Source organism: Ictidomys tridecemlineatus, chromosome 11, assembly GCF_052094955.1.
Source record: "Ictidomys tridecemlineatus isolate mIctTri1 chromosome 11, mIctTri1.hap1, whole genome shotgun sequence".
Lineage (NCBI taxonomy): Eukaryota > Metazoa > Chordata > Mammalia > Rodentia > Sciuridae > Ictidomys > Ictidomys tridecemlineatus.
Genome location: NC_135487.1, coordinates 90,467 through 149,378, shown reverse-complemented (window position 1 = coordinate 149,378; position 58,912 = coordinate 90,467). Strand labels below are relative to the sequence as shown.

General features: G+C 62.2%; 2 protein-coding genes across 5 annotated transcripts; one reads left to right on the top strand and one right to left on the bottom strand.

Annotated features, from left to right (window-relative positions):
• Window positions 1–2,551: 2,551 nt before the first annotated feature.
• On the top strand, window positions 2,552–5,103 carry Tnfrsf18 (TNF receptor superfamily member 18). The gene is made up of 5 exons (XM_078024976.1): window positions 2,552–2,903; window positions 3,548–3,664; window positions 4,139–4,226; window positions 4,368–4,570; window positions 4,640–5,103. Exons 1-5 carry the CDS (start codon window positions 2,744–2,746, stop codon window positions 4,759–4,761), a joined length of 690 nt encoding a protein of 229 aa, XP_077881102.1. The 5' UTR covers window positions 2,552–2,743; the 3' UTR covers window positions 4,762–5,103.
• Window positions 5,104–7,757: 2,654 nt separating this feature from the next.
• On the bottom strand, window positions 7,758–56,478 carry Ttll10 (tubulin tyrosine ligase like 10). Of its 4 annotated transcripts, XM_078024975.1 has the most exons (16): window positions 25,235–25,550; window positions 24,982–25,043; window positions 23,049–23,195; window positions 22,778–22,884; window positions 22,075–22,155; window positions 21,858–21,993; window positions 21,609–21,727; window positions 21,400–21,529; window positions 20,661–20,732; window positions 20,300–20,385; window positions 19,781–19,952; window positions 18,911–19,082; window positions 18,496–18,636; window positions 10,805–10,921; window positions 10,335–10,428; window positions 7,758–10,028 (listed from the first exon to the last, which is right to left on the bottom strand). In XM_078024975.1, exons 3-16 carry the CDS (start codon window positions 23,081–23,083, stop codon window positions 9,577–9,579), a joined length of 1,914 nt encoding a protein of 637 aa, XP_077881101.1. In that variant the 5' UTR covers window positions 23,084–23,195; window positions 24,982–25,043; window positions 25,235–25,550; the 3' UTR covers window positions 7,758–9,576. The 4 variants fall into 4 exon arrangements, with proteins under 4 accessions (XP_077881101.1, XP_077881099.1, XP_077881098.1 ...); XM_078024973.1 differs by having other exon boundaries at window positions 22,778–23,195; window positions 25,235–26,073; XM_078024972.1 differs by lacking the exons at window positions 24,982–25,043; window positions 25,235–25,550 and adding an exon at window positions 56,118–56,478 and having other exon boundaries at window positions 22,778–23,195.
• Window positions 56,479–58,912: the final 2,434 nt, after the last annotated feature.

The following is a 58,912-nucleotide window of genomic DNA, read 5'->3' as shown; positions in this document are numbered from 1 at the left end:
TGTCGGGAGCTGCCACCACCACGGGAGCACGCAGAGCTGAGGTGGGACAGCCTTCACTGGCCTGGCCACCTGGGCCATCTGGCCTGACTCTATGACGGGCTGGGGTATCGAGTCCTTGTGGTGCTGGGGTACTCTGTCTGACCCCAGTGCCTGGCCCTCCTGCTCCCAGGGCTCTGACTCCCCTTCCCAAACACCTTTTTTCTGACAACCTGAGTCTACCAGCGAGGGCATCAGCCATCCTGGATGGTTCAGTCCCCTTCGCTGGGTTCTGCAACAAGCAGGACAGCATGCAGCCCTGCCCTGAGCTGCGGCAGCAGGGTAGGCGGGGGGCGGGGGGCAGAGCTGGGGACCTGGAGGGAGGGGCTGTGGGGTGGGATCTGTGAGGCCTGGAAGGTCCGTGGTCTGCAGCTGGCTGTGGCTGCAGCCCCCTCTAGCTGGGGAGGGATCCTCCTTCCCCCACAGCTCACACCCACTGCCCCGTCCCTCTGGGCAAGACCCTCCAGCCTCCTGAGGCTCCCTTCCCACTTCGGAATCTGGGCCCCTGCCCCTGCAGGAGGCTCTAACCTGCCCCAGGGACTCTGCTGTTGCTGGGCTCACTTTCCATTCCCCTGGCCCTGAAAATCCCGGATCTCCCCAGGCCCTACCTGGACCCCAGGCCTGGCTGCCCTGCCATATCCTCCCTTAGGGCCCAGGCCCTGGCCCAGGCGTCAGCCACTACCCCCTTCTGCCCCAGAAGCTGCTCTGCCAGGAGCGTCACACCCTCTGTCAGCCCCTGCTGGACAAGGTGGGGACTCATGGGGCCTGGGCCAGGGACCCTGCTGCTGTGAGCACACACCACTGAGGTCTGAAGCCTGAGGAGCTGCTCACAAAATGTGGGCCAACAGAGCAAGCAGCAGAAACCACGTCTCTGCCAGGAGGGCCCGGGAGGGGCGGGGCAGGAAGGCTGCTGACCTCACCAGCACCCCCCCACACACACCGCCTCCTGATTTCCAGTCTCCACGGCTGCCACCAGGCCCTAGGTCTCTGGGAAGCAGCCTCCATGCAGAGCCTGCTCCTCTGAGCTGCCCTGAGACACCAGGGCCATCTCCTCCACAGGACCCCTCCAGGGGACACTGCACTGACTGCTGAAAGCCAGCAGGTCAAGGCCTCGGTGGCCCCACCCTGCAAGGAGGCTCCTCCTTTCTAGGAGGCCCTCCTCGCTGCTCCCGGTGTAGACGAACAGCACTGCTGTAGGGATGCCCCGTGTTCCAGAGGCCACCGGTACTGGGTGCTCACCCTGACTGGGGGGACCCTGTGCTCACAGGGACCTGCCTGCCCTCTTAGGTCTTTAAGATGAGCAGGAGCAAGGTCCACACCTTTACCTGGAATCTAGGTAGGGGCCAGTGGCCTCCTCTCTGTTCCAGGACTCAGACCCACCAGAGCTGCACAGAGAGCTCTGGGCTCTTCACAGAAGGGATTCTGCTCTGGGTGGCCTGAGCCCCAGCATCCAGAGCCCAGAGCGGGAGAGGCCAGCACCTGTACTTTTTCTTTCCAAGAAGGCCCATAGCTGGGCATTTCTGGCAGGCCCCAGGGCACAGGGCAGGGCCAACTGCACAGGCCCCGCTCTAACTGCAGGGGCTGGTTCCACTCTGGATCTCTCTGCTTTCACTCTCCGGAGCCACTTTCTGTTTTGTGTTTTGTTGTTGTGAGTACTGGGGTGCAACCGAGGGCCTCACAAGCTAGGCAAGCACACTACCACCGAGCTACATCTCCAATCCTTTTATTCATTTATTTGCTGCTGGGGATGGAACCTAGGGCCACGTTCCTGGCTCTTCTTTTATTCTGAGACACTGGCTCACTAAGTTGCTGAGGCTGTCCTCCAAATTTGAGGTCCTCCTCCTGCGCGCCTCCCAAGTCATCGGGATGACTGGTGCTCATCACCCTGCCTGCCTTGGAGTCCCTTTCATTTTCAAATCCAGGCATCCTGGAGGGAATAGAGGATGAGACTCTGGTCTCTACCTCAGAGCAAGACTTCTGTCTGAGCCTCTTTGAAGGGTTGCCGTTATCAGCAAGCCTCCTTGGACTGCTCCGCTTCTCAGCCCCCAGGTGAGACTTGTCACTGGGAAAGTTGGTGGTGATGCCCAGGAGTGCTGGATGGGCCTGGAGCAGGGGGCTCAGGGAGGTGACTGCCCACAGGTTGGAGATGTGACCCCAGTTGTGACGTCGGCAGGTCCAGGACACCTGATCAGAAGTCCCTTTGAGACTTGCAGCCACCAGCTGTCAGGGGCTGCGGAAGCAGGAAGGCCCAGGGTGTGGGTTATGCCTCTCTGCTCTTAAGCTGTGTCAGCTCCCTGCGGTGGGAGAGGCAAAGGGGATCCCCTGGAGGTTTTAAGCCACGGGGGGGGGGGTACCCACCCAGCGCCAACCCACAGCTGTGCACCGGTATACACTCTGCAGCCTCAAGCGGCAGGGTGGGCTGGGTGGGAGGGGCTGGTCCTAGCTCCGCACCTAGCTTCCCAGGCTTCCCAGGCTTCCCAGCCGTGGGACCCATGCTGAGGTTCTTTGGGGGTCCGGATACTTCATGGAAGGCTTCCTCCCACCCTCTCTGGGTGGCCTTTAAGAGCCCTGCCCGGATACCACCCGGCAGGCTGGAGGTGGGGAGGCCTGGCGGCAGCAAGGGAGGCGGTAACCAGGGCGGGGGCGGGGCGTGTCCGAGCAGGCCAGGCCTCCTAAAATCCCCGGAGCAGGACCGCCGAGGGGCGCGATGGGCCCGCAGGCATCCCTGTGCGGGGTCCTGCTGCTCTGCGCCCTGGGTCTGGGTCTGGGTCTGGGTCTGAGTCCCGCGCGAGGGCAGCACTGCGGCCCTGGCCGCTGGCTGCAAGGGACTGGGACCAACACGCGCTGCTGTGGCTCCTGTGCCCCCGGTAAGACGCAGCAGGGGAGCGGGGGATGGACGGGCGCCTCCTCGCGTGCGCAGACCCAGCTGCTGGGCCAAGGAGGGATCTCGCAGGGAGGCTGAAGCTTCTAGCTGAGTCCCGTGTCCTAAGGTCAGGGAACAGGGCCAGGGGCCTGGGGTTCTGGGGAAGGAAGGCTTCCCTGTCTCCTGTCGGTGAGTGGAACCTTGGCCCTCACCCAGGCCACTTCCTGCCCCTCTGCTGCCCTGCCATAGTGGGTAGGGGGTAGTGCCAGGATGAGGACTGCAGGAAAGCACCCTTCCAGGCCTGGGGGTGGGGAGGGCAGCCCTGAAAGGGTCAGTGAAAGGGTCCTCTGGGGTTTGACCCCACTTTTTCCACATCTCTAAGGCTGTGGTGGACAGTGGACAGCCTCTGAAGTGTCCCTGGGGCCTGGAGGGGGTAGTGCAGGATGGGAAGGGGGAAGGGGGCTCTCAGGAAGCCCCAGGTGACTTCCTGTCCAGTCACACCCACCATCAGCCAGCCATGTGTGCTGAGGGGCTGGCCAAAGCCCAGGCTCCTGGCCTGGAGCTGGCTGCGGGTGGAGGTCAGAAGAGAAGTGGGAGAAGGAGGAGACTCGGGCTGGCTGCTGAGAGGCTGGCTCACCCTCCACCCAGATGAGAAGAACTGTTCTGACTGTATATGTGTCAAGTCCGAATTCCACTGCGGGGACCCTGGATGCCAGACCTGTACCCACCACCCCTGCCCTCCAGGCCAGGAAGCAGTGCCTGAAGGTGAGTCCCTGGGAGGCCACTGCTGGCCGTGTGAGGCAGACCCAGAGCTCCAGGGAGTGTGGCGGGCAGGGTGCTGTCTGCTGGGGTGTGGGTGCATCCTCTGAGCACGTGGACCAGGATATCTTCCGCCTCCTGACTCTGCAGCTTTAGGGGAGCTCCTGCCCTCATATCCTGGGCCTGTGCTGCTCACACCCTCAGGGCTGGCTCTGAGGGCCCGTGGGGGTGTCCAGGAGCTGTCTGGATTCCAGCCCCTCACTCTTAACTGTGACTCAGGGCCTGCTAGCTGCCCTGTCCATCTGCACCAGCTCTGTGACTGGTACCCACGGGCACTGATTGTGCAGGACTCCGGTCCTCTGGGCATCAGAGACCTCTGGCAAATGGAAAACATGGGGTCAAACTCAGGGGACCCTGTCGCTGGCCTGTGTCCTCACCTACCCCAGTGCTTCTTGCAGTCTGTCAACTGTCTGTTCCTAGGGAATTTCAAGTTTGGCTTCAGATGTGTGGACTGCGCTGTGGGGACCTTCTCCAGTGGCCACGAGGGCCGCTGCAGACCTTGGACAGAGTGAGTGCTGAGTGAGGCCTTGGCCATGTAGCTCCAAGGGATCCTGACCTGTCCCTCCCAGCATGGCCACCCCTGAGGGCCCTGTGATCCCCTAAATAGCCCAGAGCACCAAGGGTGACCATGTGTGTGTCTGTGTCCCAGCTGCGACCAGTTTGGTTTTCTCACCATGTTCCATGGGAACAAAACTCACAATGCTGTATGCATCCTGGGGTCTCTGCCCGCTGAGCCACCTGGCCAGCTGACCATCCTCCTCTTGGCCCTGGCCACCTGCATCCTCGTCCTGACCACAGCCCAGCTCAGCCTGCACATCTGGCAGCTGAGGAGGAAGCACAGGTGGCCTCAAGGTCAGTTGGGGTCCCAGGGGAGGAGAGGGTGGAGGGCTCAGGCTGCCGCTGACCACGACCCCCCTACAGAGACCCCGCCACTTCCAGAGGTGCTCCCCCCACCTGCGGAGGATGCCTGCAGCTGCCAGTTCCCTGAGGAGGAGCGGGGGGAGCGGCTGGAGAAGGACGAGCTGGGGCGTCCTTGGGTGTGAGGCTGACCATCCTCAGGAGAAGCTGCACCCCAAGCCAGACCCTCCCCAGGAGCTGGCCCAGGCTGACTCTTGGGAGCCAGGGCTCTGCTTTCCATCTGTTCTGGGCCCGGCCCTGCTCCCCTCAACGGTGGAAGTGGGTACAGGATGGTGACAGTGACAAGTTCCCTCGACTGTGCAGAAGGGTGGTGGCCATGGCTGGCCCTGTGGGAGAGATGGGCAGCCGTGACTGCCTTCCTCCCTGGCCAGCCCTGCTGGGGTGGGGTCTGTGTTCCCCCCACGGGTGTGCAGTGTCCAGCAGGGGACCTGGCTGCAGGTGGTTTTCAATAAACACTTGTTCAGTGACCTGAGTGGATGTGTAATGGGGGATGGACAGGAGGACAGGGAGCCCAGGGCTGGGGTCCGGGGCACTTTGTCCACCCACACCCATGGTCCCTTTCCCAGGCCTCAAAGGCCCAGGAGCTCCCAGCTGGGGTGGGGAGCCCAGTTCAGGACTCTTCCAGTCCTGGCACAGGCCGGGCCACAGGGCTTAGGGCGCTTCCTGGGGGAGAGGCGCCGCACTGGGCCTGCCTTCTTGGTGCTCAGCCAGACCACCTCTCCGTGCTTTTCTGGCCCACACTGAGCTGCCACGTGCTGGACCTGTGGTCTCTGGGCCACCACCCCTCTGAAAGCCAGTGGAGACTGTTTGTGCACTGCCCACCACCTGACTTGCCTCACTGTGCCCCGTGCCCAGGGACTCAGACTTGGTCACTTTCCACCCGGCACTTCTGATGTGAAGCAGCCTCCAGGTGCCTTGCCTTGGCGCTGGGCCTTCTCCTGTCCTGGGATCCCTCTCTCTAGGGCATGGCACTTGGTCCCACCCTGCAGAGCATGTTCACAGCCTCCTGGCAGCCCCAGCTGCAGCTGCTCCTGGAGATATCTGATAGGGATGTCTTGGCAAGGCGGTCCAGGGAGTGGCAGACCAGTGGGGACCAGTCTTAGCAGCACCTTGGGGCATGTGCATACCTGGCCACTGCCCTCAGCCCCCCACGCGTTCCCCATCTCCATCTGCCCTCAGCCCCCTCAGCTCCTAGTGGCAGTGGGCCGTGGGCCCAGCCCACAGCAGATAAGTGACCTGCAGTCTGGCGTGTCAGCACCCCAGCACACAGGCTCCTGGGAAAGACTCAAGGCCAAAGCCTAGACTGGTGGGAGTGGATGACAGCAGGACCCAGAACGTGAAAAACCCAGGGACAGCTGGGGACGTGCTGGAGAGTGGACAGTGGTCATCTACCTCTGGTCACCCATTTATTAAGACACCGCATCAGCATTTCCCAGCGCCTTCTCTGTGCTCTGGGAGCTGCCAGGAGCCTGCCCTCACCCAGGGTGGGGGAGGGAGGCAGATCAGGCAACTCTTGGGCCAACCAGGCCTGGCACAGCTGGAAGGGGCACTGGGGGCCTCTCTGGGCTCACTGCGCCCCTGCAGGTCCATGGACCCCACCCTGGCTCCCCTCAGGACACCTCTGGGGGTGTCCCCAGAAAGCACCGAGGTCCGCCAAGGTTACACAGGGCTGACTCAGCTGGAAACCCGTGGGGGTGGCCCCGTGGGGGCGACTGGGCCAAACGTCAGTACGTCAGTAAGGGGGTGGGGGCGGAAGGCTGTGGAAGGCGGAAGGCTGCAGAGCAGGTGGGGGATTCCGCTGCTGGCCCAGCCCCCGCCAGGCTCTCCCCCCTCAGCCCCTGCCTGGCCCGGGTCCACCTGCCTGAGATCCAGGTGTGGGGGCAGAGCCCAGGGCTACCTGGAGGCGCCTGGAGACCCAGAGGGGCTGGGGTGGAGAGCAGGTGAGCCTTGCTGGCTGGGGACAGGCTTGCCCCCCACCCCAGAGGTGGCCCAGGCCAACCCCTCCCACAGGAGGCTCTCCAGCTCTTCCGGAAAACCGCAGCTCCCCTGGCCTCAACTCTCCCGCCGCCCCACAGTGGGTAGGTTTTGTTCAGCCTCAGATAAGGCCCCAGAGGCCATGTCTGTTCCCAGAAGTGCTTCCGGCCACAGTTGGTGCCTGCCAGCCCAGCTCCACCCACTCACCTTCCTCAAAGACACCTCCCTTCCCTGAGATCTGGCTCAGGCAGGGTAGGACTCAAACTGAGGGAGAGATCCCTTCCAGTTGGGGGGAGTTAAGGTGAGGATGGGGAGAAGACTTTTTTGCTAGACAGAAGTGGCCCCCAGCCCAGGTCTCAGAACAACTGGAGGGGCCTTAGAGGGCCGGTGGGGCCTGGCAGCCCCAGAGGCTGGGATGTGCCCCACGAGATCAGATGGGCACTGCCCCTGGACTGGGCCATCTTCCTGTCCCAGCCTCCCGACCAGAGGACGGCTCACTCGAGGGCTGCCCCTCAGCCAGCAGCTCACCCCCTTTTTGGTCAGGAAGGCAGACCTTCACCCATCACCTCATTTTTCCAGGAAGCTCCAAGATTCGGGGTGCTTTCCAGAAACGGTGATTCAGCTCCAGGGCTGCTCTGGCCTCTGCCCCCATCCCAGCAGATATCTCCAAGGGGAAAGGGGCTGAGGGTGGGTGAGCAGACAGCCCCAGTAGACCTTAGTCTGGCTGACACCAGGTGCCCAGGAGCCCTGGCTGAGGCAGGCCCCAGGGTGTGAGGGTCTGTCCTGGTCGGCCCCCGTGGGCTGCAGGGATGGGAGCCGGGTCAGGCCTGGGGGCCACTTGACTCCCTATACTTTCTGCTGGTAGAGGACACTTCTTGAATTCCCTGCCCACCAGCAGAACCCCAGAATTTAGCCCTGGAAGAGAGAGGGAGGGAAAAGGAGTGGGCAGAGGAGAGAGGGAGGGGATGAGGGAGAAAGAGGGAGTGTGATAGGGAGGGTCACCTCTCCAGCAGCAGGTCTGTGAGGTCCCTGGACCCTGCTGGTTCTGCCTGAATTGAAGACCTCACACCTGCCAGACACCCAGGGCTCAGTGCTCCGCAGCCCACCTCTCCCTGTCATTCCTGTGGAAGGAATGAGCAGCAGGGAATCTCAGGAAACATCCTTTATTGACATCTGGGCTCTGGGGGATGCCAGATACAGTCCTGGCCTCTGGGGCGCTCCATCAGGAACAGGGCCAAGCACTGCCATGGGCCCTTCTCAGGTCTCGTGCAGGCTCATGTCCCCAAGGCAGCAGGGGAGCACCTCCCAAGGACTCTGTCACCTCTGCTGACAGCTTGAGGCCCCTGAACCTGAGGTCAATAGCCCCACTGTGGCAGGTGAGGAGTGCTGCAGTGTTCTGTGACAGTGGTGAGGCACCATGGAACAGAATCCCAACTTGGGCTGGGCGCCAGAGTGGGCAAGAGGCCTTTCAGGCACCAAGGCTCAGGGGTTTCAGTGACCAGAGCAGAGGGAGAGCAAGAGGTGACCCTAAGGTGACATGGCTGCAGTAGCCAGGAGCTATGGCCATGTGGCCTCAAAGGGTCTTGGCCCCTCCCTGGCCTTGGTGGACTCCAGAGTTGGGCCCTTCCCACAGGAGCACTTGTGTGCTCTCGCCGAGCAGGCGGGACTCCAGGCTGTGGGCCACAGCAGCAGGGTGACTAGACTTGGGTTAGGGTTGGATAGAGCACCCAGGACAGGGCAGGCAGTGTGTATGGGAGCTGTGGCATGGGCTAACCACAGGTGTACCCCCAGGGTCTCCACGACCAGGGGCTCTGTGATGGGGGGGGGTGTTTCACTTTACCTCTTTGAGCCCCTGTCCCTGTCTGTTCCTGGCTGCCTACTGCACCAGTCCCTAGGTATGCTGGCCAGAAACAGTGGCAGACAGCGCCCTCTAGTGGTGACATGGAATTGCATCCCTGGATGGCAACAGCCCTGCCTGCAAGGGGAGCCAGCACCCCAAGACAGGTTCTCTGGCCCCCTCAGATGCTTCCATCACTCCAATGCAGACAGAGAGAAAGCAGCCACTCTGCATTTGGGGTGGAGCTGGCTCCACTGTTGGACAAGGGAAGGTCAGCAGTGGGGCAGCTCAGGAGGATTTGGTGCCAGGCCATGACCACGTGGAGTTGGGGTAGCACCAGCAGAAGTGTGTGCCAGCTGGGGGCCTGCAGGACCCCTGGAGAGGGGAGCCTGCGACGCAGGTAAGGTAATGCCTTGGCCACTGGGTGGAGGGCCTAGACACCTCAGGGCCCAGAGTGCTGGAGTTCTCTCCTCAAATCCCAGGCCCACAGAGAGTAGTGTGGGAGGCCTCAGGATTGCTGGGGCCTGGCCAGTGCTGACCCCACATTCTTCGGGGACCACTACCAAAAGCCCTGGGCCCTCCTCCTCCAAGGAATGGGCCTCTGTGGGGAAGGGGGGCTGTGGGGCTATGGAGAGTGCCCTTGCCTGGTGTCCAAGGCCCAGATAAAAGCCGTGCTGGGCAGGGTCGGGGCGAGCCATGGGCAGCCCCAGAAGAACAATCCAGAGGGGTTCCGAAGAGTCCACGGGGATCCAGACCTTTCCTGGAGAAACCTCACTGTGGCGGATCCCAGTGCCAGGCTGGAGTTGGGGGTCATGAGGGCTGCAGGCCGGTCCTGGGGGATGAGGAGCACTGCGCCCTGGGCAGGAGATCAGGAGCCGGTGGGCTGCGCCATGAGGGAGGACAGGCCGGCACTGCGGGGCGGGCACACCTCCTTCCCGCAGCCCCCACCTCGCCCTCAGGACGGCGGTGGGCAGAGGGAAGGACGCGGGTCGCCCAGGTGGGTCGGCTCGCGGGCCGGGGCGGCGGCCCGCCAGACCCTCTGTGGAGGCCGCGTTTGTCACAAAGTAGCCTTTATAGGTCCCCAGAGGGCGCGGCCGCGCCCTGGGGCCGCCGGGCGCAGGTGCCAGGTCTAGGAGCCGCGGTGGCTCGCGCTCCTCCGCTCCTGGCGCTCCTCCTCCGGCGGCTCCGGGGAGGGCTCCCGCGCCGGGTCCCTGCCGTCCACGCGCGGCCGCTCGGGGCCGGGGGCCGCGGTCTCCTCGCCTGGGGTGCCGGCAGAGCCCGCGCCGAGGCCGGGCGGCCGGGGACGGCGCGGGGCCGAGAGGGGCCGTCCGGGCGCGCCCCGGGGAGGCGCGGGCCTGCGCGCGCCTGGCCTGTCTGCGGCGCGCGGCGCGGGGGGCGCGGAGGACGCGGCCTCGCAGATGGGCCGGGGCGGTGGTGGCCGGCGCGGGAAGGTGCGCGAGCCCCCCAGGCGCGGCCACAGGTCCGCCTCGCCGTTGTGCAGGAGCACGAAGCGGCGCTGCGACAGCAGGGGCGTCATCCTCTGACTCCGTAAGCTCTTGTGGAAGGTCTCAAGCGCCAGGTCTGGGGAGGAGTGGGAAGAGTCGGGCTTTGGCGCGGGTGGAAAGGAGGTCCAGCCTCCCCAGAACTTGCCTGGGGTTCTGGGGGCAGGGGAGGAGAGCGGGCCTCGAAGGGTGGGACCCAGCTCGCCGTGAGGTGTAGGGGGACAACCTGAGCAGCGGGGTTGGGGCATGATGCAGGGTTTGGGCCTGCTGGAGAGCTAGATTTGTGGGATCTGATCTTGGGAGAGGGTAGGATAGAACACAGGACTGGGCAGGCAGGGAGAGGGTTCCTTCAACTTAGTGGAGGGGTCGGGATGCTGAGGCTCACCCAAGGTTTCCATGACCACACCAGGGATGACCTCCTTCAGGACTTCACAGTTGGTGTGCAGGGCAGGGTTGGAGTTCATTTCCAGTAGCCACACCTGGGCAGGACACTGGTGAACATCCCCACTCACCCTCCCACTCACCCACCCACCTACAGACCACTCAGCCAGCAGGAGGCTGGGGCCCTGGTTCCCAGGAAGCCAAGTAACTCTGGGCAGATGGCTTTTTCCCCTGTAACCTCCATCCCTTGTTTGACCATGGGTCTCTGTCCAGGGCTGCCCGGAGGAGGGGGTATGGATTTGCCCCAGCTGCAGTAGGAGCTGAGCCTGATGGATACAGCACCCTGGGGCTGGGAACAGGCAGGGTGGGTCTGACTGCAGAGTGCACCCACGGGCCTGTGGTGTGGTCGAGGTGTACAGATGGACGGTGCCTCCTTGCACCTGCCAATCAAACCTCATCCACTCAGGACAGCACCTTGAAGTTCTCATCAATCAGGAAGTCACAGCCAATGAGGTCGAAGTACCCCAGTTTACACTCCAGCTTTGACTTGACTGCCAGGAAGCAGTGGGCCATGATCTGCTGCATCCGCTTCTGTGGGTCAAGCAGGGAGGGATCACCGTCTCTGACCTGTGAGTCCTGGTGACATCTCCCAAGCCTGAGCTGTCAGTCACACTCCCACCTGCACCTGCTCCGCTACCCCACCATCCAGAAACTCACTCAACAAACCCATGGACTTCCTCCTGTGTGGCAGGAGGGCTGAGGATTCAAGGGTGAAGGGGACAGGAAACCTCTGTCCTCCAATGGCTCACTCACAGCAGGACCAGTCAACCAATGGGACCGGCAAAATCTTGGCCAGGACACAGAGCTCTGGACTGGGCTGGGGCTTAGTGGCAGAGCATTTGCCTAGCATGTGTGAGGCACTGGGTTCGATTCTCAACACCACATCAAAAAAAAAATATTATATCCATCCTACAGCCAAAAATATTTTTTAAGAATGGGGAGCTCTCTAGTACTCAGACTCGCCTCATTAGTTTCACTTCCTGTTTCCCAGCTCAGCAGTAGCCTTGGAAAATATCTCCCATTAGTGGACCTAGTGGAACAAATCTTGACAGAAGGAAGGCAAGTAGAAGTTCTAGAGTGGACAAGTATTGTATCTAAAATAAAAGGTCCACTGGTGCTGGGGGTGGTGGCATGCTTCTGTAGCCCCAGCCACACTTGAGCCCATGAGATTGGGGCCAAGGTATCTCTAAGTTGTGCAGGCTGGCCCCAGTCTCATTTTTTTTTTTTAAATTTAAATTAGCCAGTCTGAGGAAAAGAAAGAATAATGAAGAAAAATAAAGCCTTAAAGACCTGGTTGTGGTAGTTCTCTAAGGATATAGCGCAGTTGGTAGAGTGCTTGCCTTGCATACACAAGGCCCTGGGTGCAATCCCCAGCACCACACACACACACACACACACACAAAAAGGAGATACTTGGGTGTGGAACAGCATCATCAAGCAGACACACGCATAGTGAAAGGAGCCATGTTTGAAGAGTAATAAACTGGGAACAGTGGGCCACACCTGTCATCCTAGGGACTTGGGAGACTGAGGCAGGAGGATGGCAAGTTTGAGGTCAGCTTGGGATGTCTCAAAATAAAAAAATAGAAAAGGCCATGGTTGTAGCTCAATGCTGAAGTGCCCCTGGGTTCAATCCCGAGTTTGAAAGAAGAAATGTAAATCCTACCTTATCATAATTATATAATGGGTTAGAATCTCAAATGAGTTGGCAGAATGCATTGTTTAAAAAACTGCAGTAGGTTGTCTTTAATAGACTGTATTCAAAGACAACCCAAAACAAGGTCCAACTGGTCATGGACCGAAACCTCTAAAACTGTAAGCCACAAGAAAGCTCAGTGTCTGTTACAGGAACAGAAAGCTGACTAATGGGCTCTGCGTCAAAACCAGAAGAAGACAAGAAAACTTCAGGACCAATATTATTGATGAGCATAAACATAAAATTCTCAATAAAAACTAGCAAACAAAGACTAGTAGCATATTAAGTGATTACATCCCACTATCAAGTGGGATTTACCCCAGAAAGAGTATTTCAGCACAGAAAGGCTAACAGTGCCATACAAGACACTGAGTGAGGGGAAATAACACCCAATCAGGAAAAGTGACGGCACCATTCAACACCTTCCATGATAAAGCCACTGAGCAAACGAGGGGAAGAAAGGCACCCGGCATGACCAGGGAGCTGTGGAAACTCCCAGCTCAGGAGCCAGACAAGGAGACCAGGGGGATACTGGGACTGTAGGGCAGAAAAGAGGCAAAATTCATCCAGATTTGAAAGAAAGAATAAGACTCTCTCCATTCTCAGGTGACATGACCCTATGTACATAATGTGTATCAATCCTAAAAATCCACATACAAAATTAGTGCTCATAAATTCAGCAAAGTCGCAGTATACAAGGTCAACATGCACACACACACTATCAATTTGACAATCCCGAGAAGATATTAAGACAATAATTCCATTCACAATGTCACCCAAAAGAATAACACGGCTATGATCAATATTTATGAAGGTGGAAGACTGGTACGCTGAAAACTAGGAAACATCGCCAGAGCGGATGTAGAAAGACCTCCCCTGTTCATAGGTTGGAAAGCTAAATGTTGTTATGATGTCAGTGCTACCCAAAGTGATCTATAGACTCAAGGTACCCCTATTCCAACTTCAATGGACTGCCTCCCAGGAATGTAAACCGAATCCTTAAATTCATATGGAATCGCAAGGGACCCCAGAGAAGCCAAGACCATCTTGAAGAAGACCAACACGGAAAGGTTCACACTCCTGATTGCAAGACTCACGGCAGAGCTGCAGTGACCGAAAGGTGTGGTGCTGGCCTCAGGACAGTCACTGCGTGCATCAGCAGAGCTGAGAGTCCAGAAGGGAGCCCACACGAAGACCATTCAGTGAGGGCCGGACAGTCTGTGCAACAGAGCACAGGAGAACTCGAAGCCCCACCCCAGCAGAGGAGGCTGGATCCCGACCTCCCACTGGGCACAAAATCAGTCATCCAGAAAATGGGGAAGATTGCATTACCTTTAGAGGAAAACAAAAAAATTGATGATTTTTGTCCATTGTGGTTCTGGGGATCAAACCAAGCACCCTATGTAGGTAAGTGCTCTACTGCTGGGTTGCACCCAAACCTGGAAATAGTTTTTTAGATATGACATCCAAAACATGAAGAACCATAAGAAAAAAATAGATAAAATGGGCCTCCATCAAAATTAAAAGCTTTTGGCCAGGCATCGTGACCCACACCTGTAATCCTGCTTCTGCAAATTAATGAGACCCTGTCTCAAAATAAAAGTAATTTTGAAAAGGTCTGGGGACGCCACTCAATAGTAAAGGGCCCCTGGGTTCAATCCTCAGTACCACAATCAATATTTAAAAAGTAAAAGCTTTCAGACTTTATAAGTGTAAGGCCACGGTACAGTGTGTGCTCGGCACGCAACTTGGGCTGAGTTCAATTCCCAGCACCAAACAAAACAAAAACGAAATGCTTTTACGAACAAGGACATTATCAAGAAAGTGAAGACCACAAAAGGAGAGAAAATATTTTCGGATCATGTACGTGGCAAGGTTCTGGTATTCAGAACATCTGAAGAAGCGGCTCAGCTGAATAGAGAACACGGAGGGGCTCCAAAGACCTTTCCCGAGAAGGGAGCCCGTGAGCACAGAAGCCGCTCAAGGTCATTGTCACTAGGGAGATACCAGTCAGCTCCACGTGAGCCCCAGCGGGAACACGGCAGGCGGTTAAAAACAGAACAGCAGCAGCCGATGGTGAGGGGATGCAGAAGCTGGGAATGTCCAACACGGCAGCCACTGTGGGACTGTCCCCCAAAGGGCCCACAGCTCCTTCCTAGGACATTCAGCAGAAATGCATCTGTGTCTGGACCACACTGACTCAGGACGGCAATCACAGAATATAGCGGCCTGGGCTCAGTGGACAACCGTGGTCCACTCACACTAGGATGCCAGAGGGGGAACACAGCAGGTGTGCAGCAAGGTGGAGCACCTAGGAGGCCACCGTATAGCCCACAGAGGGACCCCTGGAGGGAGGCCACGTGTGGCCCACAGAGGGACCCCTGGAGGGAGGCCACCATATAGCCCACAGAGGGACCCCTGGAGGGAGGCCAAGTGTGTCCCACAGAGGGACCCCTGGAGGGAGGCCACGTGTGGCCCACAGAGGGACCCCTGGAGGGAGGCCACGTGTGGCCCACAGAGGGACCCCTGGAGGGAGGCCACGTGTGGCCCACAGAGGGACCCCCTGGAGGGAGGCCACGTGTGGCCCACAGAGGGACCCCTAGGAAGGAGGCCACAGGTCACCCATTGAGGGACACCTAGGAGGCCACAGGTCACCCACTGAGGGACACCTAGGGGGGAGGCCACAGGTCACCCACTGAGGGACACCCGTGGATGGACATCCAGAGGCAGGACGCCCAGTACGGCAGGTGAGTGGCTGCCCAGGGGAGGACCGCTGCCGGTTTCTCTCTGGTGACAGCGTTGGAGTCAGACGGGGGCAGCCGCAGCCTGATGTGGGAAACCACTGCCCCGTGCCCTTCCAATGGTGGATTCTGACTTGTGCATTTGGGGGGGAGGGAAATGACTGGGGACACCTCACACTGGTGACCTGCACAGTCCACAGGGCCCTGACTAGGAGTGGTAGCCAGGCAGCAACTGACCTCCGCTTTGGCCAGCCCAGGCTGAGCAAGGAGAGGCCGGTCCCTCTGTGGAGCTGGGGCTCACCCGCCTCCACCCACTCCTCTGTGGCCCTTGTTGCCAGGCCCCTCCGAATGCACAGTCGACAAGTACTCCCAAGAACAGACACCTGCCCCAGGTGACCCGTGAGCAGGGAAGTCCTGTCCTCTCCGGCCTGTGACCTCCTCTAGTGGCCCTGCGAGTCAGGAACTGTCAGCTCTCACACTGGGCTGCCATCTCCGGCCCTGCAGGGACCTCGCAGGTGGGCCACATGCAGACGAGCTTCAGTGCTCCCCAGCCTCACGCCCAGCTCAGCCCAGGTGGACACGCCCAGCTCCCGACCTCAGCGGCCCTCCCTCCCACAGCGGGAATGGGCACAGCTGCAGACGGACCGTGAAGGTGGACACGCACAGCTCCCGACCTCAGTGGCCCTCCCTCCCACAGCGGGAATGGGCACAGCTGCAGACGGACCGTGAAGGTGGACACGCACAGCTCCCGACCTCAGTGGCCCTCCCTCCCACAGCGGGAATGGGCACAGCTGCAGACGGACCGTGAAGGTGGACACGCACAGCTCCCGACCTCAGTGGCCCTCCCTCCCACAGCGGGAATGGGCACAGCTGCAGACGGACCGTGAAGGTGGACACGCACAGCTCCCGACCTCAGTGGCCCTCCCTCCCACAGCGGGAATGGGCACAGCTGCAGACGGACCGTGAAGGTGGACACGCCCAGCTCCCGACCTCAGTGGCCCTCCCTCCCACAGCGGGAATGGGCACAGCTGCAGACGGACCGTGAAGGTGGACACGCACAGCTCCCGACCTCAGTGGCCCTCCCTCCCACAGCGGGAATGGGCACAGCTGCAGACGGACCGTGAAGGTGGACACGCACAGCTCCCGACCTCAGTGGCCCTCCCTCCCACAGCGGGAATGGGCACAGCTGCAGACGGACCGTGAAGGTGGACACGCACAGCTCCCAACCTCAGCGGCCCTCCCCTCCCACAGCAGGAGTGGGTACAGCTGTGGATGGACCGTGAAGGTGGACACGCACAGCTCCCGACCTCAGCGGCCCTCCCCTCCCACAGCAGGAGTGGGTACAGCTGTGGATGGACCGTGAAGGTGGACACAGCTCCCGACCTCAGCAACCCTCCCTCCCACAGCAGGAGTGGGTACAGCTGTGGATGGACCGTGAAGGTGGACACAGCTCCCGACCTCAGCAACCCTCCCCTCCCACAGCAGGAGTGGGTACAGCTGTGGACGGACCGTGAAGGTGGACACGCACAGCTCCCGACCTCAGCGGCCCTCCCCTCCCACAGCAGGAGTGGGTACAGCTGTGGATGGACCGTGAAGGTGGACACAGCTCCCGACCTCAGCAACCCTCCCTCCCACAGCAGGAGTGGGTACAGCTGTGGACGGACCGTGAAGGTGGACACAGCTCCCGACCTCAGCAACCCTCCCTCCCACAGCAGGAGTGGGTACAGCTGTGGACGGACCGTGAAGGTGGACACAGCTCCCGACCTCAGCGGCCCTCCCTCCCACAGCAGGAGTGGGTACAGCTGCGGACGGACCGTGAAGGTGGACACGCACAGCTCCCGACCTCAGCGGCCCTCCCTCCCACAGCAGGAGAGGGTACAGCTGTGGACGGACCGTGAAGGTGGACACGCACAGCTCCCGACCTCAGCGGCCCTCCCTCCCACAGCAGGAGAGGGTACAGCTGTGGACGGACCGTGAAGGTGGACACAGCTCCTGACCTCAGCGACCCTCCCCTCCCACAGCAGGAGAGGGTACAGCTGCGGACGGACCGTGAAGGTGGACACGCAGAGCTCCCGACCTCAGCGGCCCTCCCTCCCACAGCAGGAGTGGGTACAGCTGTGGACGGACCGTGAAGGTGGACACGCACAGCTCCCGACCTCAGCGACCCTCCCCTCCCACAGCAGGAGTGGGTACAGCTGTGGACGGACCGTGAAGGTGGACACGCACAGCTCCCGACCTCAGCGGCCCTCCCCTCCCACAGCAGGAGAGGGTACAGCTGTGGACGGACCGTGAAGGTGGACACGCACAGCTCCCGACCTCAGCGGCCCTCCCTCCCACAGCAGGAGAGGGTACAGCTGTGGACGGACCGTGAAGGTGGACACGCACAGCTCCCGACCTCAGCGGCCCTCCCTCCCACAGCAGGAGTGGGTACAGCTGTGGACGGACCGTGAAGGTGGACACGCAGAGCTCCCGACCTCAGCAACCCTCCCCTCCCACAGCAGGAGTGGGTACAGCTGCGGACGGACCGTGAAGGTGGACACAGCTCCCGACCTCAGCAACCCTCCCCTCCCACAGCAGGAGAGGGTACAGCTGTGGACGGACCGTGAAGGTGGACACGCACAGCTCCCGACCTCAGCGACCCTCCTTCCCACAGCAGGAGTGGGTACAGCTGTGGACGGACCGTGAAGGTGGACACAGCTCCCGACCTCAGCGGCCCTCCCTTCCCACAGCAGGAGTGGGTACAGCTGTGGACGGACCGTGAAGGTGGACACGCACAGCTCCCGACCTCAGCGACCCTCCTTCCCACAGCAGGAGTGGGTACAGCTGTGGACGGACCGTGAAGGTGGACACAGCTCCCGACCTCAGCAACCCTCCCTCCCACAGCAGGAGTGGGTACAGCTGTGGACGGACCGTGAAGGTGGACACAGCTCCCGACCTCAGCAACCCTCCCTCCCACAGCAGGAGTGGGTACAGCTGTGGACGGACCGTGAAGGTGGACACAGCTCCCGACCTCAGCGGCCCTCCCTTCCCACAGCAGGAGTGGGTACAGCTGCGGACGGACCGTGAAGGTGGACACGCAGAGCTCCCGACCTCAGCGGCCCTCCCCTCCCACAGCAGGAGTGGGTACAGCTGTGGACGGACCGTGAAGGTGGACACAGCTCCCGACCTCAGCAACCCTCCCCTCCCACAGCAGGAGTGGGTACAGCTGTGGACGGACCGTGAAGGTGGACACAGCTCCCGACCTCAGCAACCCTCCCTCCCACAGCAGGAGTGGGTACAGCTGTGGACGGACCGTGAAGGTGGACACAGCTCCCGACCTCAGCAACCCTCCCTCCCACAGCAGGAGTGGGTACAGCTGTGGACGGACCGTGAAGGTGGACACAGCTCCCGACCTCAGCGGCCCTCCCTCCCACAGCAGGAGTGGGTACAGCTGTGGACGGACCGTGAAGGTGGACACAGCTCCCGACCTCAGCAACCCTCCCCTCCCACAGCAGGAGTGGGTACAGCTGTGGACGGACCGTGAAGGTGGACACAGCTCCCGACCTCAGCAACCCTCCCTCCCACAGCAGGAGTGGGTACAGCTGCGGACGGACCGTGAAGGTGGACACAGCTCCCGACCTCAGCGGCCCTCCCTCCCACAGCAGGAGAGGGTACAGCTGCGGACGGACCGTGAAGGTGGTGAAGACCCAGTCTCGGGGGAGCCCCTTGGTCTTGCGGAACTTGTCGTTGATGTAGCTGTTGAGGTGGTCCATGCTCCACACCGTGTCCTCCTTCAGTAGCACGTACAAGGGGCTTTTCTTCTGCATGAACTGGGGAAAAGATAAGGGCCTGGAGGCCACCTCCACTGAGGAGCCCTGACCCTGCTGCCCCAGGCCCTTGGGCGCCTGCCTCTGGAGACCCTCCGGCAAACACCTTGGTCCACCACCCAGACTCCTCCAGCCAGCAGGTCCTCCTGCCCTGCAGTCCTCCGCTGAGGCCCTTCTCTGGCCCACCAGCTGGAGCCAAGCTGGGGGCTGAGGGCCTGCCTTCCTCTCGTCCCACCCCCCGCCTCAGGGAAGACCTTCTCCTGCCAGGGCTCCTTACCTGGTTGGTCAAGTGGCCGCTGAGGTCGCTGGAATGGGGGTCGTAGAGGCTGAGGGTGAGGCGGGCGTAGCCGTGGCCAAAGAACACCATGTAGGGCACGGCACAGGCGATGAGCAGGTAGGAGCGCACGTCAAACTTCTTCCCGTCCAGCAGCAGCGGGTTCTGGATGTACCTGGGCACCCCATGTGGCCACTGGGGCTGAGTTGCCCTGCCAGCTGGCCGGCGTCCCCACTCCCCCTGCCTTCTCCCGACACTCCCCTGTCACAGGAGTGGCCTCTGGCTGGGCACATGTCCAGGGGCAGGGGACATTCCTGAGCCTGAGCCGGTCGGGGAGTGGGCAAGAAGGAAGGGCCTGGCCTGCAGACCTTGGCCACAGCCTCCTTTAGGAGCCTGGAGTCAGGATGGACTGGGCCCCTGCAGGGAGGGCTGCCTGCGGGGGAAGGAGGCTACTGAGAGCCATGAAGAGTGAGTGGCTGGGGGCAGAAGGGGGCGGACATTCCAAGCAGGGGAGCTCAGGTCTTCAAGACCAGAGGCAGGGAGCAGTGCCCAGGAGGGCTGACTGGACAGCAGGGACGACAGACAGCAGTTGTGGCCAGAGCTGAGGTCCAGGGGACCTTCTTGGAACCAGCCCCCAACCCTGCCCCTGGGGTGCTGAGGGGCTGGACCTCCTGGAGGCAGAGAAGCCACAGCTGGCCGGGGAGTAGAGGAGCTGAGGCGACAGGGGCAACTGGCCAAGTCCTCCCGGCCTACCCGGTCCTGGAGCCTGTATCTGGGGACGGCTCTGTAGGCCTGCTGACCACCACAGCCCTCACAGGTACCCTCTCATCTGAATCAGCCCACCCAGGCCCCTCCTGGAGCCCACGCCCACACCTCTGCACCACCCGCGCCTGAGGTGCCCGAAAGGGCATCTTGCGGTAGATGGAGTCGTCCTCCATGCTCTGGGCCTTGGCCTGCAGGGCGTTGACCTCCTCCTGGCTCCTGATCAGAAAGATGCCCTTGCCCTGGTTGGAGGCCGTGGGCTTGCAGATCCATATCTGGGTTTCTGCAGGGAGCACCCCCTGAGCCTCCGGCCCCACCCCACCCCCATCCTGGGCCTGCCGTGGCCCTGACCACACTGGAGCTCTAGCCACCTCCCGGGACCTGGCCATGGCGCTCCCCACTTCTCACCTTCAGCCTGACCACACAGGGACCCCACCCTGCTCTGTGGCCCCTGCCTCCACCCGGCCCCGCCCACCAGGGCCCCCATCCATGGCCCTGCCCCGACACCCCTCCAGCGCCTTGACCCTCCCGCTCCCCAGCCCCCCCCCCAGACTCCTCCATGCCCCCAGGACGTGCACTGCCCCCGACAGGCTGCTGTCCCCCTGAATCTGGCTGTCTGCAGCCTCTCACCATCAAACAGGGTGACGAAGGTCTGTCTCTCATCCTTGACGTCCAGACGGTAGGTCTCTGGGAAAAAATCTTCCATTTTCAGAGCCCTGGGAGAGCAGGGAGGTGGAGAGAGCGTGGCAGGGCTGTCCCCTGCCCTGGGGCTTGGCAGTACTCTGGGGGCCTGACCTAGGCCCCAGATGACCCAGTGCGTCCTCGCAGGGCCTTTGCACTCTGCCTGGCCAGGGGCATGCCTCCGGCCACCACACCACTGGCCTCTCTGCAGCAGAGGCTGGAGGCCCTGCTCACCCCGCCCTGCCACCTGCCCAAGTCCCTTCTGGTGGCACCCTGCTGTGAGCCCAGGATCAGAACTGGGTGCACTTACCTTTGTGGCCCGAGGCACCCCGAACTGATCCACGTGGGCTCCTCGAGGGTCACTGTTGTGTCCTTTCCACATCTGCAGAGAGGGACACAGGCCCTGGCCTGAGTGACCACCTCCACAGTGGAGAATGGATGGGGGCCTGGAGAGATGGAGGACGGCTGGTTATGGAGGTAGACGGGGCCAGGCAGGAGGTCTGCTGGACGGATGGACACTGTGAGCACAGGGAAATGGACCCTGGACAGATGTTAAGATGAGTCGTGGATGAGCAGATGGTGGATGGACGCCTCTGGCTGTCTGCTTGACGGGCAGGTGAGGAGGGGCAGACGGTGGGCGTGTTAGATGAACTGGGAAGTGGATGGAGGCCCGGGCTCCTGGGTGGAGGGCTTGGCTGTGCGGTGGGGTTGAAGGCAGGAGACGGAGGAACATGCCGGAGGGGGAATGGGCAGGGAGGATGAGTGGCAGGGTGGGTGGTGAGCGGTCATGCCCGAGGGACCCGCCTAGCTGTGTGGGAGGACAGAGATTCCTGGGGGTGGCAGGGCGGGGTGGAGGCAGTGGTGGATGGTGGGAGGAGGCCCAGGTCTTGAGGATCGGGGGCGTCTCAGAGGGGGGTTAGCCCTGAGGGGTCGCGGGTGGGGAGAGCCGTGGGCGCCTCGTCTGGGGGACCGGGTCTTTCAGGGACAGGTGGATGACAGAGAAGGTGTACACTGAGGGCGGGGTGACACCCAGCAGGCGGGGGGCTCACTTGGCCTGGCCGCCCGGGGGCACCTTGTTGGCCTTGCTCAGTGCGCGTGCGTGCTCCCGCAGGGCCGTGAGCAGCCCGATCTTGGTCGTGAGCAGCTTGTTGTTGGGGAGCTGGAAGAGCAGCTGCTGGCCTGGCAGGACAAGGAGGGGTGGCATGTGGGCAGCGCCGCAGGACCCAGAGGCCCGGCCCCCCGCTGGGGTGCCCCCCACCTTCCCGGAAGCTGCAGTAGCTGTCCCGGCACTTGATCTCACACCACTTGAGCTTGCAGTCCTCGCGCCGGCTGTCCTGCGTGCGCTGCCAGCCTTTGCTCCTGCAGTAGGCACTGATTCTGTGGGAGGAGGCAGCAGTGACCCCCGGGGCCAAGGGTCCCTGGAGGACGGCGCGGGGACTGCCGGCAGCCATGTGGGGCAGACCAGAGGTAAGGGTGTGGGGCAGACAGGGCCACCGGCCCCACTCACATGGACGCCCCGTTGGTGCCTCCGATGTAGAAGAAGGGGCCCTGCCCGGTGCTGGGTGACTGCTTGTCCCCCTCCAGTGGGGGCCCCTCTGGGGAGGCCCCTGGGGGCCTGGTAGCATCTGTGTGGTCCAGGAGGTCTGCAGGCAAGCAGCTGGTCAGAGGCCCTGGGTCCCTGGAGCCCAGGGCTGTCCCGCCCCCCAGGGTCATCTGTGGCCCACCTGCATCTTGGTCCTGCTGGCTCAGCTGAGGCAGGAGGCCCTCCTTGCCACTGCTCCCCATCTGTCTCTCATGGGCCCAGCCTGGGGAGGGTGGGTCAGTGCTGTGGAGGGGGTCCCCACTCTGCCTTTCCAATCCCAGCCCATTTCAGGGGCTCCTGGGTGTTCACTCCAGCCTCCCTGGGCCCCACCTCAGCCCAGCCGAGACCTGACAAGGAGCCTGGGGGCCAGTATGCGCCAGAGGGAAGAGTCACCGCCCTCTAGGGCCAGGCTTGGGGTGGGGCAGGGCCAGCGGGGAGCCTGATGCCCACCCTCCTTACCAACCGGGCGGGAGCTCTGTGCGGGGAAGGGGCTGGGGTTTGAGGCTGCAGCCTGGAGCAGACATGGTGCCGGGAGGTACCCAGAGGGCAGGGGTCACAATGCCCATGATGACATCATGGGTGACCCAAGAAGCCATGGTCAGTTGGGGGAGATGGGAGCTGCCGGGGCAGGGTGAGGGGGCAGTGCCCACTGTGTCTGCCTGCAGGGGTGGCACGAGGGCAGGCGGAGCGCTCAGGCGGTGGAGAGCAGTGCTCCCTCTCTGCCCCTGAGCCCCGATCCCCGCATTTTGTCCCCTCCCCGAGATCTGCCCCCTGAGGGTGGGGTGCTGTCCCAGGAAGGAGCCGCGTGGGGGGTGAGCCAGCCCCAGGCAGGGCTCCGCACTCACTCGGCGCCCGGGGCCGGCACCGCCGGATCCTGGGCCGCTTGGGTCTCTTGGAGCAGATGTGGGTCCGGGCAGGCTGCCCCCGGCGGCGGTGGATGAAGCGGGTGCGGCTGTGGGGCGCGGGCATGGGGACACGGGGGTGAGTGCCCCGTGGGGAAGAGGCGGCCCCCGCCCCCCGTCGGGGTCTTTGGGCAGCCCGAGGCCTCAGCCCTGGGATGGGGCAGGCGGCCGGGCCCCCCCTGCCCGGGGAAGGGCGCCTCCCTGAGTCCCGCACTGTGGCGTCTGCTGGTGGCTGGCTCCCATCTCCATGGCGGCTGAGGGGCCTGGTGGCCAGAGCCGGGGAGACCATCTCTGTCTCTGCTGGGCGAGTCCTCTGCTGCAGGGACTGTCCTGGCCCCTCTGCACACAGCCCCGACGCTGGCTGTAAAGACAGTGGCCGTCAGGCCTGCCGGGGGGGTGTCCATCTGGAGGAACAGAGGTCCAGAGGGGGCCTCCCAGCGCATACTGCTGCCCTTCATGGCCCCTCTGCCTGCAGGCCACTGCCCTGCCTGCCCCAGAGCCCTGGATGCTGCCCCGTTTGCACCTGTGGCCCATTTGGGAACCTGTCAGGGACGTCATTTCCTTGGCACTTCTTCGGCCTCACCCTTGAGAAGACAAAGCAGACCCAGGTGGGAGGCGAGGGCTTTCTGAAGCTTCACAGAAGGCCAGCCCTAGGCTACAGCAGGTGGCAGGACAGAGGGACAGCACAGGACCACGACTGGGGCAGGAGTCTAGGCTCCCGGGGGGGCAGGTCGGCGAGACGCTCAGCTGAGCAGCCTTGTGTCTGTCCACACAAAGTGACCGTGAGCAGGAGAGAAGTAAAACCACAGTCGGAGGGAAGCCAGGGAGCCAGGCTGGTCGGCCCCGGGTGGGGGGCCGAAGCTGGAGCACCCTGAGACCCCACACAGAACAGGAAGGCTCCTGGGGCGAGGCTGGGGCTGCCAGCCTGCAGAGAATGGGGCCAGGAGACCCCCACCCTTCCCATGTGGTTCCCAGAACCCTGCTGTGGGCATGGGACCCCAGGAGGCTGAGGGTGGCTTCCCAGGTGTGGGCAGAGGAAAGGGGAAGGTGTGCAGCCCTCAGCAGCCAGTTGGCCCCTGGAGCAGGCCTGGGGTTGGGGAGAGACTGCCCCCGCCAGAAGGAGTCGTGTGCTTCCAGCACAGGATGGACCCTGTGAGAGCGAAGCCTTCAGGGCCACGGTCAGAACCCAGAGGGGAGGACCCAGGACAGGGCCTGAAGGAACAGACCCCCTAACAGACCTCCAGGACCGGCCTCGGAGCCACAGGGATGTCGAGAGAGAAGACGGGGGAGTGGAGATGGCTGGACCTTCAGGGAGCAGCTGCAGGGCCACCAGAGCCCTCCGGCCCGCTGGGAGGAACTCCCCATCTGGCCAGTGAATCCCAGGAGTGAGGGGCCCAGGAGAAGTGGACCCACGGCTGCCCAATCACTCCGTGCCTGCTCTTTGACTGAGAGATGGCCGGACTCATAGACACCCAGGAGCATGTTGGGATGGTGCCTGTGGCCCAGCGGGTACCAGTAGGGCTGGGGTGCCCACTGGACAGTTCCAGGAAAGCCAGGGTGTGGGGACAACTCAGGAGACTTGAGAGAGAGGACACCAGGGCCAGCTGCCTGGCCCGGTGGCCAAAAGTCTGCATTGGGGGTGACAGTGAGGGCCACAGTCACTCGGGAGCAACAGCACGAGGTGGTCAAGAGAGTGGCCCAGAAGCCCTGCTCCCTGCCCCTGGACACCTCTCCACAGCCCAGGGAAGGGCAGAGGAGCTGAGCACGCCCGTGTGGGGTCTGTTTTCCAGAAGCCTTACATGCCCCCCAGCTTTTCTAACACCAGGCACTAGGGTTTCCTCCTGTGGTTGATAACCGGTGAATCGCTGTCACTCTTGTCATTCACATTGACGGGAGACTTTTAAAGGAACTGGGCAGGGGCATTGGCAGTGGGAACAGCTCGAGGGAGTGCCTGCCCTCCTCTGGGGACTGCAGCTCGGGGTCTCTGGAGGGTGCAACCCAAGTCCAGAAAGGAGGCCCACCAGAGGGGCAGACGGGGAAGCAAGTGGTCCTCAGCAGGACGTTTGGCAAAGACCGAGCGAAAACCCAGGGCAAGGGACCAGGCAGAGGCTCACAGCTCTGTGATAGATTTAAGGTCAGCTTTTTACCTGGTCAGATAAAAAGGCAGGACACCGCACCCTGGTCTGATGGGGAGGAGAGGCTTCTAACCCTGAGGAAGATGACTGCAGGTCAGAGTCCAGGGTGAGGAGACCCAGCAGCTCACAGTCGGCCACACCGGGCTCAGGAAGTGCTGAAGTGGCTCGGGGCTTGGCACCCCGGCCAGCGGCACTCTGGGGACGGAGTCAGTCCCCGTGGGTCTCAGGAGACTGCCCTTCCGGGGATGAGTTCTGGGAGACAGACCTGGTCCTGGGCCAAAGACTCGTCCACCCCAGTCTCTGTCTGGTCCCTTCCTCCTTCCTCTGCTTCTGGGCAGGGGCTGGAGAGAAGCACAAGAGGGCAAGGCCCAGCCTCAGCCCAGCCAGGACCCGGGCTGGTGGCCCTCCTGTCTCTCTTACCTGCCCAACAAGTCTCGGGAGCCCTCTGCTGGGAGACAACAGTGGTGACCTGGCAACTGTGTCCCAGCAACCATTACCTGGCAGCTGTGATCCTGCTGGGCCCAGAGGTAAACAAGGGCTCTAGCGGATGGGCAGCAGCCAGCCCAGGACCTGACAGGAGTCAAGTGGGGATGGGGGGTCACGCTGGGTGGCAGGAGGCTGGGGAGCTGGGGCTGGGAAGGGGTACTGTATGCAAACACCCCCTGGGGATAACCTGGGCACTGCCTCCCATTTCCCCTTCCTCCCAATCCGCCCAGGGTCATCTCTGAGCCTTCTCAGGGGCCCCTGACCCCATGCCTAGCTCAGAGAGGCCCTGGGTGCCAGTTTGTGAAGTGCTCCCAGCTGAGGCTCCTGGGACAGTGTGACCCCGGCTTCCAGACTGAGCCTCCAGCTATGTGGGCCCTGTGAGGGTCCCAGGAGTCCCTTGAAGGGGCTGTCCCCAGAGACAGGACCATGTCCTAAGCCCAGGGGCCTGCAAATGTGATCCCATTGGGAAAGAAAGATCTGCAGAGATGGGACCACGTGAGACCTCAGATGACATTGTCCTGGATCCACCATGTGGGCCCTGAATCCAGTGACCTGCGTCCTCCTTGGGGGAGGCAGAGGGAAGAGAGATGGAGCTGGGGGCAGAGATGGGGGTGGAGCAGCCACAAGCCCAGGGACCTGAGCCCTCAGGAGCTCAGCAGGGAGGCAGCCCCCTGGAGCCCTGGTAGCAGGACAGCCAGCCTCAAGGCCTTGGGAGGGAGTCACCGGTCCCGGCTGGTCGTCGTAGCAGGACATTCACACAGCCCCCTAGGCCCTCCAGGGGCCCGGCTGGGTGCTGCTCCGGCCTACTCTTGGGGCTCCCCCACCCCCACAGAGTCCCCCATGCCTGCTTCCTCAGAGCCCAGGGGCTGGGTGGGGTGGGGCTGGGGTTTTCTTTCCTATTTCTGTGGGTGGGAGACTGCTTCCTGAGGTGGCCCTAGCCCCCCTGCCTGACGGTAGCTTCTGCACCCTCGTCCAGTGATGGCCCGGGAGATCCTTGTCCTAGGTAGCCCTAGGTCAGCCTGTGGGGGCTGCAGTCGGGCTGGCCAGGGAGCTGCTCCACCAAGCCTGGGCTGAGTGGGCAAACGCCCCGAGCCTGGGCCTGCACCTTGGCAGGTGGCCAGCAGCTGCTGTCCCTGGGTGGGAAGGATGCACCCACCCTCACTAGTCTTGATGCTCCCCAGACAGAGAAGGGGCCCCTGGCTCGGGGGGAGCCTCATTTCAGGAGCACCCTGACCTTTGGGAGGTATGTTCTGGGGCACATACCACACGGGACTGCTTAGGTCCCTGATCCAGCTTTGTGGTGGCCATGTGTGGACACCTGGGCGTGTGGGCTCCTACCCTGCTCCTGAAGGCCTGGGAGGAGCACAGGGCCTCCTTCAAAGGGGCCTGCAGTCTGACCTTCTTGCCAGGCCACTGCCCTAGTCCCTGGGTTCCCCTCGGAGGGAGCCCCCCACAGCCAGGTTCTGGGGATGTGACACCCGGCCCACATGGTGGCACCAAGTGCTCAGGCAAACTCTGCCCTGTGACCACTCCTCCCTGTGGTTCCTGCTGGGAGCTTTCCTGCATCTCAGTGTCTCTAACTGAGTTGCCCACAGAAGAGGCAGGACAGACTCAGGGAGGGGGAGGGGGAGGGAAGAATGGGGGTGCCTCTCCTGGGGCTGGGGCTGCGGGCCTTCTGAGCTCGCAGTAGGGCTGCCTGCAGCAGGGCCCTCTGCCAAGCTCTGGGTCAGTGTTGCATGGCGAGAACAAGGAGGTGGTCAGAGTGAAGTTCAAGTCCCGGGGTTTATTGAACAGAGATCTTTGCAGTTGTTGTTCCCCGGGTCTCCAAAGGGCGGGTAGGGAGGGGGGTCTGGGGACACTCAGCAGGACTGGGTGTCAGCCTCAACCGTGCTGTGGGGAGAGAGGGAGGCGACAGCCGGTGCAGCTTGAGGTGCACCCGACACCGGGGCCTGCGAGGGGTTGGCCGGGCTGGGTGTGTGGCCCTCTGGGTGCAGCCTGTTCTGGAGTCGCGGGTTGAAGTCAGTGGCTCAGGTTCCAGGTCTCAGGGCCGGGACGTCGCACTCCAGAGTGGGGCTCGCTCCGAATTCTTATCACGTGTCATGCAGCAGCGACCCCACGGCCCGGAACCATCTCCAAGCCCTGACAGCTTTACTAAGGGCCTGCCTCACTCTCAGGGGACCAAGGCGCAAGGTGGCACGGTGGGATTCCCGGCTTGGTTGAGGGGCAGTTCCCCGATCCTGGAGCTGGGGCTGCTGAGAGAAGGGCAGCCGGGAAGGCACGGGCTCTGCCGCCCTCCGAGAACCTGCCTTCCCTCTCACCAGGCCTGGCACTGGGCCCTGGGCGTGGGCCGTGGGCCGCTCAGCCCGGTGGAGGGAGATGTCAACTGCACCCCGCCCCAGGGCCTGCTTCTGGCCCTTCCCAGGAGTCTGGGGTCCTGACGCTGCCAGGACGCGTGCTGCTGAGTGGCCATCATGAGGACCCACCCTGGGTCTTCTCCCTTCTCTAGGTCGGGGAACGCTGGGGGCAGGGCTCTTCACGCCTGTCTTCCACTGCCAGGTGCAGGGGCACAGGGCATTGAGGGCCACGTTGGGCTCAGGGTCCCCTTTGTCCCAGGAGTGCTGGCTGGAGGTGACTGCAGCTGCCACACCCTCAGTGTAGTACGGGGGCTGTGAGGGCCTGGCACTCCTTGGTCAGGAGAGGCAGCCAGCGGCCTGCAGGTGGGGACTTGGCCCAGGGCTCCAGCCCCAGCCCTGGGCAGCTGTCCCACCCGGGTGAGTGGTCCTCCTGCGGTGATGGGGCCCTGGATAGACGGCATTACCAGACAGTATTAGACAGAGGCATCGAGATCTAACCGTGTCTGGTAAGACGCCCATCAGAGGCCGGCAGGGCTGCTCCTGGTCCTGGCGAGGGTCCTACGAGGGGAGGTGGGGGCAGCCCCTGCCCCTCCCACGCTGGCCCCTGGCCCTCCCACATCTGCAGAGCCCTGAGGGCTGGCCCTGGGAAGGCCTGGAGCCCCCCAGGACTGCTCTGAGGACTTTGGGGGTGCCCCCACAGTGCCCAGCCCCAGGTGGGGTGTTTGCAGGCACAGCTGGGGAGCGACCCAGCCACCTGCCCTTGATCTTGGGCTTGCACTCCCCCAGCACCTTGCCAGTTTCCAGAGTGGCTCCCAGGTGGTTAATAAGTAACCGGAGAACACAGGGCAGACCCTCGGCCCCTCCCTAGGGAGAGGCCACCAGGGCTCAGGCTGGGTGGGTTCCCGAGTCCCCAGTCCTGGCTTCAGATCAAAAAGATAAAACAATGGGTGATTCTGGCTTGTGATTTTGGACAAAGTTCCTGTTCTTGCCCGGGGGAGGAACGGAGACTCCTTGTCCTTAGCCAGGACATGTCTGCAGGGACCTCTGGGTGGGGTTAGGCCCATGAAGCCCACTCTGCCTCCCCAGGCCCCAGTGGGCCCACGTGGGTAACAGCCCATTGCCCACAAGGTCTCCCCACCCAGCCCAGTGTCTGGACCCCTGTGGCCTTTCCAGGACCCAGATCACTCCAAAGTCCAGCCCAGGGGAAGAGTGGGGGCAGTGCTACAGAGCCTGCCCTGTGCCCCGTAGTGGCACGGGGAGCCCCTGGCATGAAGAGGGCCCATCCTGGGCAGAGGCCAGCTCCCGATGATTGCCAGCTGCAGAGCCTTCAGCTCAGCCCTTGGCCTGGCGCCTCTCTGGAGGCCAGGAGCTCAGGATGGCGCATCCTCGGGCCGTCTCCGGCGAGTGGTGGGTCACCTTTGAACATCGTTACCAGACAGTGTTAGAGTTGAGCCAAGAAATCCAGCACTGTCTGGTAAGATGCCCACAGAGGCCCAGGTGCACCTCGGCCCAAAGCCCTGCAGCTCCTACAGGCCGGGTGGAGTGGTGGTGGTGGAGGCCCGGCCAGGTTCCAGCACAGTGAGCGGCCAGGGCTGCGTCTGGGCTGGACCAGGCCAGCAAGAGAGAGTTCCTGAGATCCTGAGACCACACTGTCTGTCCAGAGCAAGGAGACCCGGGGCTGCTGGCCTGGGGCCAAGGCTGGCGGCTGCAAGCTGACCTGCCCACCCTGGACACAGGAAGGGAGAGGGGTCTGGACCCAGTGGCCCTTCCTGGGTCAGTACACAGCTCCCAGTTCTGGGTGGCAGCTCCTGGCCGGAGGCTTTCTGGGCCCAGGCTGGGCCTTTGCTCTCCAGAGCCCTTTGTTCCGCCCAGTCCACACCTGCCAGGTGTGGTGGCAGCACCTGCCCGGGCGCCATGGGCAGGGCCCGGATACCTGAGCGTCCTAATCCGCAGAACACTGTGGGGGGTGCTGGGGTGCCCCCCCACGCAGCTGCTGGCAGCCTTCATCCTGAGGCCTGAAGGGCTCTCAGAGGCACCACCTCCCCAAGGTCAGATTTCTGCCCACTCAGAAGCCACCCAAGTAGGACAGGGTGGGCAAGCTGGGAGAAAAGGCCCCAGGGGACAACGGTGGGGGGGGCGGCCCCCTCGCTGCGTGCAGGGCTCCGCCGTCATCATTACCAGGCAGTATTAGAGATCAGACAGCATCCAATGCTGCCCAGTAAGATGGCCACGGCTGCCCGAATGGGTCTGGGGGCCGCCTGGCTGGGGTTCAGGCAGGAACTTGATGGGGGTGCTTATCACCTGCTCCTCAGCCTGAGGCAGAGCCAGGTCCTCTTTGGCACCGTGGTGGGGAGCAGCCCCGGGTGGGGCAGGGCAGAGGCCTCCGCGAGGGGCTCCGCTGGAGGGAGCCTAGAGGCTGGCGCCCCTGCCCAGCCCACTGTGCTTGGGACACCAGTGGGCACCTGGTGGGGGCAAGGTGTCCCACCTCGAGGCTGACGGCCACAGGGATGGGAGGCAGGGGCTGGTGGAGCAGGCCAGGTGGCCAATACCAGGTCAGGGTCAGGTCACAGCTAGACCCACAGAAAAACCTGGACATCAGGTCCAGCCCGCTCAGGGTCCCAGGCATGTGTGTTGGTCTGTGTCTGAGGCTGGGGGGTTTGCAGCCACTGGACCATGAGCCTCTGTCTTCAGGACACCAAGTCCACAGCGTGTCCCTGCCCAGCCCCGGCTCGCCCTTCTCAAGGACCCAGAAGAGAACAGGACAAGGGATGGGGCAGCAGTGGCTCCAGAGAGGCAGGACAGCCTCCTCCCACTGGGGCCCACACTGCCCTCTGTGCCCATGTGTCTCTGTGTGGGTGCGTCTGTCTGTCTCTCCTCCTCTGGTCTGGGGGTGGGATGGTGCTGGGCACAGGGGAGCACCTGGCCAGCTTTAGGATTCATTGCCTCTAATCTGAGGTCCAACTGCAGAGTCGGTGGGGACAGCAGCCCCAAAGACACTGAGAATGCCAGGCACCTTCAGGGCCAGGTCATCGCTGGACACGAGTGTCCAGGGCGGGGCTCTTCAGCCCCTGACCTCTTGTGGCCTCGCCTACTGTCCCTGGGGGACATGGGGCCTGAGGAAGGGCCAGCCTGCAGCACACCCCCCAGGCCAGACCCTGCCGCCTGGGCCTGGAGAGCCGGCCGGGGCAGCTTCTCCAGTTTTTAGCACCTTCCACCCACAGAGGGGGCTCCAGCCCTGTGCCGGTTCCCCGGGCTCCCAGAGACCACCACAAAGGCCGCGGCGCCCTCAGACACTGCCCGGTGCACCTGGCTCTCTACTTGGTCCTCCCCACGGCCAGTGCTTTCCAGGGGACCACCCCAGCACAGGCCCGGTGGGTAGGGGTGCCGTCTGCCCCTCCTGCTCTCTCAGCTCTGCTTCACCGACCCCCGAAAGTCAGTGCTTCAAGAACACAGCTCCAGGGCTGGGGCTCAGCGGTAGCGCTCTTGCCCGGCATGTGTGAGGCACTGGGTTCGATTCTCAGCACCCACATAAATAAATAAAAAAATAGAGTCCATTGACAACCACAGAATAGTAAACAAACAAACAAAAAAAACCCTCACAAGTCTACGTTTTCTTGAGCTGCGGGAACCCTTTTTGAGGACTGGAACTTTAGCCCCCCTCCAGTTAGGCAGTGGGGCTGGGTGAGGACTCTGTCCCTCCTGGCTGGGTCCACGCATTCCCTAGCACCCAGTGGACAGGCCGGGCCTCCCCAGTGCCCTTGGCTGTTAGGGCCAGACCTTCCAGGGGAGCTCTGAGGCTGGGGACACTGCAGGGCCCAGAGCTGGCTTGACCACAAGCCAGGGGGTCAGAAGTGACCACAGGGATGCCCCTGGGCCCCAGAGCCAAGCCAGGCCAGGTGGGGAACGGGAACTGGAGGGACACCTGAGGGCAGGACCACGCACCAAAGCCACAGGTCGAGAAATGAAAAGTGAAATCGACGTTTCCTGGCTGCCTGGCGCCCTCCTGGTCAGCTGAGCCTGGGAAGTGCCACCAGCGTCATGGTCCCTGACTCGTTAATCATCACCTCCACCAGCTCAGCCTGGGAAAGTCGAGGCAGCCTCCAGAGGCCAGGAGGCCCCCCTGCTCTGCAGCTCCTCTGGGCCCCACCTGCACAGGCGGGAGGAGGAATGCAGTCCCAGGTGAGGCACAGGCTGGTTCACCTGCCCTCGGGCCTTAATCAATGGCGAGGCTGCCTGAGAACAAAGCCTGAAACCCAACCTCTCCTCCCTGCCCCGGGATCAGCCAGACCCAGACGCCAGCAGCTGCGGGGGGCGGGGGTGGCCCAGGCTTGGCGTGTCTGCACTCTGGCTATTCCTCAGCGCGGTTGGAGCTACGTGTCTTAGAGGCAGGACGCCATTTCGCCCACACGCTGGCTGGTCCCTCGGCCCTTCTCCAGGTCTGGCGGCATCTACCCCTGTCCACCTGCACCCGAAGAGGGGGCAGGCTCCTGGCGGGTGGCTTCCTGAGAGGGGTTGGTTCACCTGATCCTAAGTACACCAAGAACATCCTGACACACCGATTTTGCAAATAAGGTCTTTGCAAATTACCAAAATGTCTGAGAATTAACAGGACTGCATCTGTATTTCAGGGTTGCAGGATGTTTCCATAAATGCAAATCTTACTTTGCCTAATTCAGTGATCTGCCAGTCGCTCTAACACTGGATCTGGATGACTAGAAAAACAAAACTCATCCATTTTTCCAGATGCTCAGCAAAAAAAGGCCTAAAACATTCAGCAGGTTAATCACAACATCGATTCCTCTGGCCTGAAAGTTTTGCTCAAGAACAGTGAGAGCAGCCACGCTCTATCGTGCCCCAGAGAGAACAGCCTCCCCTCCCTCCACACCGCAGCCTCCAGAGCTGGGGACGCTCAGGGCCCATCTGGGGAGACCAGCACGAGGCGAGAGGGCCCGGCAGGCCTGCAAGGCCGGCCGATGTCCAGGAGCACCTACACTGGGCAGTGGCCCTGACTGACAGCTAGGGCACCCACCCCTCCCCCTCCGGTGGTCTGGGCTCTGTGCACCTCAGCCACCAGCATCTAGAAACCCCCAAACCTGGCTGACCCCCCCACACTTCTGGGGCCACAACCTTCCCTTTGGAAAAATCAGGGGCCACTTTGAAAAGAACTTCTGAGAAGGTCCCATGGCGAGGTCGACAGTGGTCTGTGGCCCTTCTGGGAGTCCGTTCTCTCCTTCGGTGCCGGAACCCACCTGGACAGAGTGCGGCCTGAGGACCGGCCTATGGCTCCCAGTGCAGCTCAAGATGGCTCCACACCTGAAACCCAGCCGCGCCGCAGCCGAGGGGTCGCCCTCTCCCCAGGAAGGCAGGGCCTGCCCCACTGCTGCCCACCAACACCCTGGACGTGGCCGTGTCCTCGGCGTGGCCCCTCTGTCACGGTCACCCTGCGCCGTCCGTCCGCGTCATGGCCGGGGCTGCTGGGCTTCTTGCGGAGGCCCCAGGCCTGTGGGCCCGCCCGCCCTGACCTGCCCCGACAGGTTCCTGACAGGTTCCTCAGCTGAGGAGCCGGGTGGGAATTGCTCCCGCCCCCAGCTCAGCAGCCAGCCTGTCCCCAAGCCCAGGACCCAGTGGGGTGTGAACAGACCTCAGAGAGGACGCGGAGCAGCCTGGCGCCCATCGCCCAGATACCTGCCAGCCCGTGGTCCACGGGGCCTGCGCCCACACCTGACTTCGGCCCAGCCTCTCCCAACCAAGATCTGGCCTCAGGTGCTGTAGCTCAGGAAGCTCAGGAAGGACTGTCTCCCTCCGGGTGAGGCTCAGACACAAAGGGAAGCATAGATTAAGGGTGTCCAGGTAGACAGCCAGGGACAATGGCGGGCGCCACAGACAGCCGGGAAGGAAGAGGCGGCGTGGCCGGGCTCGCCTTACATGCACTCCTCACCCCGCCCCACGCAGGTGCCTGCTCCCAGCCGGCCAATCTCTGCTCCTGGCCACCGACAGGTGTGTCCCCAGGGCTCCCATAGGCCAGGAGGAGGCAGCTGCCGTGACGTGGTGAGGGCGGGCTACAGGCCCACACGTTCCTGCTCCTGCCTTGCCCGCCAAGCCAGGGCTGAACAAAAACCAGGGTGGGGAGGCTTCTGCAGGGCCTGGCCCTGGTAGAACGTGGGCAGCAGGTCACCTAGGCCCTGGCCTCAGGGGCCGCCGTGGGCAGCAGGTCCTCACCTGGCCCCTGGGCGCAGGTGGCTCCTGGGCTGCTTTAGCAGGGGCAGGCCTCTCTCACCTCCAGGCCCCACTCCTATTGTGGCAGCAGGGGGGGCTGCCAGAACCCACTCTCCATGGCTGGGAGGAGCTCCACCCAGCCTCAGCCCTGTGAGCAGGTGGCCCTGGAACACCCAGCACACACTAGGGCAGCACCCTCCATCTCCCCAAAGAGGAGCACACGGCCACAGCCCCCAAGCACCCTCCTGTGGCTCTGGGGGCTCACAGTGGAACCCCTGGGCTTGGAGTGCCTGGTTTCCTGGGGACTTAGGAGGGTCTGGGGGAGACCCTGCAGCCCCTTTCCGGGATTTCCTTATGACTCCATCAGACATGTTTGTTTCTTGGGCTCCCAGTGGACGGGCCATAATGAAACGGCAAACGATTCCAGCAATTAGCCCGACCAGGAGAGAGACCCCAGGGACCCAGCTGTTTTCCATAACTAACAGCCAACTCCATTGGAAACGCCTAATTACAGAGAGACTGTCCCCAGGGCCGGCCTCTCGATCTCGTCTTGCACCCAGGAGCAGAGCTTCCCCAGGCCTGGTGGGTCCAACCTGGCCTGGCCTTCAGGTCCAAAGACGGTCCTCCAGGGACAGACACGGCCAGAGAGCGAGTTGCCACCACCCAAGTTCACACCTGGGCACCATCCCTCAGCTGGCCAGTGGGCGCCTGGGATCTGGAAGTAGAGGAGCTGCCGACTGATCCCACCCAGGCCTTTTGGCATTGGCATTGGGCGGGAGGCTGCTTTCCCCACCCTCGGCCTTAGGTCTGCACACTGCCCGCTGCATGGCAGGACTCTCATCCATCCCAGAAACGGTTCCTGAGGGGTGGGACGTGGTGTGGACAGACAGCCAAAGGCCCTAAGAATGATGGGCAGCCAGGACACAGTGGTACCAGTCGGAGGCCTGTCCCCCTCAGGACTGCCCACACAGTGCCCACTACTGCCTGGGAAGGGAAGGACTAGGCTGGGGAGGGCAGGACACAAGAGCCCCGAGCAGGGGGCTGGCCCGGCAGAGCTCCTGTGGACCAGGCGGGGTGGTGCCGGCGGTGGGGAGGCGCAGCTGCTCCAGGTGGCAGAGGGCTGGCAGGAAGGATGCCCGAGGAGATGGCCTTGTGAGTTGTGGCTTCCGGGGAGGAGAGGGTTGGACAGGTCTTGGGACTGGCTGGGGTGAACAGCGGGTGTGCAGCGTGGAGGCCGGGGGCACCGTGTGGCCAGGGGCAGGTTCTGTGCCTTGGCCAGCAGGGCAGGGCCTTCCTTCTACGGGCCTTGGTCTTATGGCCAGCAGAGCTGGAGGGCCAGGATGCTTGCTGCCCAGGTGGAGAGGGCTATTGCCCAGGGGCTCCTGGCAGGAACACAGTGGCCCGGTGAGGACGGGCCTTTCTTTTCCCCTTCTGTTGCTGCGGCTGAGCCCGGCACCTCCCGGCTCCCAGCCCGCAGCCCACCTTGGCCACCTCGGCAGCCTCACTCAGAAGCGCCTGCTCCTCCAGGTTCTCCATGGAGGTTTGACAGAAGAGCTCCACCCAGAAGCCGTACCAGCAGGACCAGGCACCAGCCAGCCCTGGGAGCGGAAGCTCCTCCATGTATCCCTCCTGCTCAGGGCAAGGATTCAGCCCCAGATTACTGCCCTCCTTCCCTCAGGGATGAGCCTAGATGTGGTCATCAATGACCAGTTCCAGCATCACTGGCCCAGGCCAGCTGCCTCACCCAACCAGCCACAGGCCTACTGCCTTTCCAGCCCCCACCTGGGCCCTGCGGACGCTTGGACTCCTGTGCAGACGGCTAGCTCTGAGCTGGAGTGAGGAGCCTCACTCTGGCAGCAGTAGGGTCTGCCCAGCACCTGCTGCAGGCAAAGGTGCCGGGGTGAGGCCTGGGACTGTGTCCTAGACAGGTCTCTCTGGGCAGGCTTCGAGCCTCAGAAAGGCCCTTCCTGTGCAGCCCGCCCATCAAGGACATGAACGGATGAGGGACACTGGCAGGTCCTGGAGGCCTGAAGGGAAGAGCCGTGGTGGTCTTGCTGGTCAACGGGGCTGCTCCACACCACACACCAGGCTGGGGGCAGCAGCTTCCCTGGGCATCAGGGTCTCTGGAAAGTCACTGCCATCCAGACAACGGTGGCCTGCTGCTGGGTGCAGTGTGGCCCTGGTTCCAGGAAGGGAGGGCGGGTCTTGCCTGTCCTCAGGAAAGTCTGACCTAGGAGGCGTGGCAGAAGACCCCCACACTGGTGACTTATGGCAGAGTTAGCCTGGGGGACTCGGTCCCCAGGCCCCAGGCTGGCCAGGCCTGAGGCCTCCCTGGGTGTGGCAGCAGGACAAAGGGCCATTGTACTTGTGTCCAGGCCACTTCCTGCCTGGCCGCCAGCCACAGCCGGCACCCAGAACAGGCTGGTGGAGGGTCCCATGTTGGGCCAGGGCCTTGCCTTCTGGCTGGGGTAGCCTGGGGAGGGAGGAGAGCCCTGGAGCCACACTCAGGGCTGAGACGTTTCCCAGGCAGGGCGGCTCTGGGATCCAGGGCCCAGGCTGGGAGCCGTCCCTGGGTTCTTGCACTCTGACCAGGGACAGGAACCTTCCTGTCGGCTCCGCCTGGGCTTGGCCAGGCTGGGGGCCACTTCTCCAGCCCTCTGTGGGCTGGACTCAGCCACCTACCCGAGGGCCAGCACCCGGCCCCAGGGGCCTGACTCCGTAGGTCACCAGTCCCTAGTCCTCTGCTAGGTCGGAGGAGGACACCGTGAGGCTCCACCTGGGGGCTGGGTCTGCCGGCTGACTTCGCCTCTGCCTCTGTGGGTGGATCTGGGTGGGACACAGGCAGGCCTGCTTTCTGGAAACCTGGGAGGAGAGCCCGGTCTGGCAGGGTGGTGCTGGTGGGCAGCCCCAGGGCCCAGCAGAGTCCAACCCTAGCATCGGGAGTTCCAGCAGGGTTGGAGACTCTGCCTGCGAACAGGAGCCGGGCGGTACTTCCTGGGGCCCCAGCCCTGCCCGCTCCAGCTCTGAGCTGCTCTGTAGCACAGACTCTGCCCCCCCTCACAGGAAGGCCCTGGGGTGGGGCGCAGAGCCTGAAGCTCCCTGGCCTGCCCTGGACCTACCTTTGATCTTCAGGCAGGTGCTTCCCATACTGGCCCCTCCCTCCCGAGAGCTGCCCGATAAGCCCCAGCTGTCGGGCGGGCGGCCCCACAGCAGTTGGACACTCACAGAACAAAGGACCCTCCTGCACCCATTTGGTGATCTCCTTTCCACCCTCGGGCTCTGGCTTCTCCCCAGGGGGCCAGGAACCCATTGGGCGAGGGTCCCAGCCAGGAAGGCGAGCCTGAGAGAGGCCCTTGGCAGCCTTGTGAAGCTGTCTCTCCAAAGAGCGCCCCAGGGCAGACTGGCCCAAGCCGGAGAGCGCCACCAGGAAATCCCAGCAGCCTTTGAGCCAGTCCTGACGCACCTTTCCCCAACTTTCTCTCTGGAACCCAGCACTGGGGCCAGCCCCAGGGTGCAGCCAGGGCCCAGCAGGACACTCACAGGTTCTGCTGGCCATGCCCATCTCATCTTGGCCTGGACCCCCTTCTGCAAGGCCCCTTGCTCCTGTGTCCTCCAAGGATCCTCACACGCAGCCCTGGTGTCCTCCAGATCCAAAAATGTGAGCAGAGCCCAGAGTCTGAAGGCCTTCGTCCATCTCCGCAGACGTAGGAGGAGGCACGTGGCCATCTGACTGCCCAGTGGAGGAGCCCTGGGGAGGTCCTCGGACTCCTCCCTGAAATCAGCCCCAGGGCCCCCCACCCAGTTGAAGGGCTGAGGAGCTGGTAGGTTCCCGGCCAAGGGAGACACTCAGAAGCCAACGTGCCCAGGCACTGCCTCTCGGGATTATCAGGTGTGAGCGTCCGCGCTGATGGCCATGAGAGCTCAGGACACGACGGACCTCAGGGCCCCGCTGACGCATGTGGCCGTCTGACAGGAGCCCCCGGTGCACCCACAGTGGGCACAAGGCCAGAGAGCCCCACACTGGCTGCCAGGACCCCCAGGAGGGCTGGCCCCAGGAGCCCAGCAGGACCAGCCAAAGCAGGACCGGGCTTCACTGGAAAGCAAAGTATCCCTGCAGATAGCTGCCCAGTGCAAGGGCCACCACACCGATGACCGTCACCAGGCCAACAAGGTCTCATGGGCACCATTTCCCCAGAAAGAAGAGGGACTCCAGGGAGTCGGGCCAGCGCCTCCGCCCCAGGACTATCAGGCGCAGACCGAAAGCCAGTGGGCCGTCCGTGCCAGGAGCACAGAAGAGCAAGTTCAGCCTTTGCCGGGAGCTCGAGCCCGTGACAGTGTCTGGTAGACTGGAAGAAAGGCCGAGGGGACTCCTGGCTGAAAACACAGTGACCCCCATTTAGAACTCAAGAGAGTTGCCGGAAGATCCAAATCGCTGAAGAGAAAACTGGGGAACTGGAAGCTACGTAGGAATAAATCATCCAGAGTAACTAAGACATAAATAAAAAGATAATGTGGATAACAGGAGCATAAAATTTTAAAACCCAGGGCGTTGGCAGGAGAGGGAATAAAGACTGGAGATGGAATCAGGGTTACTCTAACAAATATCAAAAAAAAATTCCTTTTTAAAAAATTCTGAGACAGGGCCTCACTAAGTTGCCCATTCTGTCCTCGAGATTGTGACCCTCCTGAGTAGCCGGTGTGATAGGCGGGGCCATTGCGGCTGCCTGTTTTTGATCTTTAAGACGGGGCCTTGCTGTGTCACCCAGTGGGCCTAGAGCTGCTGAGCTCAAGTCACGCTCTTGCCTCAGCCAGGCTCCTGTTCGCAGGCCGAGTCTCCCATCCTGCTGGGGTGGCAGGCAGGCGCTACTGTGACCCCCTGAAACTTCACTTAGAAGAGATGCCATCTGAGAATGTCCCGTAACAGTGGAGAGACTCCAAACAGGTTTCGAAGCCCAGTGAATCTCAAGCAGGACAGATCAGCAGAGAGTCAGGTGAACCCTGCCTGGGACAGCGGAGGCCAGGGAAGGGACGCTCCTGCTCGGGGGCCAGTGGGGGTCGCAGCAGGTGAGCCGACCCCAGGGTGCAGCCTCGGGTGCTGCGGCAGGCCCAGGAGTCAGGCTTCTCCAGTCTCCCATGTACAGGGGCACCCTCTCTGGTGTCAGGTGCAGATGGCCGTCCCTTACCACCGTGATGCCTGGCTCTTGAACACACCGTGAGCCACGAGGTCCTGGTCGAGAGCCACCTCTGGTCAAAACCCTTCAGAGGATGTGCCACGGGCCTGGGCATCACGGGCACTGAGTAACTAACACTGACCTTGTGATGGTTCTGGGCACCTGAGGGCCACCAGCCAGGTCTTCAGGGCTGCGGCTCCCGGGCCCAGCACAGAGGGGAGCGGGAAGGCCTGAGGCGGTTGCAGGGAGGGGCCCGGGTGTGGAACCGCCCCAGCAGCCCCACTCTGCTGTGGGCTCACCCCTCTGGCTTCACAGGGAACTTTGGGGACTTGGGAGCAGATAAGGACATGGGGTGGTCCCCATGGGGGGTCCTTGAAGAATCTGAAGATGCTCTGAGAAGATGCCCAGGATCTGAGTGGCCCTCAAGGAAGCCACTTTTTTTTTCTGGAGAGCCAAGAGGCCTGGGTGGGCACAGCGGGGCCTTGGATGGGCCACTGGAGGAGGAGGCGAGGAGGGCCCAAGCCCCAACTCCCGCACGATCCCTCAGCTCAGAATTCCTCAAAGCCCCTGAGCCAGGAAAGCTGCGGGGCAGTGAGGGCTACCCTGCCTGCGTCCGGCTGGCTGTGCCCCACCTACCACCTTACCTCGTGGCACCCTGCCCTGCACCCCAGACTCTCAGCCTCTGACCTCAGCGTCTCCCAGCCTCCCTCTCTATGCAGCCTTCCTTTCCAGTTGTCCAGCAGCCAGACTGCAAGACCCCTGGGGCAATGGCTTCCCAGATCTGGGAGGACACTGGCCCGACCCTCAGCAAGGACACAGACACACAGGGGAGTGGCATCTCCTGGCCACACCTGCAGGCAAGTCTGGCAGGCTGCTGGCCTCGAGGTCCACTTCCTCATCTGCATCAAGTCAACGGGCCACTCCCAGTTGTGGGGAGGGGTGAGGCCAGGGCAGCACTGCCCGTTTTGTCCCCTGATGTCACCACCTGACTAGGACAGAGCAGGATACAAACCACCACTGGGTGACTGGACACACAAACCAGGGCCTAGTCCCCCGGGGGCCCACATTGTTCCCTGTCCACAAAAGAGGGGGGCCAGCAGCAGCTCCTTGGCCATGCCCCCATTAGCTGCCGGGCGCTGCTGGCCCCCTGGGAACTGTGTCTCTGCCTGGGTCACAGGGTGTGTGGCTGGGCCCCAGGCCCCATGCTCTGCCCAGCAGGTGCCCCATCTTCGGCAGTGACCTCACAGACTATGGGCAGGAAGGAGTGGACTGGGTGGCTGAGGCCGGGACCCTGGGGGCCACGTGAAGACCATGTAAGTCGCCCACTCAGCCAGGCCACTATAGGACGCTTTCCTGAGCCAGTAGGATGAGGGCCTGCAGGGCCAGGGCTAGGGGAAATGGAGTTGTCTGAGCCCTGGGGACACAGGTGTGGCGTCTCAGGAGGGGACAGGACCAGATGACTCAGCCCTCCAGGATGAGGCACAAAGAGCTGGGGTGGGGCCTCCGGCAGGGGCTGGAAACAAGACCTGGGCAGCCTCCTTAGCATCTGCGTTTACCCTGCCAGCAGCCTGGCCCAGGAGTCCATGGTCACACAGCTACACAGGGAGACAGGAGCTGGGTGTTGCCCCAGCTGGCCCTGAGCACAGACCCCTGTGGGCATCAGCCCCAAACCCAACACTTGCCCAGGTCGGCCTCCCCTCCCCTCCTCTGCACAGTGGTGCCCCTTGGGAGCAGCCCCCAGGGTCCATGCAGCCCTGTGCCCCTCCCACCTCTCAGGGGCCCTAACACCTGGTGACGCAGAGCCTCAGGGCCAGCCACTGCCTCATCCAAAATCTAAGTGTGGCCTGAGGTGGGTCCCACCAAGCTGGATTCAGTGCTGCCTGGGGGTCACTAAGAGTCCAGGTGCCAGCTGCAGAAGGCCCCCGGGCATCCACTGAAGGAGCAGAGCCGGTGACCACAGGAGCCTGTGAGCGCCTAGGCGCAAGCTCCCTACTGCCACAGGATGAGCCCCCCACAGCAGCCCCTGATCCAGCCACTTCCTGGTGGACTGCGAGTTGGAGACCTGCCTGGGTGAAATGGCGGGAGCACGTCTAAACACAGGCTTCTGTGCGTGGTCTGGGGAGGGAACCCAATTTATCTACCACTTTTTATTTTTTTATTTTGAGGCAAAGTCTTGCTAAGTTGCTGAGGCTGGCCTTGAATTTGCCGTCCTCCTGCCTCAGCCTCCTGAGTGGCTAGGATTACAGGTGTGCCAAATAAATAAGTAGCTTCAGTGGAGCCCTCCCTGAGGAGGCAGGGGCTGCCCAGACTTTGACTGGAGCCGGAGGAGGAGGCCTAGTTCCCCCATCTGGGTCCACGGCCCAGGACCCCGTGGGTGAATCTGGCCAGATTCTGTAGCCACCTCTGCAACCCTGTGGGTTGTGCTGAGGGAGCAGATCCAGTGACAACAGGAGCCTGTGAGTGGCCCTCCGGAGCACATGCTGCAGGGCACCGTCCTCCTGCTGGAGGGGCACGGGAGTCGGGTCTGGCGGGCTCCCTGACACTGGCAGCTGGGCCTTCCCCACCCTGGCTTTGGCTGGATCCCAAACCCAGGCGCCGGCAGGAGGTGGCATGTGTGCAGGTGACAGATTTGCGTTTCCAAGCAGCAGTTGGAGGAAGTATTAGCATCTAATTTGAGTGAAAATTCTAAGATTTGGGGGAGGGAAGGGGTTCCAGAGCCAGTAGAGCTGCCCACAGCACCAGCAGGGCTTGGGCTGCAAGGACAGACCCCCGCCCCCCACCTGTGGAAAGCAGGCCACTGTCCCCGCCGGGTAGGACGAGTCCTCTCAGAGCAGGTGGGGTCTCATCTGGCCCAGATCTGCTGCCCCTGCACTCTGGTCCTCGTCTGGCTCCCCAGCAGCCCTGGCCCAGCTGGCCCAGATGTCTGCGGCCCTGACCTGCTGGCCTCCCTGAGCCTGTGGTGGGATAGGACAGTGGCGGCCACTTCAGTCTCTCCAGGTGTGTGGAGAACGGGGCCAGACGAGGCAAGGACACACCGGGTCTGCTGTGGGGCTCCCGGCGACTGGGACCCACACTGGCCTCCCCTCTGCTGCAGGTGCTGGTTGGAGAGGGCAGCCCACAGTGGCTCCCGGCCCTGATGGCTCCCGTGTCTGACCTCCGGCCCCCTCCCCTGAGCTCTGTCCCACTCCCCCGAGGCCTCAGAAGCCCAGTCCAATCTGGGACAGGCTGTGCCTGTTCTAGAAGGTTCCCCCTCCACACCCTGCAGTCCACCCTCACGACTCAGGCCCTGGGGTTCCCCTCCCCTCTCTGGCACACTCTGATACACACTCCGATACTGACACAGCTCCACTCGACCCCCTGGGGCGGCAAGGGCCTAGGGGTTGGGGGTCCATCCATCCCCGGACCCTGGGGACCAGCACAGCAAGGGGCCTGGGCCTGGGTGGGCCACGAGGACCTCTCAGGTCAGTGAAGAGCTTGCTGGGGAGGCCTCTTGGCCTTCCTTCCCTGGGCTGCCGTCCCCATCCTGGGTGGCGGGGGGCACGGGCACCAGGCCACGAGGAGCCAGGGGCACCAGCCCTGCGGGGGTGCAGGGTTGGGGTAGTGGGGACCCCCGAGGAGGGAGGCAGAGCCTAGAGGCCCTGTGCCAAGGCCCCGCTAGCCTCCTGGTGCCCTCAAGGGAATGGCTGCCCTGAGCCCAAGAGGCCATGGTAGGGACATGCTGCTGAGGGGCCTCACCAGAGCCGGAGCCCAGGAGGAGCAAGATGTGGACCCAGCTCCTCCTGCTCCGAGGGCAAGGGGCAGAAAGGCTGTGGACTCCAGCTCCTGCCTCCAGAACTTTGAGAGGCCCCGGAGGGAACCTGTTCTGGAGCCAGCCCCCCGTCTGGACTGGGACTAGTGCTCAGATTGCAGTGCCGAGGAGGGAGGCAGGACCCGCAGAAACCCCGGCCTGGCCCTGGATGCTCCAGGTGAGGCCAGGCAGCACCAGCCAGCGCTGGGAGCCATCGCCTGGCAGGTCCGCAGGGGAGGGCGTCCCTGTTTTCTTGGGCTCCGCGGGCCCCAGGTGCTGCAGCTCAGCCCCCAGGGCGGCGTCTGATGCAACCCAGGCTCAGAAAGATGGTCACTGCGGGCTGTGGCCTGGGCAGGAAGGGGCCTGCCCTCTGCAGCCCTGGTGCCAGCCCCAGACCCCTGCTCCTGGGCAGAGGCTAGAGCCCAGCAGGGCCAGAGGGCAGCCCCTGCACGCTGAGAGCTGCCCTGAGCTGCACCAGCCACACTGGGGGGCCACAGCTGGCTCCCCACAGCCGCTTGACTTAATGAGGCTACTGGGCTCCACCCCGTAATTGGTCTCTGAAGGCAGGAAAGTGTCACTGAGAAGCTGGGGCCTGCGGATGGGGAGCGAGACAATCGCTCCCTTTTCCACGCGCTGCGTCTAATTGAGCTCGGGGGCCGCCCCCAGCTCCGAGCTTGTTTTTCAGAGGCACCGAGGGTGGGGGCCGCTGGGGAGGGAGGCTCACTCCAGCTGTTCCCAGGGGCAAGGCCCTTCCTGGCTGGCACTCAGGACCAGGCAGGGGCTGGACTGTGCTGCGAGGTCCCAGCCTTCCCCGGCAGGGATGGGCGGGGGGCGATGTCGGCAAGGAGCTTGGTTTTACCTGGGACCACATTCCTGCCAAACCAACCACCTCCGGGCAGCAAGTCAGCGGCACCTGCTGCTCCACCTGCTGCTCCACCATGCTGGGCAGCCTCACTGAGTCAGCTCCAGAACGTTCCACTGCCTAAAGGGAAACCCACTGGGCAGCTGCACATCCCCACGACCACCACGTTCCCCTGGCCTGTCCAGCACTTTCTACAAACAGCACAGTTGTGTCTTTTGTGTCTGGCCAGGGTCCCCAAGAATGTCCCTCTTCCCATAGTCAAGAGTGTCCTGGGTTCCAGGCGTGGGCCTGCGGGCCTGGGAGGGCTGGTGAGAGGCCCCTGGCCCTCCACGCCTGCTGGCGTCCGAGCTGATGGGTGAGGAGATTCCACACTCTCTGCCCAGGGGGTCAGCCTTGCCCAGGGCTCTGTGGAGCCTGCGGAGCTGGGGCCCCAGCAGAGGGCACCTGGTAAGAATGTGAGAGCTGACGTTTCAACACCACATGGGGATGTCCCAGGGAAAGGATTCTACGGAGACTGTCCCCACCTGCTGTGGGACAGTTTTCTCAGACCTGTGGCCAGGGACAGGAGGCTGGGTGTCTGGGTGGCACCAGGACTAAATCTGGTCTGACCAGGACACTTCCCCTGTACCACAGCAGCCAGAGATTCTGGTCCTGCTGGGTGGGCGGGACCTGTGAGGCTGAACACAGTCCAGGGTAACCGTGTAGATGGACAAGCAGGAGCCCTGGGGACAGAGCCTGGGCCTGTACCACTCGGAGTGGGACAGGAGGAGATGGAGAAGTCGGGGAGCAGGAGGTCCTGGCTGTAGGAGGGCCACAGAAGGGAGGCCAGGCCAGTGGGAGGAGGTCCCTGGACCTGGCCTGAGGACGGGGGTGTAGCGGGAGCAGTCAGTCTGTGGGTTTGATAGACGTGCCAAGGAGAGGTGGGGGGTGGGAGGCAGAGACATGGCAGTGTCCCACTGGGCAAGGAGGGTCTCTTGAAGAGGTGGGGGACACAGACTCAGGTGCTGAGGGGCAAAGGAGGACACTGCTGCAGAGGGGCCCCTGAATGGGGAGCCAGGGAGTCCAGGCCCAGCACGGGATGGGGGTGTGTCCCGGGAACAGGAGAGTTGCCAGCAAGGAGAAGGGCCACCCCGGGGGGCACAGCACCCTGCCGGCTCCTCTTAGAGGAGGTCACCAGCCAGTGCTTCTTACTGCTGCGGTCAGCTGTGGGAGAGGACAGCCAGGGGCAGAGGAGCTGCAGCCTGGAAGGGGTCCAGGCACACTCCAGGGCTGGCCGGGGCCAGCCCCAGGCCACAGGACTGTGCTCCTGAGGCCCAGGCCCCAAGGGAGCAGGACAAGTTGGGCACCGGGCAGCCCCCCCACCCCCAGAGCTGTGAACCTCTGCTGTGACCCTCCATCATGGCAGTTTGCCCAGGGCAATGGGTGTCCCCTGCTATGTGACACCAGGACAAGACAAATCTGTCCTTCCCCCAGAGCTCCTGTTTGGAGGGGCCTGGATGTCCAGCCGACCGTCAGTGGTCCATAAGCTCACCGTAGAGAGATGAGCAGGAGCGGGGCACACGCCTGGGCTCTGCTGGGGGCCCACACCATGAGCCACAAGGCTGCTGGGAGGGTCTGAGCCCATCAGGCCTGCCCACAGCTCGGGTGTGCAGAGCTGGCCGCTGTGGCAGTGACGTGGGAAAGTCAACTAGGCGTGTCTTTTGAGCAGCCGATGGCAGAGGCTGCAGGCAGTGCGGGAGCTGCGGGGAGCCATGGCACTGCCTTGCACAGACTGCTGTCCTCTCCTGGGTGACGCAGGCTTGCACACTTCTAATAACAACCGATGCATCCTGAGCTCCTGCACGAGCCCAGGAGGGCGCTGACACGGCCTTGGGGGACACACTTGGTATTTGGCTCTTGACTCTCATCTGGGGCTTCCAGTCTTCCAAGGAAAATGTCTGCCTGGAGAGGGCCAGTGTCCAGGAAATGCCTGCCTGGAGAGGGCCAGTGTCCAGGAAATGCCTGCCTGGAGAGGGCCAGTGTCCAGGAAATGCCTGCCTGGAGAGGGCCAGTGTCCAGGAAATGCCTGCCTGGAGAGGGCCAGTGTCCAGGAAATGCCTGCCTGGAGAGGGCCAGTGTCCAGGAAACCTCATCCATCCAGAGGGGTGGGGGGGAGGCTGAAGGTGCAGAGCTGGCTCCCAGCTGCAGGGCCGTCGATGTCACTGTGAGGGTGATGGGTGGCCCTTAGAAGTGCCCTACTCCCAGTCTTTTCCAGGGCCGCGCCCTGTGGCCCTGCCTGAGAGGCCATTTAGGTCATCAGTGGCCATGCTTTCTGCCCACCCCCCATCTTGCTGCCCTCGGGTGCCAGAGCAGCTCACTGAGCCTGGGGGGCTGAGGACCAGCCTCATCCAGGAGTCCATTCCAACTTCATCCTGGATCTGGGCCCCCAGGACCCTGGGACAGAGCCAGGCTGTACCCCACCCTGGGGTATCTCTGGGGGGTCCTGAGGCCAGCAAACCTGACAAGGGTATCCCTGCCCAGCACGGTGCCCAGGCCTCCAAGCCTGGAGACAGGAGGGGTATGGAGGACCACTGAGTCCTGAGCACCAGTCACCATGCACCTCAGGCCCCAGGTCCCTGTCCCTCTTGGGGTGTGGATGCTCTGTTTGGACAGCTGACCCTCCTGGGGATTCTCCCTGAAGTCCTCACCCCACAGACTCCCAGACCTTCTCCAGGTGCAGTCCCTTGTGCCTGGCATCTGGCCTCCGACTTGGCCTGGACAAGGGGGGCCCTGCCCTTCAGGGAGGCAGCCCGGCTGCAGGGAGGAGGCCGCGCATGTGGGCTCTGAGCAGGGGGCCGACACAGGCAGGCGCACGGGGGAGCAGGCCCTCCGACGCAGCCAGGCACACATCAGTGGGTGCTGGCACACAGGTGAGCGCACGAGTGGGCACACACACAGTAGGCACCCACTGGCACTGGTCCGCCTCTCTGGGAGTTGGGTGTAACAGCGAACGAGACAGGAGCCGTGAGGGGGGGTGGGGCAGAGGTGGGTCCAGCCAACAGGAGGCTCCAGGTGCTACCACGTGGGCAGAGTGATGCTGTCTGTGCTCCTTCCTTCCCGGGCCCAGAGGAGGAGCCAACCTCAGGCCAGCAGAGGATGATGACCCCTGCTCTGGAAAAGCCCCCGGAAGCACAATAACGGGGCATCATGGCTGCCCTCGCCGGAGGGTCTTCCCAGCCAGGTGAGCCGGGCCTGGGAGGGAGCAGGCCAAGAGGCCTCCAGCATGGAGCAGTGTCCAGGTGTCGATCCCCAAGGTCTCCTGGGACCCGAGTGTGGTCAGCTCACCTTGAGCTGGGCCCAGGACTGTCACCGCGAAGATGCCCACTCCTCCAGGGCGATTCTGTTTCTAGTGCCAGTCCACCCAGCTTTTCCAGGCTCTAGGAACCAGCCAGCCTGCTCCAGCACCGCAGGGAAGGGAGGTGGGCAGTCCTGCTGAGGAGCCTGACGGTGGCCACGGACGGACGGGAATCGCAAGGATTGAAATGGGGCACCCAGTGCAGGCCCCACAGACGAGTGGGCGTGGCAGAGGACTCACAGCCACGGGGCTTCAGGAGGGAAGGCAGAGCCCCTTGCCAAGTGTGGAGCCACACGCCATGAAGGAAATCGGCCAGGAGAGTGGAGCAGCTTCGCACCCACGGTCCCAGAGCTACGAAAGGGAGCAAGGGCCGGGGGCTTAGAGGAGCCCTCAGGGTTCAGACCACAGAGGGAGAAGCCTTCTTGAAGCAGAAGCAAAAGGCCAACAGAGGACAGGACCCTGGGACAGAGCCAGGCTGTACCTCACCCTGGGGTATCTCTGGCAACCCTGGAAGCACGGTATCAGGAAAGATGCTGCTATCAAAATCCAAACTCCAGCGACACACAACAGCCACATCCCACAGGTTCAGGGCGGACGCCTGGAATGTGCCACTGCCTTCCCAGGACTCCTCTGTGCCCACTGCCTCCTTGCAGGCCTGACCAAGAGCACGCCCACCATGCAGAGAGGTGAACCCAGAGGGCAGAGGGACCCAGGGCACTGGGCCAGGAGGATGCCAAGGGAGCCCATCCCACCCCTTTCCTGTCCAAACCCTCCTGGCCACACAAGATCATTCCTGGCCTCACCAGGGCTCACAGTAAGGGACAGCCCTGCCTTCCACCTTCCTTTTGTCTTTTTAAAGTCAGATTCCCAGGTAAGGCTGGGAGCAGGAAGCAGCCCAGGGCAACTGCAGCAGCAGACGGCAAGATGAGTGGGCACGGCAGATACCGCTTCCACTTGAGTTTCTCAGCAGAGCTGCCGCAAATCCTGTTTCATTTCTGGACATCGACTTAGGCCAAAGGTGGCACCAGTTGGGGACAGAAGCGGAGTGCACCTTGACACAAACACCTGGATTCTAAGTTGGCATACCTACACCTTAGTTCACTCTCCTTCCCCAAGCCTCATCCTTGACCTCACACCACCACACTTGGCACCAGGACCTGGAACTACAGAAACCCTTGTTCCCTGATGGCCAATCACACTCAGGACAGCTAAAGAAGCTGCAGACCACTTATGAGGCTGGCAGGCATGCATGGGCTTCCTGACCCACAGGACCACATGGCACATTGGAGCAGACTCAGCCACAGTCTGCCCCTTCTTGCTGAGCTCCTCCCCCTCTGAAGCCCAGACAAGCACAAGGGGACCACGCCGTGGGGCACCCCCATGCCGTGGGGCACCCCCATGCCACTGTCCTCGCGAAACTCTAGGCCTGGAGTGGAGTGTAGCTCAATGACGGAGCACTTACCTAGCATGCGGGAGGCCTGGATTCCATCTTCAGCAATGCAAGAAAAAACAAAAACAGAAAACCACAGACCTGTACGGGACCCACCATTTCAGACATAAGAACTAGCAGGTGTTTATTTGCTAAAAAGCGCATTTTAAAATGCCACTGTCTACTAACAGTCACTTTGCAAAGCAAATGACCTGTTGTTGTTGTTCTGAGGACAGAACCCAGGGCCAGAACCCAGGTGCTGGGTATTGCTCCCCCACTGAGCTGCACAGTATCCCCACAAATGACATTTTAGCACTGAGAGGTGGATAAACTCTCAGGATAAGGGAGGTTTCCTTTAAATTGCCTCAGTTTATACTTGGCTTTCTGGAAAATTCACAACGTTCCGGGTCCTGAAACCCTTGCCCAGACCGCTGAGGTGCAGCCTGGAGGCCCGTGAGGTGAGCCTGTCTGGGTTCTGGGAGGGGTCCTCCTGCTCCTGCCTGCAGCGCCTCTGGCCAGCCTTGTGCAGGCGCTCCACGTTGCTGCCCTGGCCCCCTTCCTCTCCACCCTCCAGGCAGGTCAGCAGGCTGCTGCCATGCTGAGGGCAGAGCAAGGAGCAGCAGGGAGGGATTCCTGGAGGAGTGCCTGGGGGTGGCTGGAGGTTCCCAGGCACAGCCCTGCCTTGGAGGAGGTCCAGCCTCCAACCTGGAGAGGTCAGTGGCAGGTCAAGAGGACCCTCCCCAAAACAAAGCCAAGTTGCACTTCTGTTTGTAGGCTGCCCTGCCCCCTCCTCAGCCCCAAGGACTTTGTCCCAGACCAGCAGTAGGTAGGAAGCCTAGGAATCCCACTGAGGTGGCACGTTGGGCAAGAACTGAATGAGAGGAGCCCCAGGCTGGGGCAGAGAGCACCTACTTGCCAGGTAGGAATCTGGCAAGGCTGCAGGATATACCTGTGTGTGTGCACAAGGCCAAGGCGGGGCTTGTGCTTGTGTGTAGGGGAGTATGGGAGGGTGTGTGTTTGTCTGAATGTGTGTGACTGTGTGAGCTCATGTATGTGACCACATGTGTGAATGCCAGTGTGAGCATGTCTCTGTGCACATGTGCATGTGACCAAGTATGTGACCCCCACCCGTCTCTCTGTGTATGCTCACGTGTACATTTGTGTGAGCATGTGTTACCAAGTGTGAGCACATGTATGATCACATCTGCACACACCTGTGACCATGTCTGAATAGGAGAATGTGGAGCACAGGAGGGAGGAAGCTGGAAGTGGAGCCCTCAGAAGAGGGAGTGGGGATTCTGTTCTGGGCCTTCTCAGGGTGCTCGGCTGGTGCCTGAGAAGGCAGGGAGGGAGGCCATCCCAGAATCCCCCTTCCCAGTTCAGAGCTGTTGGCGGGACCTTGCCCCCTGGTGACAGAATGGCAGGTCATGGCTGTGCCACATCCAGGGGCTAGGGAGTCCTCTCTTTAAGAAGCCCCTCCCTGAGGTGGAAGAGACCCCAGGAGAACCCACTTGAGCAGCAGCCAGACCCAGATCCATGGACACCAGGAGGGTTGCGGAGGTCTGTGGACGGCACCGCTGAGAGTGTGGGGCAGGAGCGGATCCAGGACACCCGCGAAAGCAGTGACCTGTTCCCGGAAGCCGGCACTGAGGACGCAGGAGACTTCAGAGAGGTCAACGCCCTGCGCTGCGGCCCAGGCGGCTTCCCCGGGCCCTTGGCGAGGCCGCGGTGCGCACCCGGGAGACTCGCAGGCCCCTGGGCGCACCAGCTCCGGGAGCCAGGAGGCCCGCCCAGGACTGGGCCCCGCGGCGCCGCTTTTGTCTCGCGCACCTGGCGGGGCTCGGGTTTCCTCTTGCAGAGCTCCTCCTGCTCTGGAACCCAGAAAGGCAGAAGGGGGCTGCGTCGCGGGGCACCCCCACACCATTGTCCTCGCGAAAACCAAGGAGAGGGCGGGTCTGGGGAGGCAGGAACAGGTGCGCCCACGGGACTCCAGGGCCCGGGTGAGGGCAGCCTCTCCGTCCCTTCCCGACCTGCGCCAGCCCTTCCCGGCCGCGTCCACGGGTCAGGCCCCGCACACCCATCTCCACAAGTCAGAAAACTGACGGACCTCCAGGCGACCTCTTTTACACCAGGCCTCCAGGCTCCGCAGTGCGGGGAAGGGCCGGCGGCTGGGAGACCGCGCCCGCGCCTTTGTTTGCCTGAGATCGCACCTGCGTGCAATTAACCCCTCCCCAATGAAGGTGAACCCGCCCTGCCGCCAGCAGTGGGGACGTCCGGGCAGATGCCCCAGTCGCAGGCCCAGCTCAGCAGCTGTTCCGTACTCCTGCCTCACCCTAGAGGATTTTAAGGGGCTTCAGTAGTCTGGACCCCACTTTCCCTGCAGGTTTTTAAGGGGAGGATCCGAGCCAGCCACTACAGCCTCCCCAGTCCTGGAACCTCTCATCAGCCCCTGAAAAGGGAGGTCCAGCGGAGGCCCAGGGCTCCCTGGAGATGGGCCCCTCCCCACCACCTGCCCTGGTGCAGCTGCTCTGCCCGATGGGTTGACTCAGTGGACACCGGCCTGTAGGGCTTACAGGCTCAGGAGGATGACCCTATGCCTGGCACACGAAACCTCTTCTCCCACACCTCTGACCTTCTCTGCTCACCACCCCTACAATGCATCTGCACCCTACCAAGGGTCCCCCCAACCTGGTTTTATCACGGAACTCCCCGCCCTTCCCACCCCACCCCACAGGCCCTGGGCTGCAGCAGCTGGGGGGGGAGTGCTCAGGCTGGTGGACTGTTGGCTTTTTTTTTGTACTGGGTACTGAACCCAGGGGCACTTTACTGCTGAACCACATCCACAGCCTTTTTCATTCTTTATTTTGAGAAAGGAGCTTGCTGAGTTCCTGAGACTGGCCTCGAACTGGTGATCCTCTTGCCTCAGACTTCTGAGTCACTGGGAGTATGGCCCAACTGATGAGTCACTCCTGTAGCCTCCGCGCCCCTGTGGAGAAGGAGGGGCAGGCAGCTTGTGGGCGTCCTGTGGGACAGACGAAGTCCCCACAGGCCCTGCTTTCTGACTCAGGTGTTGGCCACTGTAGGCAGAGGGACCCATTTCTGATTTTCAAATGCAGCAGGACTTGTGAGCAGGAACCTGGGCGGGGTCCATGCAGAGGAAGCTGCCCACAGACTGCAGGGATTCCAGATGGGACACCCCAAAGTTCCCCATCAGAAAACAGGGAGACCCTGGCTGAAGGGAGCCCTAGAAGTGCCCTGTTGACTGGCTGCCCCTCTTTCTCTCCTGCGCCCCAAGGTCACTGTCTGCAGCCTGACAGGAGCCTGGCAGTGTGGAGGTACAAGGCAAAGGCCCCTGGCCCTGCTGCAGCCTCGCTCCCAGACTTCCCCAGGCCCCTCCCTGCAGAGGGAGGTGGCCAGGCTCTCCAGTCCTGCCCAGGAAGGGGAGGGAGCTGGCCTCACCTAGTCCACTGCCCAGAATCCCCTGCAGCCTCCAGCCTGGTCAGAGTGGTCATGGGGCAGGGGAAGCTGAGGAGACAGTGGTCCTGGGGTGGTCCGAGGCTACAGCAGGACACCCACCTCGGGAGGTGGGATTATCAAGAAGGGGCGTGCTGGCATCCCAGACTGGATGAAGCCCTCTGAAGCCTCTGAACCTGACTGAGGTCAGAGACTCAAGAAGGGTCCAGGGAGCTGGGTGTGGACGCCTGTCATCCCAGCAGCTCGGGAGGCTGAGACAGGAGGATGGCGAGTTCAAAGCCAACCCCAGCAAAAACGAGATGCTAAGCAGCTCTGTGAGACCCTGTCTCTAAATAAAATACAAAATAGGGCTGGGGGTGTGGCTCAGTGGCTGAGTGTCCCTGAATGCAATCCCTGGTACCAAATAAAGGGGGGGGCGTCCAGGAAGCTGGGTGCCCCTCCTGGACCTCAGGAACCTGTGGAGGAGGCCCACCTGGCCTAGCTGTTCCCCTCCTGAATGGCTGGCTCCCAGGCAGCCATGATGTGCCCACCTGGAGGGAGGTGGGGGCAGGGCAGGGACTGCTGTGATCTGGGCCGCCCACAGAACAAGGGCTTGGGCCCAGGCACACTGTTCGACAGGGACCGGGGAGTCTTCCCAGAAGACAAAGGCTGTCTGTGACGGGAGGAGAGAGGGCTGGGTCCGGTTTGAGGGTGAGGTGGGCAGAGTCCAGGACAGCAGTGGCTGCAGGAGTGACCAGGGGGTAGACACGAGGCCTCAGAGGACCAGCAGGGAGAGCAGCTCCTCCAGCAGCTGTGGGCTGCTGGCAGCTCAAGGTCCCAGCTGTGGTCAGTGCCTGCCACAGACCTGGTTCTACCTGTCCTCCCAGGCCTCACTGGCCAGCAGACCCCCTCCCCACGCGTTGTCACACTGGGGCCAGTGCTTCTCTGGGGCTCCACCCTTGCTTCCAACCCTACCCACCTCACTTCTTTCCTGGAGCCTGTCCTGCCAGTGTAGACCTGGACGCCTGAACTGGACGCCTGGCATGCCCTGTGTGTGGGAACCTCATGTGGATGCCCCGTCTACTACTAGCTCTGTGTGGTCTAGTGCTGGGCACTGGGGTGGACCCTAGAGTCCCGCAGGCTTCACAGGCTGTGACCACAAGGGCTTGGTCTCCACCAGGGCCCAGCCCAGAGTTCTGTGTCCTAAGCCATACTGTGCCCAAAGTCTGCAGGGACCCTCTGGGCCACGGTGCCTGCTAGGGCCGCTCTGTGATGTCCTGCACAGCAGCCCCTCCTGGTGGGTAGGAGTCAGACAGCAGGGATGGTTTGAAGGAGTGGCCCAGGAGGCCCCCTGCTGTGCTGACCACAGCAGATGGGGCCTGGGACCGGAGGACAGATGCTCACTGGGAATGTTCACAGGGCCGGTTCCTGGGAGAAGACCCAGCTTCCCGACACCAGCTTCACGCGCCCAGTCAGCACAAGTTCATCAAGACTTTTTCTCTTCCTGAATCAAAACAGACACCCCCTCCTCGGTTGCTCCCCCACCACAGGCAAACCCCAGCACTGCCCCCTCCAGGCTGCCTGGGAACTCCCGTGCCACCCTTTCCCTGGACCGTGTTGGGGGCTGCCCAGAGTTTCCGGCATTGACTGGCAACTGCGTGCTCCCTCCCTGGGAGGCGCAGGGCCAACTTGTGCAGGCTCAAGGCCATCGGCGGACCGGCAGGGAGCAAGTGAGCACTGAAACGCCAGGAGTGGGTCTGGCTGTCTTCCCGCTCCCCAGGAGGGCTGGCGCTGGGCAGGCCAGGGCGGGTCACCTGGCAGGCTCACAGGGAGGCCCAGACACCTGTCCACGTTTTGTCCAGCTCCACCCAGAGCCCCAGGAACTCAGAATGTGTGTTTGGAGACAGCCTTCGAAGAGGCGATTAAGGTAAATGAGGCCCTGAGAAAGGCCCTGTCCCTCTGGTGTCCTCGTGAAGAGGAGACCCACAGAGATGCCAGGGATGGGCATGAAGGAAAGACCACTGAGGATGAGGCAGGAGCCATCTCACCAGGAGGAGAGGCCTGGAGAAGCAGCCCTGCCCACACCTTGACCTTGCTCTGCCCCCAGGACCAGGAGGAAGTGGACTGCTCTTGTGCGTCCCCAGGGTGTGGTGTTTTGCTGTTGTGGTTTGAGCTGAGACACACCCCAGACTTGCCCAGCCAGCCTGGGGGAGCTCACTCCGCCTCCCACCAGGCGCTGCAGGCCCCACACCCCAGCCGGACCCCAGCAGCAGGTCCACTCTCAGTGTTCACCACTGAGAGGGGGACAGAGAAAATAGAAGGGAGGAGGTCCTTTAGAAGTATAATTCAGGAAAATTCCTAGGAATGGATGGAAAGAAGTTCCAGATGGAAGGATCCACTGGGCACCTAGCAGAGGGGATAAAAAACCCCGATCCACGGGAAGGTTCAATGTGCGTGGAATGCCAGAAGAGCAGACATAAGAGGCCCAAAGACTTCCAGAGAAGAAACAAATACCAGGTCTCACACCAAGAACCAGGAGTGGGAGCAGCGAGGCCACTGCAGCCCAGAGGACTGGGCTGGACCCAAGGCCCAGCCCCATCTGAGCCCAAGCCCCAAAGCCTCACATTTCAAAGCCATGCCTGTCCCTGAGTCCTCTTTGGAGGGCTACCAACAGAGGGGCTCCAGCTACCCAGGAAGGAAGAGTGGGGAGCAGGGACGTCCAGCCCCACTGAAGGAGGCCTGGGGTGTCCCCAGGATGCAGACCAGGACACCTCCCCAATACCTGCCCTGCTCTGGACCTTCCCAGGCAGAGCTGGCCAGAGCAGGCTCCCAGGAATGCCCAGGACCTTGGAGCTGGAGCACTGGGGGCCCGGCGTGCATCAGGAATGAGTTTGGAGAAAACCAAGCCAGAGGAGGAAGGCAGGCAGTTGACTCTGAAAACGACACACGGCATCTGACACCTCACCTGCAGCTCTGGCCACATAGAACCTGCTGAGCTGGAGTGACAGTGGGGAGAGCAGAGGGTGGGAGGGACCAGCTGAGCCCGGGGATACACTGGGAAGCTATTCTGGTCCTACCGCCTGCTTTGGGAAGCAGAGGCCTGGCCTGGCCTATGGGTGTCTGGAAGGCTGTTGTCCAGTCCTTATGGAAAAGTTTGTCTCTTACATGACTCTGAGGAAGTGGACTCAGTGTGGTGTGCCCTCTCCGAGGCCCAGGAGTGGCCTGCTGTTAAGGGCATGGTGGACCCTGGCCGAGAACCCCTGCTCTGTCCTGTCGGTGCATCTTCACCGGCCTTCCCTGGTTTCCTGCAGCAGCCGACTACCACCGTCCCCCTTCCACCTGCTGCGGAGGTTGGTGTCTGTCCGCGTGGAGGGCAGGCCGCTCACCATGGCACCAGGGCTGCTGTAGACCCCTCAGGACTGAGTTTTGGCTTTGGTAAAGCCAGCTGGGAGTCCAGACCCCACCCTGGCAGAGTAACTCCCAGAACACACACCGCCACTCAATGGAATAGGGTGGTTTCCTCCTGGGCACTATGGGGCCATGCCCTGACATCATAAATCGACCCTATAGACAGTATAGGGCCCTTATGACCATCTCTTCCCATGAGGAAGGTGAAAACACCCATAAAACATCACAGAAGTCGGAGAACCCCAACTTCTAGGGATATGTGGGACACCCGTGGCCTTCTGTGGCTTTCCTGCCGGCCCCAGCCCTCAGTCACCAAGACACAGCCCTGGCCCAGCTCTCCTGGATATTTTCAAACGACCCCAGTTCACAACACAGCCCTCGCCCCGCCCCCAACACTCAGGAGGAACTGCGGGTTCCTGCAAGACCCCCGCAAGCTGCTCCCTCCTGTAGGCTCCAGCTCCCGCATGGCTAAGCCCATGTTCACTGGCTGGACGCCCCAGGCCCCTGCCCCGCTGGGAAACAGACCTTCCCCAGGGCATCCCAGGGTCAGGAAGAGGAACTTTCAAGCGTGGGGATTTCAGGCTGTTCAGAAGCAGAGACCCTGCTCCTGGGCACTCCCCTCCAGCTCCAGAGGAGCCCCAGTCCTACCTGGTTCCCAAAGGCCGTGGTCGGCCTGGCGGTGTGGGTCCAGCAGGGCTGTCTTATCACGGGCCTGGCGGGCGGAATGTGGTGGAAACCTTTGCCTGGTACAACTGGCCACTGTTCCACAGCCCAGGAATTTTGCATTGAATAATTTTTAACTTCTGCTCTGAGAAAAAACCAGGTTTGTGTATAGTGTCCATCGACACAGGAATGCCGGGTGGTTTTCATTTAAAAGTAAAGACCTGGTGTCCAGAAGAAGCCTGCCTTGGAAAAGAGAAAAAAAAAAAAACAAAAAAGAACAGAAAAGGGGCTAAGGTTGTGGCTCAGTGGTAGGGCACTTGCTTAGCAGATGTGAGGCACTGGGTTTGGTTCTCAGCACCACAGATAAATGAATAAATAAAATAAAGGTTCATTGACAACTAAAACACACACACACACACACACACACACACACACACACACACACGCACACGGAAAGCAGTCCAGGGCTTGTGGACCTGGTGACTTCCAGCCCTGGCTGGCCCACGACCTGTCCCTGGGAAAAGCCACGGACGAGCAGGACAAATCCCAGAGCAGGTTTGAGTTTCTGGTAGGGTGGAGACATTTTTCCCTCCAGGTCTCTGGACACAGTGGCCCCCAGCCCAGTGCCCAGGCCTGTGACATCTCCAGAGCTCTGTATTTTAGGAATGGCTGAGCCAGGATCCAACTGCAACCTGCAATCAGCTTCCAGGGTCAGCCACTGGCCGGGGGGCCCCTGCGGGGGTCAGCTCCACTCTCCCCCAAGGCTGTGGCCCCAGCTGCAGGTCAGTCCCTTCCCCCAGCCTCAGCCTCAGTAGAAGGCCGCAGTGATGCTGACCTCAGGACCTGGGGCTACACAAAGCAGACACTGTGCTGGGCTCCCAAGGGCCTGTGGCCTCCTGGTCAGGGGCCACAGCCCAGCCAGCCTGGCTCTGAGTGACTGTCACCCAGGAAAACCAGACTTTCCCTTCACAGAGACCAGGGGCCTCACCAGCTGGGGTTGAGGTGCTGACAACCACTCCAGCCCCCTGGTCGGGGTGCCTGGCCCCCAGGATCGTCAGAGCCCCTAATACCAAAAGAGGGCATTGGGGCCAGTTCAGGGGCATTGGTCCCACAGCACGGGGACTGGGGCCCAGGTGGCCAGGGATCAGGAGGCTGCTGCTCAGCTGCTTCGCCCAGCCACGTGGGCCACAGGCTCAGCCTCCCTGGAGCTGCTGCAGGCAGTGGCCCTCCTGTGCTGGGGACAGGGGTGGAAGTGGCAGAGCCTGGGGTCTGCAGTGTGGACCCTTTCTCAGCACCAGGATCTCCTAGGCCCTACGCACCCCTGGGTTTTGCTCACTGGGTGAGGACTGTGCCAGGCCCATACCAGACCAGTCCATGTGCACCTCATGGGAGAGGGTGGTCAGTGGGCTGGTCTGCCCTGCGCGGGTAGACCCAGAAAGCTGAAGATGGGGACCTTGCCCTTCTTGCCTGGGAGGGGGTGCTCACTCTCTGTGTGCCCGTGGCCCCCACTCTGCATGGATAGGGGTGCTGTGGGCCTCCCGCCTGCTCTGGACCCCGCCCCTCTCCCCCTGATCTCCAGCACCATGGCTCGGTGCTGTCCTGCACACCGCTCTGCAGGAGTCCCATCACACTGCCCGTCCGCACCCCGCACAGGCCCCACACAGGCTCGGGCTTGGCCACTGAGGGAAGCCCCACCTGCCTCTGAAATGGCTGAGCTGCCCGGTACACGTGGGACCTCCAGGTTCAGGGTCTCTCCTTCTGAAGAGGCTGTTCCCAGGGCATTCCTGTGGGGCTGCAGGATCCACTGGTCCCACACACCAGCCCAGCTCACGCTGAGCGTGGCCGGCATCCTGTCACCTTGTCCCTCGCTGGAGAAAAGCCTTGGTTCTGACATGATCTGTGATCTGAGCATCTGGAGCGCTGGGTTCGGCACGCTTCTGGCTCTGTCTTGAAGCATGCAGTCACCACCCCTGGGCCTCCCCTGGGCAGCTCGCCTCGAGCCTGGTGGCACAGGGGGATGCAGCTTCATTTTGTCCACACATGGAGTATGTTTCCCAACATCATCCGGCAAACCCACGTCCTGCTGTCCCGTGAGGCTGTCACTGTGCATCGTGGTCACAAGGGTCTCTGCCCAGGCTCGATTCTGCCCCTTGGGCTGAGTGCCTGCTGGTCTTTGCTGGGCCCGCAGCATCTGGAAGGGCTAGTTCCCGCTTCTGTCTGTTTTGACACTCACTTAGCTCCACATGCCTTTGTCATCCATAAATTTTAGGATCTGGTCTAGCTCCTAAAGAGTCTCCAGGTGTGGCTTTGAACAAGGTGTTGGGGGCTGCAGGTGAGGGACTGGTTTCTGGCTGGCGTACGACCCCCCTCCCAAGAGCTGGTGCCTTTGTCCAGCGGGGGCATCTTGGGTTGCGAAGCTTTTGGTAGACAACCTTCTAAAGTACCTTAATTCATAGCTTTTTTTGCTCTTAGGAATTCCGTTGTCTGCTCATTGGTTTTACTGGTGTGAATCAATACTGTTTTATAATTTAAAAAAACCGAGGTGAAATTTATCTCATATAGAATCAACCTCTCTGAAGTACGTTTCAGGCATTTACTACTGTCACAGCCCTAAGCAGCCCTGCTTCCCTCACAGTTTGTCACCCTAGGGAGACCCCTACCACCCAGCCCTGGCAGCCCCTGGCAGTGTCTCTGTAGATCCAAGTCTTCAGGACATGTACAAGCAAAATCACACATTAAGTGACTCGTGGCACCTGACTTTTTTAATACCACTGATATTT

Bases quoted from the DNA above. Each gene is read 5' to 3' on its own strand.
- Ttll10 (XM_078024972.1), bottom strand. From the start codon at position 56,339: ATGAAAACCACCCGGCATTCCTGTGTCGATGGACACTATACACAAACC. The intron at 22,156-22,777 runs GTGAGTGCGGAG...CACCCTCCCCAG, and splicing joins GTGCCGGCCCCGGGCGCCGA to GCTGGGCCCATGAGAGACAG. The intron at 21,728-21,857 runs GTGAGTGGGGCC...CTCCTCCCACAG, and splicing joins GGCACCAACGGGGCGTCCAT to AATCAGTGCCTACTGCAGGA.
- Tnfrsf18 (XM_078024976.1), top strand. From the start codon at position 2,744: ATGGGCCCGCAGGCATCCCTGTGCGGGGTCCTGCTGCTCTGCGCCCTG. The intron at 3,665-4,138 runs GTGAGTCCCTGG...GTCTGTTCCTAG, and splicing joins CCAGGAAGCAGTGCCTGAAG to GGAATTTCAAGTTTGGCTTC. The intron at 4,571-4,639 runs GTCAGTTGGGGT...ACCCCCCTACAG, and splicing joins GAAGCACAGGTGGCCTCAAG to AGACCCCGCCACTTCCAGAG.